The following is a 72,089-nucleotide window of genomic DNA, read 5'->3' as shown; positions in this document are numbered from 1 at the left end:
CTATTCTTTCAAGGAAGGTGAAACTGGATGACCTTGAAACCGTTGCTCTCACGGAAGAATGCAGCGCTGTTCTGCAGCAAAAGTTACCACCAAACCTGAAAGATCCAGGAAGCTTCACCATTCCTTGCACAATTGGCAATCTGACGTTTGACAAGTGCCTTTGTGATTTGGGAGCAAGCATTAATCTGATGCCGTTGTCGATCTTTAAAAAGCTGGATCTGCCTAATCCAAAACCCATATACATGTCGCTATAATTGGCTGACCGTTCCATTACTTACCCAAGGGGCATAGTTGAGGATGTGCTCGTCAAGGTGGATAAGCTCTTCTCTCCAGCAGATTTTGTTATTCTGGATTTTAAGGAAGATAAGAAGATTCCCATAATCTTGGGAAGGCCTTTCTTGGCTACTGGCCGTACCTTGATAGATGTGCAAAAAGGTGAACTTACTATGCGGGTCCAAGATCAGGATGTGACCTTCAACGTATTCAAGGCAATGAAATTCCCTACAGAAGGTGAGGAGTGCTTAAAAGTGGATGTGATTGATTTTGCGGTTACTTCGGAACTTGATCACATGCTAATGTCTGATGCATTGGAAAAGGCCTTAGTGGGGGATTTTGACAGCGATGATGAAGATAGCAACGAGCAATTACAATATCTGAACGCTTCTCCCCGGAAGTGAAAGCTGGACATACCATTTGAATCTCTTGGTACTTCTGACCTTAAGAACGCTGAAGGGAAGCTCAAACCATCAATAGAGGAAGCACCTACCTTGGAGCTCAAGCCATTACCTGAGCACTTGAGGTATGCTTTTTTAGGTGATTCATCTACGTTACCTGTTATTATTTCATCTGACCTTTCAGGTAGCGAGGAAGACAAGCTCTTAAGGATTTTGAGAGAATTCAAATCGGCTATAGGATGGACCATAGCAGACATCAAGGGGATAAGTCCTTCATATTGTATGCATAAAATTCTGCTAGAGGAAGGTAGTAAGCCAACTGTGGAACAGCAACGAAGACTGAATCCCATCATGAAGGAGGTGGTGAAGAAAGAAATTCTGAAATGGCTAGATGCAGGCATCATTTATCCTATTTCTGACAGCTCGTGGGTGAGCCCCGTACAATGTGTACCTATGAAGGGAGGTATCACTGTGGTCGCAAATGAAAAGAATGAGCTCATCCCTACTCGAACAGTTACAGGATGGAGAGTATGCATGGATTATAGAAAATTGAACAAAGCCACAAGGAAGGATCACTTCCCTCTTCCATTTATTGAACAGATGCTTGACAGATTGGCGGGTCATGAGTATTTTTGTCTTCTGAATGGTTATTCCGGGTATAATCAGATTTGTATTGCACTAGAGGATCAGGAAAAGACTACCTTCACTTGTCCATTTGGCACGTTTGCTTTTCGCAGAGTTTCGTTTGGGTTATGTGGCGCCCCGGCCACCTTTCAGAGATGTATGATGGCTATATTCTCTGACATGATTGGAAATAACGTCGAAATGTTCATGGATGACTTCTCCGTCTTTGGACACTCATATGATGAATGTTTGAATAATCTGCGAGTCGTACTCAAAAGATGCGTGGAAACTAATTTGGTGCTCAATTGGGAGAAATGTCATTTTATGGTGCATGAAGGCATTATCCTTGGGCATAAGGTCTCTAGCAAGGGTCTGGAGGTGGACAAGGCCAAGGTGGGAGTCATTGAAAATCTTCCCCCACCTAATTCTGTGAAAGGAATCCGTAGTTTTCTTGGTCATGCGGGTTTTTATCGGCGATTCATCAAGGACTTTTCAAAGATATCTAAGTCGTTGTGCAATTTGCTTGAGAAAGATGCGCCTTTCAAATTTGATGATGAATGTTTGGCAGCATTCAAGACTCTCAAGAAGAGTTTGATCACTGCACCAGTTATTACAGCACCAGATTGGACAGAACCGTTTGAGATGATGTGTGATGCAAGTGATTATGCGGTAGGTGCAGTTCTGGGACAGCGCAAGAAAAATCTCTTCCATGTGGTCTACTATGCGAGTAAGACTTTAAATGGTGCCCAATTGAACTACACCACTACTGAGAAGGAGCTTTTGGCTATAGTCTTTGGTTTTGAGGAATTTCGATCTTATCTGCTTGGTACGAAAGTAACAGTATTCACTGATCATGCAGCTATTCGCTATCTGGTTTCCAAGAAGGATTCGAAGCCGAGACTCATTCGTTGGGTGCTTTTACTTCAGGAATTTGAGTTAGAGATCAAAGATAGAAAAGGTACTGAGAATCAAGTAGCTGACCATCTCTCTAGGTTGGAGAATCCCGATTCTACTTCACAAGATAGGATGTTAATCAATGAATCTTTTCCGGATGAGCAGTTGTTTGCAATTCAGGAGGAAGAACCATGGTTTGCAGATATTGTAAACTATCTCGTCAGCAATATAATGCCTCCTAATTTGACATCCGCTCAAAAGAAGAAGTTTCTGCATGAGGTGAAGTGGTATATGTGGGATGAACCATATTTGTTTAGACAGGGAGCTGACCAGATCATCAGGAGATGTATCCCGTTCTGTGAGACGGAGGGGATATTACGAGATTGTCATTCCACGGTTTATGGTGGACACTATGGTGGTGAGAAGATGGCAGCTCGTATTCTGCAAGCAGGTTTTTTCTGGCCTACTCTGTTCAAGGATGCTCATCAGTTTGTTTTTAAGGTGTGATCGTTGCCAAAGAATGGGAAATTTGTCAAGGAAGGATGAAATGCCTTTAAATGTGATGCTTGAAGTCGAGGTTTTTGATGTATGGGGAATCGATTTCATGGGGCCTTTTATCTCGTCTTGCAATAATCAGTACATCTTGCTAGCAGTCGATTATGTCTCAAAATGGGTCGAAGTTAAAGCTTTACCGACAAATGATGCAAAGGCAGTGCTAAATTTTCTTCATAAGCAAATTTTCACAAGGTTTGGAACACCTCGGGTAATCATAAGTGATGAAGGATCGCATTTTTGCAACCGTAAGTTCACTTCTATGATGCAGCGTTATAATGTGAATCATCGAGTAGCTACTGCCTATCATCCGCAAACAAATGGTCAAGCGGAAGTGTCTAACAGAGAGATAAAGCGCATTCTAGAGAAGGTTGTTTGTCCGTCAAGGAAGGATTGGTCTTTAAAGCTCGATGAAGCTGTTTGGGCTTACAGAACAGCATACAAAACTCCACTTGGAATGTCACCATTTCAGTTGGTGTACGGTAAGGGATGTCATCTACCTGCGGAGCTTGAGCATAAGGCCTACTGGGCATTGAAGAAGTTGAACCTGGATTTAGATGCAGCTGGTAAGAAAAGAATGCTTCAGCTTAATGAACTTGATGAATTTCGACTGCAAGCGTACGAAAATAACAAAATGTATAAGGAAAAGGTGAAGAGGTGGCACGATAGGAAGCTACATCCAAAGTTATTTGTTCCAGGGCAACAAGTTCTCTTATTCAACTCTCGGCTCCGACTTTTTCCTGGGAAGTTGAAATCAAGGTGGTCTGGACCTTTTATTGTCAAAACTGTGTTTCCACATGGAGCGGTGGAAATTTTTGAGAATGATCCGGACCAAGCATTCAAGGTTAACGGTCAGCGGTTGAAGCTCTACTATGGGGACATGGCAAACCGAGAAGTGGTCAGTGCCAGTTTGTTGACTACTTGAGAAGGGTACGAAACGTCAAGCTAATGACGAAAAAGAAGCGCTGTGTGGGAGGCAACCCATGAATTGTTATTACAGGAACCCTTAGAAGTTAATAACCTATCCAAAAACACAAAAAAATCAAAAAACAGGGGCTGAAAAAAAAATTTCCCAGTGACCCCCTGAGCGCCCGCTCAGCTTTGCTGAGCGACCGCGCAGCAAGCTGAGCGCCCGCTCAGTTTTGCTGAGCGACCGCTCAGGGGTCGAGTACCAGAATTTTTTTCAGTTCAGAAAAAAAAAAAAAAGAAGCAAAACACAAAAAAAACAGTTTTAGCCCATAAACCCATGATTTATTCCCACTACCCCATCATTTTACTCCTTAATTCCCAAACCCTAATCTAATCCACACCCTATATATACATACACCTATCCTACATATCTCCCACAAAACTTCCTAAACTTAAACCCTCTCACAAACATCAAAAATCAGTTCTTACACACTTTTATTCATGAATCAATGGCACCCAAGAGAGCACGCACTATTGACAGCAGCAGCACAGTTCCTACTGCTGATTCATTGAGGGGTACTGCTGCAATGCCTCGGTTAACTGACAGAGCTGCGGAGGAGGAGTACACTAGGCTGTTGGGGAAGCCGATTCTGAAAGAGAGGGGGTTTTTACTATTAGGGAGGGATGGTGAGTTGCTGCCCATGATTGCAGGGAAGGGGTGGATAGCTTTTTGTGAGTCACCCGAAGCAGTACCGATGAGCGTTGTTCACGAGTTCTATGCGAACGTGAAGGCCGAAAAGAATGGATTTTCTGTGGTCCGTGGGCTGACGGTTGATTATCATCCTGCGGCGATTCGCCGTGTGATTGGACAGCGAGAGAGGAAGCCCGAGGAGGAGAACTGGAATGAAAAGACTGCTGAGGATTTTGACTTGGATTTGATTTGTGCGACTCTCTGTCGACCGGGCACAGTTTGGACCTGCAGGACCGGCACTAATGAGTATCGTCACTTTCCGGCGATCGCCATGAACAGGTATGCCCGTGCATGGAATGCATTTATTTGTGCTAATATTTTGCCTTCTTCGCATGCACACGAGGTCACAGTTGAGAGAGCACAGTTGTTGTGGGGAATTCTGAATGAGGAATACTAGGTGGACCTTGGTGAGTTTATCTACCAAGGAATTCTGAAGTTTTTGAGGGGAGCGAAGCATATGAACATCCCTTATGCATCTACGGTTACGAAGCTATGCCGAGCAGTGGGAGTGAACTGGCCGGCTCATGAGCAGTTGCAGTTGCCAGCAGCTCCGATTGATTCTGGCACTCTGAATGGGATGCAGGAGTGGACCGGTGGTGAGCCTGAGGAGCATGGGCTGGGTTATCATCTTTCAGGAGGGCGTCCAGCACGAGGTGCTACTATGGCTAGGCCAGGGCGTGATGAGGCTGGTTCTTCGAGAGCTCAGGAGGGTGCTGGGATGATTGATGCCCAGTATAGGAGGCTTTCACGGCGGATGGATGCCATGTATGAGACGCAGAGCAGGTTTGCTTAGGAGCTCACCCTTGCGTTAGGGACTGCTTTTCGAGGCCTTGGAGCTGATATCCAGTGGCCAATTTTTGGTGAGGACTCTGCATACCCGCCGCCTGATACTCCACCCACTGAGGGTGATGATGATGATGACTCCGAGTAGGTATACCCTGTGTTCCTTTCTACTACTTTCACTGAGGACAGTGAAGATTTTTAGTTTGGGGGTGGTAGTTAAGGAATATTGTGTGTGTGTCATTTAGTTGCATATTCATGATAGTTTAGTTCATATAGTTGCATAATTTATGCCATATAGTTTTTTTTTCTCATGCATTTACCATGATCCCTTTTGCAATGATTTATCGACTGAATTATGATATTGATGCGAGTGTAGTGATAGCATTAAAGTGATATTAAGTTGTGTAGGTTGATATGCATGCTAGAAACAATTGTAAGTCCACTAAGTCTTAGAGAATGCGTAAGGGCTAGATTGTTGTTATGATTTGGTTGTCTTCAAGGTCAATCTACTTATTATGCTTAGAATTCGATTATAGGTTCTTAGTGATAAAGACATGAAAAAGAAAAAAAATTGGAGAAAAAAATATGGAAGTTGTTGCTAGTTGTGGCTAGGCGTCAAATGGCAAGTAGCCGGCTCGCATATGGTGCGAGTAGTCTAGGGTTGAGCAAGATGGAGCGAAACGCACTTGCTCAGAACTAAAAAAAAAAAAAAAAAAAAAAGTTGCATAATTGATCAAGAGTGGGCTCTTTGGTATTCGAGTTATTAAGTTCTTAGGGGACTTTGTGCCTAGTGACCTAAGGCTTTTAGAGTCTGGGATCCGCTAACCTAACGCTCGTTACATGGATACCATTGTATAAGTCTTTTGTGGACCTCACTCATTGCACGGTCAAATGAGCATTCGAGTTGTAAATAAAAAGCACAATTCCGTAGTAAGCTCCAGAGTTCTTGTAGTGTTGTATATCACTTTGTGCCTAGAATTTTATATTCTTTGTATAATCATAGGATTGCCTTGAGGATAGTCTAGTCATAGTATTTGGTTTAGTTCTGAAGCATATCTGTTAAGCATTTGCACACACCACGTTTCTGGCTGTATGTCCGTTTGCATGAGTTTATTGATCTTTAGTTGTCTAACTGCATTCGTTGAGATGTGACAATTTGGTTGGTTGATTGTAGTAAGGGGGATCGCTGCATTTTCATATAGATTGCATTCATGCATGTTTTTATTTGTTTTTGAGTCTGTGATGCTTGAGGACAAGCATCGATTTAAGTTTGGGGGTGTGATAAGTGGCATTTTATACCACTTAGAGCGTCTTAAAATGGCTTAAATTGGTGTCTTGAAATCAAGTATTTTGTGTATTTGATGCGTTTTTCTAGTGTTTATGCATTTCAGGGTTTTAGTTGCATTTCGGGGGAGGAATCATCAAGAATAAGCCTTGCCATGTGTTCACCATTGCGAGAGGAAAGAAACGGGCAGATTACGGCGAAGAAACGGAGCGAAATCAGAATTTTTCCAGTAGAGGTCTGAGCGCCCGCTCAGCATTGCTGAGCGGCCGCGCAGCAAGCTGAGCGCCCGCTCAGCTATGCTGAGCGGCCGCGCAGGGTTGGGAAAAAAGACAAATTATTTTAGGACTTCTACTTCTGTTTGGTTTCCACTTCTATGTAATCTGAGTTTTATGGGACTATGATATAAGTAGATTTGAGACGTTTTCACAAGGGGGGATTGAAGAAGATTGTGTTTTTACGTAAGGAGCGAAGGAGATAAGGAAGAAGACCGATTTAGCACACCGCAACGAAGAGGAAGCATATATTCTTGTGATTCTTGTTTCGTTGTAACGTTGGATGCTAGTTTTCTTGCTTTGAACTTATTTACTCTTGTGACGTACTCTGTTTTAATATAATTAGTTTAGTTATTATTTTCTTGTGTTTGTTTATCATGATTTCATATGAACCCATGATGACGATAAGTGCTATTATGGGCTAATCGTGATCATGGGGTTGCAACGGATTTATTATGGAATTCTTTAGTTAATTGTTTAATACTTTAGTGTGTGATGATTGCATGATATCTAGTATTGGTTGTGCATATTCGTCTTATGTGCGTCGCGAACATATAAGATAGGGTGTTAATCTCTTGTGAAGCGACGGTGGATCTTGAAATTTAGAACTTGCCATGCTAGCATAGGTTCATGTACGTTGTGCATGATTAGTGGGTAACTCTAACAGTTTTATTTGCCCTATGTAATCAAAAGGAATAACTTGTGCTTAAATTGTTGTGTTGTCAATTTCTGTAGACATATGGGAACTCAACATAATTGATGACTATTCAACTTCTATCTTAATTGTGGATGCTTGGTAGAATGGTATTAGTACAATGAAAGTTGGCTTTTATCAGTTTCGTGTTATTCGATTAATATCATCATTGTCTCATGCTAAGGGTAATAACAATGGCTATAAAAGGAAGTAATAATGAAGTTGTGATCTCATGAGTGTTTTATTATTGATAAATTGAAGTGTTAGTTAAGTGATTAATTAAGTAGTTAATTATAGTTAATATTTAATCAACAATTTTAAGTGTTAGTATCTTAACATTGAGAAGTAATCATACATTGGTGAGTGAGTTTAATTAGACAATAATTTAGTCTGAGTCTCTGAGAGAACGAACTAGAAAGTATTCTATATTACTTGCGAACGCGTATACTTGCGTGAATATTAGTGCATGTTTTCGCCCTAACATGCAACCCTACCATTTTCTACATGTAGAGGAGAACAGTCGGATTTACTTGTCAACCGAACCCTCGACTCCTAAGGAATTTACCGTCTTAGCGGAACTTCCAGGCCATTTGGGTCAATATAATAAGGCTGGGCCGGCGCCACTCGACCACTTATGTCACTCCTAGTTCAGATGAAATCCATGAATCTGAACTGTAAAGCTCGTCCCCCCTTTCCCCAAGTAGAAACTTGTTGATACGGCTCCACCAAGAAGTCGTATCTAGTTGGAAAGGAAAACTCACCAATATTTCCCAGGCGATGCCTGTTAATGGATTAACTTGTTCCAAGAATTTTACTTCCCGAGTGTTGTGTAAGTAATCAAAAACTCTTTTATCAAAACAGCAACCTTGTTGCGAACATAAAATACACCACAGAGCCGGATCCCTCAGGTTTTGAGCGAGTATTTAAATCCCCTTCGAAAGGAAGATCTTAAATATAAAAAAATGAGTTTTGGGATCTGCCCTAACCTTTAAAAATCATTTTGAAGACTCGAAAACATTTTAAGAATGTTTGGAGTAATGCTGATTTAATGAAATAAATCAGTCCCGATATATTAGAAAATATCTGAATATTATTATTTAAATAATATTCCCATAAGGATAATCCTTATAAAAATAATCGAAGTAGAAGTTTTAAAACTCATACTTGAAATGAATAATAAATAACCAAAGATATACTTATACGAAAGTACGATCTTTATTTGTATAATCGAAAATAACTTTTGATTATCGAAACATTATTCTTTAATAAAATAAAGAATATTATTTATTAAATAAGAGGAGTCATAAGTCCTCGAATGAATATTCAAAATAATATTCATTAAATAGAATAAACGGAGTCATAAGTCCTCGAATGAATATTCAAAATAATATTCATTAAATAGAATAAACGGACTCATAAGTCCTCAAATGAATATTCAAAATAATATTCATTAAATAAAATAAAGTTATCGAATAAACCTTATTCGATTAATAGTTTTGAATACTATATATATATATATATATATGAATATATATATATAATATACTCGGGAACATCGACTCCCGGTTTTAGAAAATGTTCGCCTTTGGGTCCCCTTTACTAAGGGTATACGCAACTACTGCTTATCTCTAGCATAGGTATTATGCAACTTATAAGCAATTGAATCAACAATTAGATATCAAGATTATCAAACAGACATGCATATATACCATACCAGCATGCTCCAATATATCGCAAGATTTTCTAATAACATTCATGCACTTATCACGAGATAATGCATATACATATATACATCACAACAACAGTATAACGGGTAGAAAACTTGCCTGAGTGTTCCCGGATAGACTTAAGCTTAGAGTGGGTCCAATAACCTATGAACAACAACATAAGTTAGAATTAAAACCCTGTCGCTTAAGAAACTAGACTCTAACCAATTGAACCCTAACGTTCGCTTATGGTCACTCCTACGCTTAAAGAATCATATAAGTCATTCGAGTACCCTCGGCTCCACCATTTTTAATAAATTAACCATTAAGAATTTTAAGGCGATTCTTTCGCGATACTCTACCAACTTCCTAATCCACTTTATATAATTGTTTCATACTCCAATTAGTCATTTAAGGGCCTTAACCAAGGTTTCAAAGTAAGGCGAGGGGTAATGGTTCTTTCGCGAAATGCCGTTACTTAAAAAGGTCGTTTCTCCTAAACCGTACATCGGATTCAAGCGAACCACATATCAAAATGAAGATCGTAACATGAACTATCTGATCATGGCAATGGTCAAAACCTAACAGTGAGTTCACGGGTGCTGATGTTAAGAACAAAAACAGTCTAAAGTAAATCGGGCATTACGACGGCTATGTTTACGCGATTACCAAATTTTATACTACTCGAAATCAATCCACAATCAACCCACAATCATTATTACAACCAAACTCCATCCATACACTACTACAACAGCCCCGACATCTAAAGATTTCCAATTTATACTACTTCGCAATCATGAACTAAGAGCTTACTTAAGTTCATTAACTAATAATCAAGATTTACAACTCCAAAAACATCACAAAACCAACCAATCTCTAAATACACAATAATCATGCCTCTCATGAACTATACTACTCATAACAAGCTCTTAACATTCAATAATAATGCTAGGTTAACTAATGAGCTTGAAACAACCTTGGAAAATCCTTACTAAAGCTTTATCTAAACAAAAACACAAGATCAAAATTTCAAGTTCTTAAAAAACACTATTCACTCTCTTCTTCCATGAATTATTGGAAGAGATTGTGAAGGAATCGGAAGCTTAGATTCATAGGATATCTATATCTATGTACAAGGAACCTTGGATAATTACCTCACTAATTAACAAAGCTTAGAACTTGAATTTGAATTTTTCTTTCTTTGAAAAAGAGATGAAGCCGAGAGCTTCTTGTTGGAAAGATGAAGTCAACTTTGTGTTTTGTGTTTTTGATTTTTTTTGCTTGGTTGTTTTGTTTTTTTTTTGATTAATTAACCTTTTAACCATGGTAAAATTTGTGTGGTTTATAATCAACCAACAATTCCTTCCCTTTTGGTCATGCTTATGTCATCCTCCTATATCATCTTCCCACACTTGTCTTCTTCTAGTTGGTGTGATGACATCATCATCACTAACCTCTTTGATTAACTCCTAATTACTTGTTTAATGACCGTTGATCTGTTATACGGTTCGCTTAACTTTCGTTCTCATTTATCGTTTGAGGGATCATACCCGGGATCTTATTACTTGGGTTTCCTTAACCTTTCTCAATACATTATATTCCTTTTATGATCCTCTCTTATAATCCTTGAATTTAAATCTTTTTTATCATGTTACCTTATACTCAATTCTTTCGGTATCTGGTGGATTTTCGGGAAAAATCAAAGTGTTCGAATTTGGATTCTGACGATCTTTACATACACTTATATACCATATAGAGTACTAATAAGATCTCAGAATAACAATAAAAGAACCCCTACAAAGTGTGGCATGAAAAGTTTTCTTATTCAGCATAATCAGCAAAATCACTATTCATAAGGGTTACAAAAAGTCCAAAATTTTGGGGTTATTACAGTCTCCCCTCCTTAAAAGGATTCCATCCCGGAATCAGATAAAAAATGAATAGGGATACTCTCTTAGCATTGCACTTTCTAACTCTCGAGTAAATTTTCCCACATTGTGGTTCTACCATAAAATACTGACTAGTTTGATAACCCTTCTCCTAAGAACTTGTTCCTTTTCAATCTATAACCCTTCCTGGTTGCTCCATATAGGTTACGTCTGGTTGCATGTCTATGCGCTCATATGCCCCTATTTGTCTGGCATCCGAATTACACTTCCTTAACATTGATACATGGAACACGTTATGAACTTGCTACATATTCGGGGGTAGGGCTAGCTCATATGCTAACTTCCCAATACGTCTTAATATATCCAAGGGTCCAATAATTCATGGGCTTAGCTTTCCTTTCTTTCCGAACCCTATCCATCCTTTCCAAGGGAATACCTATAACAGCACTAGGTCCCCTACTTCCTATTCTTTGTCCTTTCGTGTCAAATCAATATACTTCTTATCTCCATCTTGGGCTACTACCAGCCGTCCTCTGATTAGATCTATTATATCCTTGGTCCTTTGGACTACTGCGGGTCCGAGCATCTTGCGCTCTACAACTTCATCCTAACATAAGGGAGATCGACATTTTCTTCCCTCAAGGATCTCATAAGGCGATATCTCGATACTGACATACGATCTATTATCGTAAGAAAACTCAATCCGCGTTAAGTGATCATTCTAAATTCTTTCAAGTCTATTGCACAGAATCTCATCATAGCTTCTAGCATTATAGCTTTTGCTTCTCAATACCCATTCTTTTCCAGTTCGTAATCGCTACTATCTTCCGTTCCTAATATTATACTGGTTATACTTTTGCTCATTAGCGTTCTATGACCTTTTAATAACCACGTGAACCTTAGTATCACCAACGCGTTAGAATCGGAATACCACTGTACTTGGTACCATTTAATCTCTAGCTGCCTCCATCTTCGAAAGCTTGGTCCTTCGTATAGAAGTAAAAGAATTTATTGAGAGATCACTATGATCATGAAAACTTGTTCTATTGCATAGTTAGTACAGAAGGTGGCCAGCCTTTAGTACTTGACAAGCAATTAAACAACATGTGGCATCCTACTAGGCTTTTATCACACAGATAGATAGTCATTCGGTAATACCTCCCCTTTTGGAAGGGTTGTTCTTCTCAGCTTATACAAAATGAAAAGGAGAGAAAAGAACGAATTGAAGAGAATTGTATATGAAAAAAATACTGCCACAAATATCTGGCTTGGAATCTACCTCTAAACTATAGAGGTTTATCATAGGAGAACAAAACATATGTATCTATATCAATATCCAGTATTATCGCATCGCCTTTTACATGCTTAAATATTTTTGCTATTTCGTCCATCATTCTATGGACCCATGCTCTTCCTCGAGCTTATACTCAATCACCTTTGAAACTCCCTCGACATCGAAAATCGAATCTGGAATCTCATTCTAGACATCATCGTTACTAGAATCCTATGCTTGCACCGCAACCTTCCTCGTATAGTAATACGACTCTCTATTGATAAGAAGGAATAAGTATTCAATAGGTACATAATCTATTTAATTAGTCTATCAATGATAACTTATACACCACCACGACCCAATTAGTGGTACTCAATCTCAACATCCATTCCAATACAACTCTCACGGTTGTAAGTAATCGGCTCATTACTCGTAGAATCATTCCTGCATTACTATGGTCCACCATTGACCTACTATAGTCGTTCGTTTTCCATGACGTCTTAATAGCTAACCATATGGAGTCCATACATATCGTATCAAATTCTTCTAAGGAGGTAACATGATCACCGTTCATGATTCATGATGAACACTCCTGAACTTGACGTACATACATGACATGAAGCAGATAAAATTGCAGAAGAGTTTCAATGAAAGCAACGATAGCGGGCTAATACCATTATTAACCATATTTCTTTATTAGGAGATATGAAGCTCAAAGGTTCATTTAGTCCTTTCATGAAATGGTCCTGGTTTATCTCAAGATAGGACCTTCTAAGATATGTAGCCCGCTCACGGCGATTAACATGAATTAAACCAATCTACTATTATGGTTGAGTATCACACAACCATCAGAAGGAATGTCAATCTTCCACACCATAATACAACCTTCACGGCTTTAACCATTATCACTGTATTCCTCTAGCACGAGCGCCTCTAATTATCCTCTTACACTTAAAGTGTGGCCACCTCTTTGGCATTTCCTGATAGTAAAATTTCCTTACAATCAATGTCTTTTAAATGATCTTCAACTAAATTTTCTACCTCATTTCCAATCACTGCTTGTGTGAAAATTCTCTTCCTTACACTTTGGTGAAAAAATATATCACCATTTTTCCATAAGTTATTGTCTTAGTCTTTAGATGTGAACATTGCCACGACTGGCTCTCGATCATACTTAGGACGTCTCTTATCTTCGGTCCTACTGGTTTTCACCAATCTCGACCTTCATTGGGTCGATCTAGATTTTCTTATGGTTCAACACGTGCCCACCTGGCATTATTATAATTATGTCATATTTCCTTTATCAAAATTTCTATTCTTGAGAACTTTGAATATTACCTTTCTCCTTATAAGACCTCTAAGGTTATCCTTGAATCGTTCCTCCTGTATTCCCCAGATACAGGGCATATCAAAATACCATTTACTAATACTAGAACCATTGTCTATATACTTCTGAAAAATTTCTCCACTGATCCCTAAAGGTTGTTGTTACCTTAATCCTTTCCAATTCATACTGTCAAACCTCATACTGTCCCTTATAAGGGCGAAATGCTAACCTTTATGCATTCCCCTAGGGTTCATCTCAAGTTATCGAAGTTATATCCTTAATTCCACCTTTAAAAAGGTACATGCATCCTTCCATGGATAAATCAAGTCATATATCCTTGATAGATTATCTTATTTAATCATTCCCAACTCGATAGTCTATACCAAATTTCACAATAGCATCCTTCTTCAAAATGAAGTCAATCAATATGGCCTCCAAAAGATAACAACGGTTATCCACTTTTCTTTCCTGCTTTGGTAATGATAACAGGGATGTTCTGGAAGATATTGGTCATCTTCAACGTGAACTTCTTCTTACTAAATCCTCATTTACCCTTGTTGTTTATCTCAACAGTCATCTCAATGTTGGGATATCTTCTATACTTGGTGTCTCCCTTTTGGGTATCAAGTCATGCGTGTTACATACACTTCACATTCTTGAAGGTCACTTCCTTCATCCCATTTCCTAATTTCTTGCTTTTATGTTTCCTCAGTCCATCCGTGTTTCCTTATTAATCCATCGATCTATCTCAAAGTTTCATAGAATACTCTCAACTTAAAGGGGATTAATTATGCGTATCGCTTACGCCTTCAAACCTTGACTTTATCTCATGATCAGTCACCATTGTGCTGATGATGACATATTTCTCTATATTTATTTCAAGAGTTTCTTAGGGTTTCCCATACCTAACTCCCTAATCGCTTCTCAACTTTATTTCCTTTATATCCCTTTATACTCCTTCCACTTTCAGTCTTTTATTTTCCTTTCTCTCACCATTATTTCATGAACCTATTAATCATGGACTTCAAACATCACGTCGTTCTAGGATTCGTGTCCTCAGAACGAATCTTGACAACTTTTACAACTTAGATTCATAATTCATCATACTCGTCCGCCTTTGTTCTGGCTCTAAGGCTTTTACACTATCTCCTTATCCTTGGGAAGTACTTTCCCGAAAACAATTGACAGAATTTTAATCAGTTAATTATAACCTCTGGCTCCGTTCTTTCCTTGGCCTTACACCAGCGGGTGGCCTCTCTCTTAGGAGGGTAAGTGACAAAAACAGTCTTTTGTGATTCGTCAATCATTTAGAATCTCAAATGATTCCTAAATTTCCTTTAGTCAGGCTCCTGCCTCGACTGGGTCAACTTTTTCCTTGGAACTCTGAGAGCTTAGCGACTTAAAGTATCTGAAAGAATTTCCCACTGCATTATTTCCTTAGGGTGGTCATTGGGGATAATAGTCTAAGTTCTGTTTAGACAGGTCCATGAATTGCCGTATAGGAGTACCGTCTCGGTCTCCTTTCCTTACTCGACTTCTGTTTTCTCAGTATGAAATCTTTCATCCTTCTCCCATAATTGGGGTTATCTTATACGTTAAAACAATCCTTGTTTTCCACTTCATTATGTTCTGGGTTCCTTACATCTTGATTGCGACCTCCCTGATTATCACATTCAGGGTTTTCCCTTAATCTTATTCCTCAAACTATGGCTTTCATCTAAGATCCCGCCCTTAAGCTCTTGAACGTTTGGAACCAAAATTCTGTAGGAATACCTCATTATTCCCTCATCATCTTTCTAGGTATTAATCTCTTCTCCGGTCATTGGTTCTCTGCCTCTATTCATCACTTTTTCTTGGCACAATATGATCTTCTCCAATAATTCGGGCTGTATTGCAATCCCAAACAGCTTTTCAGTACCGGCTCCGGTTACCTTCACTTCTATTTCCATTTTCTCAAAATCTCTTATCAACTCTCCCAAAGACATTTTCATCTTGAGTCTTTCTTTTATACTAAGGGCATTAGCCACCATTTTGGCTTTCCCTGGATGATAAAGAATCTCATAATCGTAATCCTTGATTAGCTCGAACCACCTCCTCTGGCGCATGTTGAGCTCTTTCTGCATGAAAATGTACTAGAGCACTTATGGTGTATGTAAATCTTGCACTTTTCTCCATACAAGTAGTGCCTCCAATCCTTAGGGAAAAACTATTGCCACGAGCCCAAGCTCATGGGTGGGGATATCGAATTTTATATTCCCTTAATTGTCTTGAGGCGTACGCGATTACCTTGTTGTGCTGTATAAGAAGCACCTTAATTCCTAATGCGAAGCGTCACTACATATCACGAAATCTCTTTTTTCCATCCGTCAACGCCAACATAGGGGCCGTCACCAACCTTTGCTTTAGTTCTTAAAAGCTGTTCTCGCATTTCTCTGTCCATTCGAACTTCTCAGTCTTACGAGTAAGCCGTGTTAAAGGGGCTACTATCTTTATAAACTTGAACGGACCTCCGGTAGTGACCGGCCAATCCTAACTCTGGTAGTCGCCCTAACCATGGTCATCAATTCCTCAGTGGTCCTTTATTCATTCTTGTCAGGATCCTCCACGGAATCCTCCTCAGCAACAATCCCCTTTAGGAAAACATCCTCAACCGCTACATCCTCAATATGAACATCATCCGGTCCCTCGTTAGGATGCTCTATTGGATCCACAATCTGATCCCCAATATATAGAAAAACATCATCGTATTATTGCTCTTGAACTTCAGGGTTCGGAGTCCCACTACCCTATACGATAACGAACTACGCTTCTTTCACGATATTTATTAGGGTTCCCATAAGGGTTTTAATTGTCAGTAATATGTTAGGTAGTCTGACTATGAACTTGGCAAGAGTTCTTATTATCTTATTAAACTTCTTATTTTAACGTCGCATCATCTCTGAGGTTTATAACGCTTGGCTCTGATACCATTTCTGTAACACCCCCAGATCTGGGGTCAGGGATCCGGGTTGTCACGAGTTCCATTTTCCTTAATAACACTTAATCTTAATAACAACCAACTACGGCGTATTGTGACCCCACAATATACACACACACCACAAGTTATAGTCTCAGAGATGAGTACCAAAAATAACACAAGTCGTTTTATTCCACAATTATAAGCCATTACACCTCAAAAGGTTTCTGAGTAAATTTACATATTACTTGCCATTATTACAATTCATAAATATACATAAGTCTGGCACAACAAAAGTTGAAAGCCTAGCCTATTGGTAGCTCCTACCTCAGCTACAAAGGCATCAACGCCTACAGGAAACTGCGGAACGTTTCCTAACCGCTCACGAATTGGGAGCTTGATCATGTTCATCTTGTCTATCTGTTGTTGTGTGACAAAAGAAGAAAGCAAGGGTGAGCAACAAGCCCACCGAAATAATATGTATAATAATTAACAATATATGAGCATTCTCATAGTACTCATGAAAGTCTTGGTCAAGAAGAAATAAACCAAGTTGATATCTTAACGCGACCAAGTCGCAAAATATTCAGTATATATATACCTATATACTTTTCACAATATTTGAAATCCTCTGACATGTATAATATACACAGAGTTCTAGTTTATAATTGTATAAAAATATCGTTGCAAGGTGATCTCCTATATCTAACCTTGTCTCAACATTTTTCTGAAAACCTTTGTTATTAATAAGATAATCATTAACTAGATATAAGTTGAAAAGATGATGTTACAAGATACTCCAATATACTTATATCTTTTCCGAATACTGCTTGAACTACCACCATTCAATGTATAAATAGTTCATCCCATAGATTAAGCTACAAGACAAAACTTGTATAGAATCAATCTTTGAAATATCATCAAAATAAAATGAAGTTACGAGATACTTCATTTGATGCAAACATCATTTTGGAAACTCGACCCTGCCAACACTCAACAATCGCCCAACCGTAGCCTTTCTATCGAAGTGCTCTGGGTAGTGTTGCAGAAATATCCAATTGGATGATGAACTCATTACGGGAGTTTGCCGCGCCAGGAAGACCACTTACGATGATTAGTCACAGTAGTGCAACCCCACCATTTTCTACATGTAGAGGAGAACAGTCGGATTAACTTGTCAACCAAACCCTGGACTCCTAAGGAATGGACTGTCTTAGCGGAACTTCCAGGCCATTTGGGCCAATATAATATGGTTGGGCCGACGCCACTCGACCACTTACGCCACTCCTAGTTCAGATGAAATCCATGACTCTGAAACGTAAAGCTCGTCCCCCCTGTCCCCAAGTAGAAACTTGTTGATACGGCTCCACCAAGAAGTTGTATCTAGTTGGAAAGGAAAACTCAGTGATATTTCCCAGGCGATGCCTGTTAATGGATTAACTTGTTCCAAGAATTTTACTTCCCGAGTGTTGGGTAAGTAATCAAAAACTCTTTTATCAAAACAGCAACCTTGTTGCGAATATAAAATACACCACAGAGCCGAATCCCTCAGGTTTTGAGCGAGTATTTAAATCCCCTTCGAAAGGAAGATCTTAAATATAAAAAAATGAGTTTTGGGATCCGCCCTAACCTTTAAAAATCATTTTGAAGACTCGAAAACATTTTAAGAATTTTTGGAGTAATGTTGATTTAATGAAATAAATCAGTCCCGATATATTAGAAAATATCTGAATATTATTATTTAAATAATATTCCCATAAGGATAATCCTTATAAAAATAATCGAAGTAGAAGTTTTAAAACTCATACTTGAAATGAATAATAAATAACCAAAGATATAGTTATACGAAAATACGATCTTTATTTGTATAATCGAAAATAAGTTTGATTATCGAAACATTATTCTTTAATAAAATAAAGAATATTATTTAGTAAATAAGCGTAGTCATAAGTCCTCGAATGAATATTCATAATAATATGCATTAAATAGAATAAACGGAGTCATAAGTCCTCGAATAAATATTCAAAATAATATTCATTAAATAGAATAAACGGAGTCATAAGTCCTCGAATGAATATTCAAAATAATATTCATTAAATAAAATAAAGTTATCGAATAAACCTTATTCGATTAATAGTTTTGAAAACTATATATATATATATATGAATATATATATAATATACTCGGGAACATCGACTCCCGGTTTTAGAAAATGTTCACCTTTGGGTCCCCTTTACTAAGGGTATATGCAACTACTGCTTATCTCTAGCATAGGTATTATGCAACTTATAAGCAATTGAAACAACAATTAGATATCAAGATTACGAAACATACATGCATATATACCATACCAGCATGCTCCAATATATCGCAAGATTTGCTAATAACATTCATGCATTTATCACGAGATAATGCATATACATATATACATCGCAACAACAGTATAACGGGTAGAAAACTTGCCTGAGTGTTCCCGGATAGACTTAAGCTTAGAGTGGGTCCGATAACCTATGAACAACAACATAAGTTGGAATTAAACCCCGGTCGCTTAAGAAACTAGACTTTAACCAATTGAACCCTAACGGTCGCTTATGGTCACTCCTACGCTTAATGAATCACATAAGTCGTTCGAGTAATCTCGGCTCCACCATTTTTAATAAATTAACCATTAAGAATTTTAAGGCGATTCTTTCGTGAGTACTCCACCAACTGCCTAATCCACTTTACATAATTGTTTCATACTCCAATTAGTCATTTAAGGGCCTTAACCAAGGTTTCAAAGTAAGGCGAGGGGTAATGGTTCGTTCGCGAAAGGCCGTTACTTAAAACGGTCGTTTCTCCTGAACCGTACATCGGATTCAAGCGAACCACATATCAAAACGAAGTTCGTAACTTGAACTATCTAATCAGGGAAATGGTTAAAACATAACAGTGAGTTCACGGGTCCTTATGTTAAGAACAGTCTAAAGTAAATCGGGCATTACGACGGCTATGTTTACGCGATTACCAAATTTTATACAACTCCAAATCAATCCACAATCAACCCACAATCATTATTACAACCAAACTCCATCCATACACTACTACAACAGTCCCAACATCTGAAGATTTCCAATTTATACTACTTCTCAATTATGAACTAAGAGCTTACTTAAGTTCATTCACTAATAATCAAGATTTACAACTCCAAAAACATCACAAAACCAACCAATCTCTAAATACACAATAATCATGCCTCTCATGAACTATACTACTCATAACAAGCTCTTAACATTCAATAATAATGCTAGGTTAAGAGATTATACCTTCCTTGTGAGTAGGAGTAACTAATGAGCTTGAAATAACCTTGGAAAGTCCTTACTAAAGCTTTATCTAAACAAAAACACAAGATCAAAATTTCAAGTTCTTGAAAAACACTATTCATTCTCTTCTTCCATGAATTATTGGAAGAGATTGTGAAGGAATTGGAAGCTTAGATTTATAGGATATATATATCTATGTACAAGGAACCTTGGATAATTACCTCACTAATTAACAAAGCTTGGAACTTGAATTTGAATTTTTCTTTCTTTGAAAAAGAGATGAAACCGAGAGCTTCTTGTTGGAAAGATGAAGTCAGCTTTGTGTTTTGTGTTTTTGATTTGTTTTGCTTGGTTGTTTTTGTTTTTGTTTTGATTAATTACCCTTTTAGCCATGCTAAAATTTGTGTGGTTTATAATCAACCAACAATTCCTTCCCTTTTGGTCATGCTTATGTCATCCTCCTATGTCATCTTCCCACACTTGTATTCTTCTTGTTGGTGTGATGACATCATCATCACTAACCTCTTTGATTAACTCCTAATTACTTGGCTAATGACCGCTGATCTGTTATACGGTTCGCTTAACTTTCGTTCTCGTTTATCGCTTGAGGGATCATACTCGGGATCTTATTACCTGGGTTTCCTTAACCTTTCTTAATACATTATATTCCTTTTATGATACTCTCTTATAATCCTTGAATTTAAATCATTTTTATCCTGTTACCTTATACTCAATTCTTTCGGTATCTGGTGGATTTTCGGGAAAAATCAAAGTGTTCGAATTTGGATTCTGACGATCTTTACATACACTTATATACCATATAGAGTACTAATAAGATCTCAGAATAACAATAAAAGAACCCCTACAAAGTGTGGCATGAAAAGTTTTCTTATTCAGCATAATCAGCAAAATCACTATTCATAAGGGTTACAAAAAGTCCAAAATTTTGGGGTTATTACAGTCGCTAATTGGGAACAACTAACCACGCCCACCGAGGTAAGAAGCTTTATTGGACTGGCCGGGTATTATCGAAGGTTTGTAAAGGATTTCTCCAAGATAGCAGGCCCGTTGACTAGACTTACTCGAAAAACAGAAAAGTTTGTTTGGACAGAGAAATGTGAGGAGAGTTTCTAAGAATTGAAGAAAAGGTTGGTATCAGCCCCAGTGCTAGCCCTACTAGACGATAAAGGGAATTTTGTGATTTATAGTGATGCGTCCCATAAGGGTTTGGGATATGTGTTGATGCGGCATAGTAAGGTGATTGCCTATACATCCAGGCAATTAAAGGAATATGAAGTGAGGTACCCCACCCATGACTTAGAATTAGCCGCCATAGTGTTTGCCCTTAAGATGTGGAGACATTACATATACAGAGAAAAGTGTGAGATTTATACTGACCACAAGAGTCTTAAATATATCTTCACCCAGAAGGAGCTAAACATGAGGCAGAGAAGGTGGTTAGAATTGATTAAGGACTACGACTGCGAAATTCTTTATCACCCGGGGAAGGCCAATATGCTGGCCGATGCCCTTAGTCGCAAGGAAAGGTTGAAAAGGATCACCACGTCACATGATTTGATCAGAGAATTCGAAAAGTTAGAGATTGAGGTCAAGGTCGCTGAGCCAGGGACCGAAGGCTTGTATGAGATGGTTATGCAACCGGAGCTACTGGAAAAGATTAGGCGATGCCAAGAAATAATGTTGAGGGAGAACAAGGAACTGGTAAGCGGAGAGGAGGCCAAGTGTGAACCAAACGAGAAGAGAATTAGGAGGCATGCCTACAGGATATGGGTCCCTAACGTCCAAGAATTAAAGGATGAAATTTTACGTGAAGGACACAGCTCTAGATATACGGTCCACCCAGGGAGCACCAAAATGTACCAAGATTTGAAGGAGTACTACCGGTGGCCTAATATGAAGAAGGATGTAGCGTAGTGGGTCAGTAAGTGTATGACCTGTCAGAGAGTAAAGGCTGAACACCAGCGACCAAGCGGACTCTTGCAACCTTGAGAAATTCCGATGTGGAAATGGGAGCAGATAGCTATGGATTTTGTGGTAGGATTACCCCGAACTAAGACTAACCGTGATGCAATATGGGTAATTGTAGACCGACTAACCAAGTCAGCGCACTTTCTTCCAATCAAGGAAACCTACACAGTGGATAGATTAGCGGAGCTATACATTAAGGAAATTGTGGTAAGACATGAAGTGCCAGTAGCTATTGTATCTGACCGAGACCCCTGATTCAACTCCAGATTTTGGAGGAGCTTTCAAGAATGCCTAGGAACCAAACTAAACATGAGCACTGTTTACCATCCGCAAACAGATGGACAAAGTGAGCGAACCATTCAGACATTGGAAGACATGCTGAGAATGTGTGTAATTGATTTTAAGGGTTCTTGGGATGAACACCTGTCTTTGATAGAGTTTGCCTACAACAACAGTTATCATGCGAGTATCGGAATGCCCCCATACGAGGCGTTGTATGGCCGAAGGTGCCGTTCGCCCTTGTATTTGGATGAAGTTGGTGAGAGAAAGTTACTAGGTCCCGACTTGGTGCAAAGGACAAGGGGCATAGTTCAATTAGTCAGAGGACGCCTAGCAGCAGCCCAAGACCGACAGCGTAAATATGCCGATCTGGCACGGAAGGATAGAGAGTATGAAGTGGGTGACCAGGTATTTCTGAAAGTGTCACCATGGAAAGGATTGATGAGATTTGGGAAGAAGTGGAAGCTGAGCCCCTGTAATAACCAATATTTTCAGATATTATTTTTATAATTATTTGGAATTATTTATGTGATTTTATGTGAATTTTAGTAAATTATCTGATAATTGGAATTGATGTTTGGGTGTTTATACGTGATATTATTTGAGTATTTGAATTTTTATATGTCCAGAATAAAATATAGATAATTGTGATATTTTTCTGGTAATTTTTGGACTGTTATATGATTTTATATTGATTTATGAATTATTAATTATTTTCTGAGTAATTACCAAAATTATTTTATAAAGTCGGGAATCGTCCAACCTCAACTGTTTTTGCGTTTTTACAACCCGAAACTCTTCTGAAAACTTCTTCCTAACCTAATCTGGTAATTCCGGACATTTTCCGTGTTTTGACTTTTTCAATCCGGATTACGGTTTGACCCGTGCGCGGCCCGGCGCAAGATTTTCGATACGATATTATTTCGGTAATCAACAAAATCCGTATTCTCGAGAGACGAGATATTTTTACATTATTTTCGTATATGGTGTTTTATAAAAAGCTCGGTTTTGATGATTATCCAAATATGGTATTAAATTGTATCATTTTTATAGTTACTTAGCAGCTAAGTAATCTATTTTCGGATATTTATTTGCATAAATACTTGAATTGTCTCTAAAATATTTTTTATGGTTTTATAATTACAATAATTATATTTGGGATTTTATAAAATTTAGAAATCAATATTTCATCAATTATTTAGCCCTGTATGATTTTCTGATTTCATTTATTTGTAAAATCCGTATTTAATTCCAAAATTCTTCAAAATTACGAAACTCATATTTATTTAAGTTTGGAATATTCTGAGAATTTTAAAATTATTTTGGGAATTTTTAGGATTAATTTTACCCGCTCGTTGAATCGTTTAATTGCTAAAAGCGGGTATAAATTGTGTTTCAAAAATTGTTTTAAAATTACAAAATTTATGTTTTTATAAATTTCGGGATATTTGTAATATTTTAAGACTATTTTCGTGATTTTATGAATTTGTTTCAAGTGTAGCTCGGTTCGTTAATTCTAAAATGCGGGTATAGCGCGCAAGTCAAAAATGCTTTAAAAATTATGAAAATTTTATTTTATTAGTTTTTAATTATTCCGAGAATTTTAAAACTTATTTGGTAATTTTCGGGTTAATTGTACCCGTAAGTCTGCTCGTTAAATTCTAAATTTCGGGACAAAATTAGGCTTGTATGTTGATATGTACTGCAAATAGTACAGTGGATAAAAGAAAAAAAAACAAAAACAAAAACAAAACAAAAACAAAAATCCTACAAACTACCCACGTACCCCCACCCCCCTTATCCGCGTGTCAACCCCCCCCCAATTTCTTTACCCGACCTCCTTCTCTTCTGTCTCTTTGTCTCTCTCCCTCTTTATATACTTTTTAATTTTCAAAAATTCGTATCTTACAAACCGTTCATCCAAATTTCAATTATTATATATATAAACGATCAGCGCTTCGATACCTAGGCATAGGAATATATATTGCAAGGTTTTGAGAAGAAAAATTGCGGGACATATTTCTGTTATATTTTCGTTTTAATTATTTTCGGGGCGTAGAAAAAGAGTTTGGAGGCGGTGATTACTCCACATGGCATCTCAGTGTGTATATGTCTATGACCATTAATTTCGGATTTTTCTGCAGATATTTTCCGGACATCAGATTTTCTCTTCGGGGTGATCAAAATTTATTTTGGGTAACGATTCCGAAATTCCGCCTTCGTACTTGTGTATATTATAGCATGTTAGTGTTTATATATTTATTTTATAATTTTTAGAAATTGTTGGAGAAGTCACTTTTGGTCCGAGTTTTGGTTCAGGTGGTCGTGTTATTCATTTCTGGAGTGTTTTTACGCGTAAATATAAATTATTGTGTTGATTGTTGTTGGTTGTGTCGATATGATATCGACTGGCAGTCCGAGAAATAGAGGAGGTGCTGTCTGATTTCCAAGAGAATATTATTTTAAATTATTTTCCAGGCTCAATAATGTTTATAAAATTATTTCGAGTGTTCGAGCACTATTATTTAGTTATAAATGATTCCGAGACCCGTTTTAATTCCGAAAAATGTTCAAAAATTCATAATAAATAAACCGTTCGTCCGTTTAATACGAAACGAACGCGTACAAACTCAGAAAAATATTCCGCTTTCATTAAAAATACTTTTGAGATCCAAATCATTTTTTTCGAAAGGTTACTTGTTTTACAAGTCATTCTAAGTCGATTATTATCGATAAATCGTATTTTGACCCAATTTCAGTTTTAAACGTAACGACTCCTGTGTTATATGAATTATGTGATACGTGAGTTATGTGATTACGTGTTATATGAATTATGTGTGTATGTGGATCAAAAGTCATGTGATTGTCTGTTATATTTATGTGTAGGCTATCGTATGGGTAGACGATAAGATTTTGACGCGTAGTTCGTCGAGTGATTATCGTTTAGACAATTAAAGCAATATCTTTTAATTATAGATGCGGATCTCTCGAGTTGATCAGGACAAGACGTTGGATAAAGAATGAGATGGAATGACATTTGGATATTTGGCTTCTAGCAATCGCAGGACCAGCATATCGGTGAAGTGTTGAAAAGAAAGGCGGTGATGTTTTGAGACGGAATGCCAGAATGAGATAATTGCGTTTATACGAGTGTGACTAACTGCTAAAAACCCAAAGGCAAGTACCCCTGACTTCACTTATCGTTCAAGTGATGTTTATTTCAAATCATATTATGCAAGTATCCCTATCATCACTTATTATTCAAGTGATATTTATTTTGAATCTTATCATGCAAGTATTGCTTTCCCTATTCTCAATTCGTAATAGATAAATGTTTTACATATCGATGAATTAAATAATTCTGTTTATGCAAATGCTCATCTGCTATTCTATATTCAGAATATGCAAGTGTTGTTACTTATCCAATTACTGGATTTACAAATGTTTTAGAATTTGAGGAAGATGATTTGGTTTTGCAAGTATTCTTGAATTTTCTTTTAAATATTGCAAATATTTATGCGCTCCTATTATAAATTCAGAATAGTTAACTGTTTTATATTTCGCTGCAATTACTCATGTTATGCATGTTCGTTTATTATTGTTCCTATAACTCGATTGCTCTCTTGAGCAAATACCCATTCTTTCGGGTTATTTGCGTACCCTGAATTGGAATAATTTGAATTCAAAATGATTTGACATCAAAACACTCTACGGGCTGGATAGTGATATTTTAGGGATTGAGTGTGTCTTAATCCTGAGGACCGGGATATGACTGGTGCCTCGATATGGGCCTTAGTGCCTAGGTACCTGAATGGACCTATACAGTTGGGTATAGATCCGTACCGTATCCTGACTGATCAGCAGGGTATAGTGCATATGTTAGAACTAGTGTCTAGTCTAATTTATTGTTGATCGCCATTAACAGCATTCTCTCTCGAAAATTTTATGATTATGGATTAATGCTATTCTTTCTTAGCATTAAGTTTCGGGAAATTACAGTGTTTATAAATGAATTCGAAGTTCAGATTGTTGCTGCAGCATTAGTTGCTCAGTGATAATTAGAGTCTTGAATGAATTGGGATCTTCTTAATTATTCAACCCGTCCTTATCAGGCTGGTTTAGCAGGCTAAGTCTATGGAAACTTAGTCGATAATGATGGATACGGAATAGTTAGGAATTTCTTGAACATTGTTTTATGGATAGTTGATGCATTCGTTGCTTAGATATGAAAGTGTTACCAGAAGCTATTTTGAAAACACGCAATACTGAAGCTCTTACAAAAATGTCATTATTTCCTATGTGATTTATAGCAATGCAAATCAAATTAATGTTTAAGTTGTTGAAGTATATCCTCTAAATGATTTCGTGTTTCGCTCTTCAAAATATTTCAGAAATTGCTTTTACTTTAATGATACTTGTTGAGCAATTATTTCGCTCATACTTGCCTGTTTTTAAATTTAACCTCCAGCGAGGATTAGCTTGCGCTGTTTAGCTGCGAAATTCGAGGAAGCAAAGAAAAGCTCTTGGAAGGTGGTTAGTCCAGGGTTTGCGGGCTATTGTAAGTTTTATTGTGTAAAGTTGTTTATATTATATTATATTATAGTTGTGTATTTTATTTGGGCCTAGTATACTTCATTTCGAAGTTATACTAGTGGGTTTAGTTTTGGATTGGTTTTGTTAAAAAGAGTTTTAAAAGAAAGTGAAAAAAATTATTGATGGAATTTGGAATTCTTGTTTCTAGAACTGTAACCTTAAAATATCTTGGAGTAGTTTGGGGTCATTTATGATAATTATCTTCCGCTGGCATTTATTTATTGATTTAACAGGTTAATTTGGATTGAAGTTTTATAGTGACGACCAAATCCTCTGACCCCGGATTTGGGGGCGTTACAGCCCCCGTTATATTGGACCTTTCGAGATTCTAAGACGGATAGGACCCATGGCATATGAGTTAGCTTTACCTCCAAATCTTCAGCAGGTTCATAATATTTTTCATGTATCAATGTTGAGGAAGTATAATGCGGATGCCAAACATATAGTGGAGCATGAGCAAGTAGACCTTCAACCAGATATGTCCTATGTTGAGCAGCCAGTCGAAATCATTGACCGAAAAGAGCAAGTACTCCGGAACAAGAGTGTCAATCTAGTCAGAGTCTTATGGAGGTATCACAACGTCGAGGAGTCGACTTGGGAATTAGAGAGTCACATGCAAGAAAAGTACCTCAATCTATTTGTGGATTGATTCCGGGACGGAATCCTTTTAGGGGGGAGACTGTAAGAACCCTAATTTTTGTAATATTTTAAAACTTCAGTGAATAGTAACTGGAACTAGTTATGTAATACGTATGGAGTTCATCACAAATATGAATAGTGGAATTTTGGAAATCTGAGATCATATTCTTTTTTATCGAGGAAAATAAGTGAATGTAAAAGCCATCGGAATTCGAAGATTCACGATTATACTACTTGTTTTCATATCCGTAAGGAATGGCGTAGAACCGGGAATACTATGTGGAAAAAACATTATATCAAGGTGTTTCTATGATCAAGAGAAAGGAATAGAATTGGTTAAAGGATTATAAGTGATAAAAGAATTCACAACGAAACGAAATGTTATACGATTAAACTATTGGGATGGAACGACAATCGCATGTACGATAAATAATCGAATGAGAAATTAATTCCATGCAAGTTGGCGATGCAAAACCAAGCTAACTAGTGGTTAGGAGATGTAACTAGGGAATTAGAAGCTAACTAGAATGGTTAGTAGAATAGTAGTAGAATAGTAAATGAATAGTAAGTGAATAGTAATGGGGAGACAAGGAAGTACAAGGCCATACCTCCTCATTTCTACTCATCTAAATTGTCACCCAATCCATTGCTTTTGCTGATTATTATGCCCATATATACACACTATCAAACCCATCTTATACACTCCCACACTTTAACAAAAATCAAGCCAAACCCCCCCCCCACCTCTCTCTTGCTCTCGGCTGTGCATGCAGAAAAGGAGGAAGAACCCTCTTCTTCACTTCACTTCTCCATCCTTCCCTCTATTAAAAATTCTATAAAAATTCACAAAGCTTCCTTACATCCTATAAAGGTATGTATATGATTTCATGGCCAAATTCTTAATGGTTTGTAAGAAACAAATTCTAGAAGTTCAAGAACTTTATGGACTGTTTTGACTAACATGGTTTCTTGGTTTTGTTTCTTAAGGATCTATCCCTTCTAAGTGTTTTTCAAGCAAACCAAGCCCTAATCATCTTAGTACTAAGCCTCATAGTGCTCAAGAATGTATAACTTCCAACTCTTTAAAGTTTTAAGCGTGGGTTTAAGAGTTATTTATGATGTAGTGTCAAGATCCAAAAGTTTGTGTATGTGTGAGGTTATTTTGCTCATATTCTTGCTAAGTACTTGAGTTTTTGAGTTGTTATGCTTGTATGTGATACTAGATAAAATATATAAGGTGTATGTGGGTGCATCTTGAGAAGTAAAGAGTGTTGTGTTGGTCATAAGTAGTGATTGTGTCAAGAACTAGTAATTGAAATGGAATGTGGAGCCTATTGCACTTGGTCTGCCTTCTGCAGTGTATTCGGCCATGTAAATATTTGAAACTTGTGAGTCACTGGCCATGACTAGGTAGATCTTGATTTTTAGTTTCTGTACATGTGTGGATCGTCATGAGGGGATTTACGATTTAGGAGTTATGACCGTTTTAGTGTAGAGCATTTATACGAAAAGCCAACTGCACATAGGCCACTTGCGTGATGATTTTTAATGGCTAAAAATGATTTCGGAATCTTGGAAAAATCGTGATAATTAAATAATGAAGCAAGAAAGATTTTCCAAAAATAATTTTAAGAAAATATTAATTTTTCGATTTTATAAAAATGTTTTAGTGAAGCGAATCGATAATCGCGTACTAACTAAGATCGTTGGTTATTGATTTTAGATCGCCAACAAAAGCCCCGAGACCATACCACTCCTAGCACTCGAGGCAAGTTTACGAAACCCTATCACAAATTATCCATGTTATATATACTGTTGTGATATTGATGTCATGATTTACGGTTCGAAAATATATGCTTGTCTGTGATATCAATATATTCAAATTATGTGATTATTTACGAAAACAAACTTCGTTTTATACGAGTATGAGAAATTGAAACGTAATTTTAATATAATACAAGATAGTGGGAGTCGGAGATATTTTAAATCGATTTAATTCCGGAACGAGCCGGACGCGAGAGATTTCTATTTCAATAAACAAAGTACTTTCACGTAACATACCTATTAAGCGAACGATTGAGATTTGATTTATAACTATAAGAGACAATCGAATATTCACTCAAGGGATATCCTATTGTTTATTTATTTATAAGTAATACCTAAATAGTTAGTAAAATATCCGGAAAATATTTAAAGAGAAATTGAAAAGTTTTTAAATCAATTCATTCTATCTAAAATGTATGTAACCATTTGAAGGATAATTATAAGATGTCAAATCTTGTCTTAAGTATTTAATTAAGATTTTTATCAATACAGTGAACCTTATTGAGAAACATTTAGTACTTAAGGTTTTATCAATTCATTGAACCCTTCTTAAAAATATTATGAGACCGTAAATATTTAATATTCAGTACTTCTAAAAATCATTTAAAACAGACATATTCCCAAGGATACTTTATAAATTATTCAAAATTCTCGGAAGAGATCAATCATCTGAAACCTATCAAAACCTTAGGGAACTTAGTCTAGAAGCATAAGGGTTTTGCTTCCTCGCTCAACGAAAAATAAGTGAACAATATATGTAAAACTCTACTACAGTTAAGGGTTTGAAAATGATTTTTAAACTCAAAACTCCGACAACGCCCAAGGATCAATGGAATTAAAAGTGATGAATAAATTATCTTATTTAAAGGTCAACTCAGGACGATCTATTCCTTCGATAAAGGATTTTATGTAAATGATATAATTGTTTTGGGACTGGAATGTGGCCTGCCCGGCACGGAGAGGTATCGTGTTGTGACCAAGCACGGAGTGGCGAAGTATACAGTTATATGGTCTCTGTGACCATTGACTTTCGGACTTGCACGGAAATGGGCAACCATCGTGTAATGTCTTGATAAGCCCAAAGGCGGCTAGGTTTGTATTCCTTCTACTAGTAGAGAAAATTTCGTATTCGGCTGATCAGCGGTAGGATTCCAGTATAGTCCCTTTCCTCCACTTTGGATAAATTGTTGTGAAACCTACAGTAGAAGGCCGATAAGGCTGAGTTTTAAATAAGGATGTTGATGTATATATATCATATCCATTTGAGAATCTTGGTTCAAGCATCATATTGAGATTTTGAGATGAAATGAGTACGAGAATAAACTGATTAAACCGATACATTTAAAGTTGAGTTTATGATAAAATTGACAAGCATAAAAACTTTTAGAAACCTTGTATATACAATGCTAAATGGTTGTTCTTCCCTATTTGATCATACTTAAATAATGGATATCTATATCTTGCTGAGCGTTAGTGCTCACTCTTGCTTTTATAAACATCATATCACAACAGATTACCAGCATGGCCCGAACCAGGACGACTGCCCGCAAGCGGGTAGGGGACGCACGTGAGTACCGTAGACTGTTCGTCCGCCAACCACCTCAGGTAGACGAGTAGAGATAGTTTCCTTTTGAGTACTTAAACCAAGACTATTTGTGACCCGAGCCAGTCTCATGTAGAGTTGTTCTCGGCGTTCACCCTTTTGAGATAATTTCCTTTGGTCTGTAATAACTTAAATACTTTAACGTTAATTTAGTAATGTTTCTGAGCATATAACATGCGTGTGTGTGAGTTTGGTTAAAAGGTCGAGTAATGATATGAAAAGAGGATTAATTATTTATTAGGCGATATTAAGTGATTGTAACAACCCGAATTCCCGACCTTGAATTTGGGGGTGTTACAGGGTTTTAGAGAACAAAGAAGCATTGCCATTTCCATACTATTATGAAGATATTCAAAGATGCTGGAATAGAGTAATGAAGCAGCATAGTATTTGACTTGATAGGTTTTGTTTTATTATCTTGTCTTATTAGTTTGTAATCTTGGTGTTATATAAACCAAGGAGTAGCAAATAGAACAACTAACTAAGCAACCAAGAGAGAAACATTTGTAAGTTGTATTCTTAGCATTTCTCTGCAATCTTAGTTGTTAAAATTTGTAAGCAGCTATGAGCTAATTGCTACACAGAGTTCTCTTGAAATATTATATATCTCTGGTGGATACATTCAAATCCACCAGAAAGTTTTTAAAGACTTGTGTTTTTAATTACTTGTGTTTTGATTCATTTCAAGTTACTATTCCGCACTCTGCAAATCAATTCACACTGATATATATTTAAGTTAGAACACTTTTTATTTTTGAAAAAGGTTCAAAAATTCCATTCAACCCCCCTTCTGTAATTCTTGTTGCATTGTTAAGGACTAACAATTGGTATCAGAGCAAGCTCATGATAAAAAAAGAGTTTAAAGATCACAACAAAACAATAAGATGAACAAGAAGGATGTTGGAGTTAAGATTCCTTTTCTGGATAAAGATAATTACCATCACTGGAAGGTAAAGATGCGTCTTCATTTACTTTCTCAAGATGAGGCCTATGTAGATTGTATAGATAGAGGCCCTCATATACCAATGAGAGCTGCAACTGAAAATGAGCCATCTGTCCCCAAGCCAAGGCATGAATGGTCTGATCCAGATATTGAACAAGTCAGGAAAGATAAGAAGGCCATGAATATCTTGTTTAATGGAGTTGATGGTGACATGTTTGACAACATCATCAATTACAAAACTTCCAAGGAAGTTTGGGATACAATACAGATTATCTGTGATGGCATGAAGCAAGTTAGAGAAAACAAGATGCAGCTACTGATTCAGCAATATGAGCATTTTCATAGTGAAGAAAGTGAGTTTCTCACTGACATTTTTATTAGGTTTCAAAAACTACTAAATGCTCTGAAGTTGCATGGAAGGGTCTATCAGACAAAAGACTCCAATCTGAAGTTCCTTAGATCTCTTCCAAAGGAATGGAAACCAATAACAGTCTCATTGAGAAACTCTCAAGATTATAAGGACTTTACTTTGGAGAGACTGTATGCCATTCTGAAGACTTATGAGCTTGAAATAGAGCAAGATAAAAGGATGGAGAGAGGAAAGAAGAAAGGAGGGTCCATTGCACTAGTTGCTGAGTTAGAGAAAGAGAAGGAGATGAAGATGGAAGCTGTTAAATCAAATTCAAAGGTCTGTGAAAATAAGGGCAAGGGGCTGGTAGCAGAAAATGAAGATTCTTTGAGCCAAGATGACATGGAAGATATTGATGAACATCTAGCATTTCTTTCCAGAGGATTTGCCAAGCTCAAGTTCAAGAAGAACTTTGGAGCAGCTAAGCCAAATAGAAACATGGTGGATAAATCAAAATTCAAATGTTTCAAATGTGGCTTAGCAGGGTACTTTACCAGTGAGTGTAGAAAGACAGATTCCAGCAAAAAGAAGTTTGAGCCTGTGGATTATAAACAGAAATACTTTGAGTTGCTCAAACAAAAGGAAAGGGCTTTCATTACACAAGAAAATGACTGGGCAGCAGATGGTCTGGATGAAGGTGATGAGGGTCATCCATCCGATAACAAAAAGGGTTATTCGTCGAGTGACATAAATCCTCATCTGTCGACTGTGAGCAAGCCTGTGAGTAAAGCCAAGCTTGTCAAGTTAAATGAGAAATATGGACCAGTTTCCAAGAATTTTGTTCCAGGAGAATCTAGTCAAGTGAAGAAGGAGAAAAAGGTTAATGTTGGTCGTATGACTGTCACGCAATTGAGTGACAGACTGGAAAAGATTGAGGTTAAAACAGAGGCTAAAAGGAAAAATAATAGAAATGGTAAAGTAGGAATTAACAAGCATAGCAACTACACACCTGATAAATATGCTCCTAGAAAAATCTGTGTCAAGTGTGGTAGTGTAAATCATTTGTCTATTAATTGCAAAACTGCCATGCCTACTTCCATATCCGTGCCACCTCATTTTCCCAACATGAATGCCATGCCTTATATGCCTATGAATGCTTTGCCTACACAGAATATGAATGCACAGTTTGCTAATATGCCATTTGCACCTAATCCTTATTATGCTGTATTTAGTATGCCACAAATGCCATTTAGCATGCCTTACTGGAATAACATGTTTACTAATAGCATGCCATTTCCTGTTAGTCAAAATATGCATGATAATTCTGTTGTATTGAATGGTTTCAAAGGTTCAACTCAAATGACTAAGGATGAATCTGATATCCCCAAGTCAAATGAGATCAAACCTAAGAAAAAGAAAAAGAAAGCTAACAAGGCAAGACCCAAGGAAACTTGGGTACCAAAATCAACTTGATTTGATTTTGATGTGTGCAGGGAAACAGAAAGAATCTATGGTACTTGGATAGTGGTTGTTCAAGACACATGACTGGTGATTTTACCCTGCTCACAGAGTTCAAGGAGAGAGCTGGCCCAAGTATTACTTTTGGAGATAACAGCAAGGGTTATACTGTGGGATATGGCTTGATTTCGAAAGACAATGTCATCATTGAGGAGGTTGCCTTAGTGGATGGTCTCAAGCATAATTTGCTAAGTATCAGCCAGCTTTGTGATAAAGGCAATTTAGTAACCTTCAATTCAGAAGCCTGTGTTGTGACTAACAAGAGGAGCAACAAAGTGGTTCTCACTGGTATGAGAAAAGGAAATATGCACCTAGCTAACTTCAACTCATCAAATGCAGAATCTGTTACTTGTCTTCGTAGCAAAGCAAGTCAGGATGAAAGTTGGTTATGGCACAAGAAGCTATCCCATTTAAACTTCAAGACCATGAATGAACTAGTAAAGAAAGAACTGGTTAGAGGCATTCCTCAAGTGGAGTTTTCTAAGGATGGATTGTGTGATGCCTGCCAAAAAGGAAAGCAATTCAAAGCATCATTCAGGAAGAAGCTTGATTCAACAATTCAAGAACCTTTGCAACTGCTACACATGGATTTGTTTGGACCAGTCAATGTGTTGTCCATCTCAAGGAAAAGATTTTGCCTAGTAGTTGTAGATGATTTCTCAAAGTTCTCTTGGACATATTTCCTAAAATCTAAAGATGGGGCTAGTGAAATTTATTATCAATCACATAAGGCAAGTCAATAATCATCCTGATTTCAAAGTCAGAAGAATCAGGAGTGACAATGGAACTGAGTTCAAGAATTCTGTCATGAGAGCATTTTGTGAAGAATATGGGGTTTTGCATGAGTTTTCAGCAGCAAGAACTCCATAACAAAATGGAGTGGTAGAAAGGAAGAACAGATCACTTATTGAAGCTGCCAGGACAATGCTTGAAGAATCTAAATTACCAACATATTTCTAGGCTGAAGCTGTAAATACTGCATGTTACACTCAGAATATTTCTCTGATTAATCAAGCTAAATGCATGACTCCCTATCAATTGTTCAAGAACAAGAAACCAACTCTAAATTTTCTTCATGTCTTTGGCTGCAAATGCTACATCTTGAGAAATCAGACTGATCGGAATGGGAAGTTTGATGCTAAAGCAGATGAAGGAATTTTTTTGGATATGTTGTTGGTAAAGCATATAGAGTCTACAATCTAAGAACCAATATTGTTGTGGAATCAATACATGTTGTGTTTGATGATAAAAAGATTGAAGGACTACAAGATGGAGATTACCATGAGAGCCTCAAATTTGACAATGTGGAGATGGTTAGTGATGACAGTGATGATGAAAGTGATCAGGAAATAGTATCAAAGGATAATGCAGAAAAATCTCCTACCAATAAAGCACAAAATTCAACATATGTCGAGTTACAAAATGCTTCATCCGTCGGGAGACAATCTGCTTTATCCTTCAGGAGACAACTAGCTTCATCCGTCGGTACTCAAGGTTCTCCATCCGTGGGGTCATCAGAAGAAGCTGGAAGTCAGAATAGATCACTTACAGAAAGCTCCCCTTTCTCAAATCAAAGATCCATTAACTCAGGGGGAGTTTTTAACAATCAAAACTCAATCACACATCAAGACAACAATGAGGCCTCTTCATCTAGAGCTAATCTACCTCAATAAAGAAAATGGATAAAGGATCACCCCTTTGAGCTCATCATTGGTGATGTATCTTCTAGAGTTCAAACAAGGAGAACAACTCAAGAAGAGTGTCTATATAACAGCTTTCTTTCCAAGGAAGAACCAAAGAAGGTAGAAGAAACTTTGTTGGATCCTGATTGGATTTTAGCTATGCAGGAGGAGCTAAACCAATTTGAGGGGAATAAGGTATGAAAGCTGGTGCCCAAGCCTAGAGGAAAGAATCTAATTGATACCAGATGTGTATTCAGGAACAAGATGGATGAAAATGGCATAGTAGTCAGGAACAAAGCTAGATTGGTTGCTAAGGGCTATTGTCAACAAGAAGGAATGGATTTTGATAAAACATTTGCTCATGTTACAATACTTGAAGCTATCAGAATCTTCTTAGCCTATGCAACCCATGTCAATTTCAAATTCTATCAAATGGATGTCAAAAGTGCCTTTCTGAATGCAGATTTGGAGGAGGAAGTCTATATCAGTCAGCCTCCTGGTTTTGAAGATCCAAATTTTCCAGAATATGTCTACTATCTTTTGAAAGCACTTAATTGACTGAAGCAAGCACCTAGAGCCTGGTACGACACTTTATCAAAGTTCCTTTTGGTAAATCACTTCACAAGAGGTACTGTAGATAAAACTTTATTCTTTAGAAATGTTAATGGCTCTAGTATACTTGTTCAAATTTATGTAGATGACATTATTTTTGGCTCTACAGATGAAAAACTTTGGAAAAAGTTTGCCAAATTGATGCAGAGTAAGTATGAAATGAGTATGATGGGAGAACTAGCTTACTTTCTTGGTTTGCAAGTTAAGCAAGTTAGTGATGGAATATTCATTAGTCAAACTAAATACATTTATGATCTTTTAAAGAAGTTTGATCTAATGGATTGCACATCTGCAAAAACTCCCATGGCCACTGCAACTAAGCTTGAATTAAAAACTACTGAAAAGTCTGTGGATATTTCAAGTTATAGGGGCATGGTTGGCTCACTTCTGTACTTAACAACTAGTAGGCCAGATATAATGTTTGCTACATGTTTGTGTGCTAGATTTCAGGCTGATCCTAGAGAATCTCACTTAGTAGCTATTAAGAGAATTTTCAGATATCTCAAGGGAACACCAAAACTTGGCATTTGGTACCCTAGAGATTCTGGTTTTGATCTAACTGGTTATTCAGATGTAGATTATGCAGGTTATAGAATTGATAGAAAAAGTACAACAGGAACCTGTCTGATAGGGATAAATAAATTATGCTTGTATAATTAAATACTGCATTAATTGTACAAGCTGTGGGCTGCTAGGCCCAATAAAAAGATATATGATACTCAGACCAGAAAGGTTAAGCCTGATGGACCAGATCAGGCCTGATGGAATAAAAAAGGCCCAAAAGCCCTGATTATTAATTAATTTCGTAATTAATTAATAAGGGAAAAATCAGATGTTGGGAAGAGTCCCGATAAGGATATAAATCCTTAGAGATTAGCCTCAAGAGGACCTAAAAGGATAAGGAATCAGTTTCCTACTATCTAGGACTACAAAGTCCATTCTAATTATGAGACTTGCCCACCAAGTCTCCTATACCAAGTCCAATTCAAGGACTCCCAACATCTATATAAGGGGCCTCACCCCACAGATCAGAACTACGTTTTTTGGCTTGATTCTCTAATTCACAGAGATACGTAGGCATCTCGTAAAGGCAGATTGAGTCACGAAACACGAGAGCAGCCATTAAAGGCCTTGAGCTCCCGAATCTTAGTAATAAATACAGCAAGTAATAACCTTAGTTTTTTATCCATAACATTTGGCGCCATCTGTGGGAAAACGCAACAACAACCATGGCGAGAACACGGAGAACAATTGGAGCTCTAGAGGAAGGAACACCATCAGAGACAACCCAGGTGATTTCATCAACCGTGGAGGTTCCTCCCCATTCAACTTATGCATCTACTCAGGGGGAAGCCCAGACAGGGGCAACTCAACCTCAGCCACAAGGGACAACTCCCCCGACTATTCAAGCGGATATGCTGGGTGAGGCGAAGCACGAGGGCAGTCACCCCCCTATATACGAGGTTTGGGTCCCATTCCTGAGGATCGGGAATTTTCTGGTCCTTATACTGAGAGAGACTCCGAATCTTCGGATGATGAAGTGGCCCCGAGAAGGAGGCGTCCTGGAAAAGAGCCAATGGCCGATGGAAGGCAACGCCCCCAAAGCACCCCAGGGGCGAATCCCCAAGAAGTGCAGGAAAGGATCAGGGCTCATGAGGCTGAAATCCAAAGGCTGAGGCATGATTTGGAGGCTCACCAGGCCACCAGACCCCAGATACCTCCTAGGGGGAGAAATCCTCCTCCTGTCATAGACCTGGATGGTCCGGTAAGAAGAAGGGCTGTTGTCCCAAGAACTGATCCAAGCAATCTCCTTCCCCTTGGAGATCCTGATGATCCAACTCCACCCTTCACAGAAGAGATAATGAATGCCCATATCTCAAGGAAATTCAAGATGCCCACTATCAAAGCCTATGATGGCATGGGAGACCCCGCTAATCATGTTAGGACATTCTCTAATGCACTGCTGCTGCAACCCGTGAATGATGCTATAAAGTGTCGGGCCTTCCCTCAAACCCTGTCGGGTATGGCTCAAAGATGGTACAGTCGCCTGCCCCCAAATTCTATTGGATCGTTCAGAGAATTAAGTCAGGCTTTTATTAAGCAATTCATCAGTGGAAGAGTCCATGAGAAAAGTTCAGCATCCCTTATGAGTCTTGTGCAGGGAGCTAAGGAATCCTTGAGAGATTACCTGAATCGTTTTACAAAGGAGGCTTTAAAAGTCCCGAACCTTGATGATAAGGTAGCCATGATAGCACTACAACAAGGAACCAGGGATGAGTTTTTCAAGATGTCCTTGGCCAAACGTCCCCCTGAAAACATGTTGCAACTCCAAGAGAGGGCAGGGAAGTATATCAAGGTGGAAGAAAGCATGAGGAAGACCGTAGTAAGTAATGAGCCCACTGGAGGCAAGAAGCGAAAAACTGATTTAGAATATATTGCAAAGGACAAATATCCTAGAACCGAACAAAACCCTGATTCAACCCCCAAGAAGGGAGGACCTGGGCAAAAGTTCACTGAATACGCTAAGCTTAATGCTCCTAGAAGTCAGATTTTGATGGAGATTGAGAAAGACAGATATGTTCGCTGGCCTAAGCCCTTGAAGGCTGATCCCGCCAAGCTAGATAAAAGCAAGTATTGCAGGTTTCACAAAGATGTTGGCCATGACACCGATGAGTGTAGGCAATTGAAAGATGAAATTGAGTTCCTCATTCGAAAAGGAAGATTGAACAAATACACTGGAGAAGGAGGGGATAGGAATAATAATGGAAGGAAGAACTTTGAGGATCGAAGGAGGGACCAAGAAGATCAGGGGCGAAACCCCCAGCCTAGAGGACCAGTTATAAACACCATTTATGGAGGGCCGAGACCTCGAGGGCCTGTGATAAATACGATCTTTGGAGGTCCAACTGCTGCTGGATTGTCCAAAAATTCCAGAAAGGCATATACTAGAGAGGTTATGCATATTGTTGGAGAAGCCCCGAAGAGGGCCAGGACAGAAGTAACATTGGCTTTTGATGATTCCGATCTAGAGGGTGTGAAGTTTCCCCATGACGACCCGCTGGTCATAACACCAATAATAGGAAATAGCCCGGTTAAGAGGGTCCTTGTGGATAATGGTGCTTCTGTGGATATCTTGCTCCACGACACCTTTCTAAGGATGGGGTATAACGACTCCCAGTTAACACCAACCGACATGCCGATATATGGATTTGCTGGAGTAGAATGTCCTGTGGAAGGGATAATCAAATTGCCAACCACCATAGGTACGGAGCCAAGGCAAGCAACGCAGATGCTGGATTTCGTGGTGGTAAAGGCTAGTTCAACTTATAATGCTATCATGGGGAGAACAGGGATACATGCCTTCAAGGCAGTCCCCTCTTCCTACCATTCAGTCATGAAGTTTCCCACCCGAAACGGGATTGGAGAAGAGAGAGGAGATCAAAAAATGGCTAGAAGCTGTTATGTGGCCTCTTTGAGGGCAGATGGAGTCGGGGGCAGGTTCTTCCTATTGAAGATATGGATGTTCGAGAAAATGATGAGAATAGAGGAAGGCCAGCAGAAGAATTGGTTACGGTTCCTTTAGACCCCGAGAATCCTGAGAGGACGACTTTCATTGGAGCCACATTAGAGGAGCCCCTTAGAGGGAAGTTAGTGAAATTTTTGCAAGAAAATAGTGATGTGTTTGCATGGTCAGCAGCTGATATGCCAGGCATAGACCCGGAGTTAATTACTCACAAGCTAAACGTAGATCCAAGCCGGAAGACAGTGAAACAAAAGAAAAGAAATTTTGCCCCGGAAAGACAAGAGGCTATAAAGCAGGAAGTGGAAAAGCTCTTAGAGGCTGGTTTCATTGAGGAGATTCAATTTCCGGAGTGGTTAGCAAACCCTGTAATGGTGAAGAAGGCTAATGGAAAGTGGAGGATGTGTATAGACTTCACTGATCTGAATGATGCATGCCCCAAAGACTGTTTTCCGCTGCCTAGAATTGATACTTTGATTGATGCCACCGCTGGACATGAGATGCTGAGTTTCATGGATGGGTTTAGCGGATACAACCAGATCAAAATGCATAAGGATGACATTCCAAAGGTATCATTTATCACTGACTTTGGTGTTTATTGTTATCTTGTTATGGCGTTTGGTCTCAAGAATACAGGAGCCACCTATCAAAGGTTGGTGAATAGAATTTTTAAGGATCTTATTGGTAAGACTATGGAAGTCTATGTTGATGACATGTTAGTCAAGAGTCTAGTAAAGACTGATCATATAGCCCATTTAAGGGAAGCTTTTGAGGTCCTGAGGTACCACAAGATGATGTTGAATCCGACGAAGTGTGCTTTCGGAGTAGGATCTGGAAAATTCTTGGGACTGATGGTCTCAAAGAGGGGAATTGAGGCTAACCCGGATAAGATAAAGGCGATCCTGGACATGGAACCACCAAAAACTGTTAAGGATGTTCAGAAGCTTACAGGAAGGGTTGCTGCGCTAGGACGATTCATCTCCAAGTCGGGGGAAAAGTGTTTGTCATTCTTCAAATCACTAAAGAGCATCAAAGACTTTGTATGGAATGAGGAAAACCAGAAGGCATTTGAAGAGTTAAAGAAGTATATGGCCCAGGCCCCGTTGTTGGCCAAGCCAGTTCTGAGTGAAATTTTATTCTTGTACTTGGCTGTTTCAGAGAGCGCCTTGAGCGCGGTGTTGGTTAAGGAAGAACTGAAAGTCCAGAAACCCGTATACTATGTCAGCAAAATTTTGCATGGTGCTGAGTTGAATTATTCAGCTATAGAGAAATTCGCTTTAGCCTTGGTAATGGCTTCAAGAAAGCTGCGTCCTTATTTTCAAGCTCACCAGATTGAAGTGCTAATAAATCAGCCACTGAGAAATATGATTCACAGTCCCAAGGCAAGTGGGAGACTGATTAAGTGGGCAATAGAGTTGGGAGAGTTTGATCTCAAGTATAAGCCACGTACGGCTATAAAAGCCCAGGCACTAGCTGACTTCGTGGTGGAATGTACCATACCCAACCAAGAAGTCGGGGGGCAGGAAGATACCATACCTCAAGACAAGGGAGTCGACAATGGGGACAGGGAGAAGAATGACAAGGAGAAAGAATATTGGGTTCTCTATTTTGATGGAGCATCAAAAACAAATTCCAGTGGAGCAGGGTTGGTTTTGCAAAGCCCTGATGGGTTCTTAATTGAGTATGCTATGAAGCTAGATTTTCCAACCACAAACAATGAGGCAGAGTATGAAGCCCTGATAGCTGGCCTTGGTCTAGCTGGGACACTTAGAGTCAAAAACTTAAAGGTCCGTGGAGACTCAAAGCTAATCATATCCCAGGTAAAGGGAGAATTTGAGGCAAGGGATGATACGATGGCTAAGTATGTCCGCCTAGTAAGGGCTGTGATGACCCAATTTAATGAGTGCCATGTTGAACACATTCCAAGGGAAGAAAATGTTAAGGCAGATGCGCTATCAAAGTTCGCTTCGTCTGAGATTGAAGAAAGTTCAGGAAGTGTGTACTTCCGTGTTTTGAAGACACGAAGCATAGATGTTAAGCTGGTGGCTCCCATAGGCTTGGGGACGTCATGGATTGATCCCATCAAGGCTCATATTCAGACCGGTTGGTTGCCAAGTGATGCAACTGAAGCACGGAAGTTAACTGTTCGGGCACTAAAGTACTCTTTGATAGATGGGATTCTTTACAAAAGATCTTTCGTGGTTCCCTACTTGAGGTGTCTCAGGCCCGATGAGGCACGCTTGGCTCTTGAAGAAGTGCATGAAGGTATTTGTGGACAACACTTGGGGGGCAGGGCCTTGGCTCATAAGATAACTCGTTTAGGCTTCTATTGGCCAGAAATGATGGCTAATGCCAAAGAATATGTGAAGAAGTGTGATCGCTGTCAGAAGCATGCACCAGTTGTTAGACAACCCCCCGAGATGCTGACCTCTATCAACTCGCCTATTCCCTTTGCCATGTGGGGGATGGATATTCTAGGGCCTTTTCCTATGGCCACGGCACAAAGGAAATTTCTGATTGTAGCCATTGATTATTTCACCAAGTGGATTGAAGCCAAACCCTTGGCCAAAATCACAACTAAGCAGGTTGCACAATTCCTGTGGGAAAACATTATGTGCCGATATGGAATTCCCCGTATCCTCGTCACTGACAATGGAACACAATTCAACAATGAGGAATTCAAGAAGTATTGTGAAGAAAATGAAATTGAGTTACGATTCACCTCTGTGGCTCACCCGCAAGCCAATGGGCAAGCAGAGGTAGCAAATCGGATAATCCTGGATGGACTAAAAAAGAGGATCGAGAAGTCAAGAAATAATTGGGTGGATGAGATACTTCCAATATTATGGGCCTATAGGACTACCTGTAGAGTCACGACAGGAGCAACTCCTTTCATGTTGGCATATGGGGCAGAAGCAGTAGTTCCCGTGGAGATATCGCATTCCTCTCCAAGCATTCAGACTTTCAATGCTGTAGAAAATGAGGAAGGGTAGAGGTTAGCCCTGGATCTAATTGATGAAGTGTGAGATGAGGCACATGCAAAGATAGTAGAATATCAGAAAAAGGCTTCATTCTATTACAACCTAAGGGTTAAAGAGAGATTTTTTAAACAAGGAGATCTAGTCTTGAGAAAAATAAAGGCTTCTGGTGTTGGACAGAAAGGAAAGCTTGCCCCGAATTGGGATGGGCCGTACAGAGTCAAGAGCGTTCAGGGTAGAGGAACCTACAAGCTGGAAACTATGGAAGGTTTTGAAGTCCCGAGGACCTGGCACGCACAAAACCTGAAGGTTTACTACGTGTAAGATAGGTGAAGTACGATTCTCACTTGTCATTGACAAGTAGGTTTAAAAGCACCTTGAAGCTTTGCTTGCATAGGATTTTATATTCCAGTAGAATTTACATTGTCTAGTTATTGTTGATTAGGGTCGAACCCATGCTATGTAAGGTTTTGGAAAACCAGACTTCATATTAAAGAGTTTGAAATTATTTCTATCTAAGGATGTTTAAAGTTCAAATGCGTATTAAGATTGTAAAGTTAAACAGAAAGAGGCAAGAAAAGCAACATATAAAATATAACCCCGAAGGGTAACAAGTTTAGATATAAATAAAGTTCAAAAAGAAGATATACAAAAAGTTAGGCCTTGGAAGGCTGAGATTCCTCAGAACCACTATCCGAAGTCTCCTCGGAAGTCTCAGTCGTTTCTTCGGACGTCTCGGTTGTCCCCTCCGAAATCCCTGTAGAAGTTCCCTCTGCAGGAGATGCTGGCTGTTGAGGCGCTGCTTTTGGAGGCTCTTCCACCCTGGCCTTCTTAGCGACAGGCTCAAACTCCTCTTCGGAAGAATTTTCCTCCTCTCCATCCATGATCATAACAGCAAGCTTCTCAGTAACACCTCCAAGCTCTGGAACCCGCACAGGGCAAGGAAATGGGGACTGCTCAAGGACCTCTGGAAACTCATCCTGGATGGCCTCCACAGCAGCTTCCCAGCCCTCTTTATAGCTAACTGGGTGAAGAAGGGCATCATGCTCCACCATCAAGTCCTTGAATTCTTGGGTGTCCATCCAGCCATCAAAGGCTTTGTCCTTCTGCGCCTTCAGAATGATATTTTCGGCCCGGGCCGTCTCTAGGTCAGAAGTGGAAGAGGCCAGTTGAGCTTCAAGGGCCTCTATTTTTTGGTTGGCCTCTTCCAACTTCTTGTTGGCATCTTCCAGGCCAACCTTCCAAGCTTTAGCTTGGTGAATTTCCCCCTGGAAATGGGCGTTAGCCTGCAAGAGAAACAACGAAAGTTCAGAAAAGAAACATGGAAAAATAAGTAAGAAGGGCATAAGTAAAGGACGTACCGTCGCCAGAGCCTGGGCTCCAAATAGCTCATTCCCCTCTAAGTCCTGTTGAAGGACAAAATCTTGATAGTCCACCGGGGAGATGGAATGCTTAGACCATTCCTTGGACAGCGCCGTGCTGCCCACGATTGAGTCCTTGCCCCGGATCCCCCAGGCAGGTTGAAAATAAGCCCCTGGCCTCTGCTTGGTGCGCAAAACTTGGTTGGGGCCTTCCTCGCTTGGCTCCATTGCCTGAAGGAGGAACTCAGGGAAGCGATCACCAAGTCAAGGGTCTTTAAAGACCTTCCCAGCCCTCTTCATCCTGGTTGTCTCCAGGTCCTTCGGCTTGGTAGCCTCCTCAATCTTCTCAGCCACTGCAACAAACAAAGTCAGTTGAAAACCAATGAAATAAAAGTGCAGGAAATAAAGGAGATAAGAAAGGGAACTTACTTTTCTTGTTAACGGGCGAAAGGCCGCGTTCTACCAGGACGGTCTCCCGGATAAGGTCCCAACAATGGGAAGTGCCGTTGTCTTGCGTAAGGAGGTTGAAACCTCTAGCCTCCTCCTCAGACAAAGTTATGTCATTTGGGCTCCCGTCCACGGCCAGCCCAAAGGATGATCGAAACAGGGAGCCCCAATCTCCACCTTCCCAAATAACAAACAAAAAATCTTTCTTCCACCCCAAGTTGTTGTCAGGGATGGACTTCCCATTCATGATATGGGGGATAGTGGGGCGCTGGTTGATAGAAACCCAACCCGGACTTTTATCAGGGCTGTTTTTGAACTGAAAAATCTTCCTGAAGACAGCAACAGATGTGGGGACGTTGTGCTTGGCGCATTGCGACAGATAGCACAGAATCAACCTCCAGGAATTAGGGGGAAGTTGGCAAGGGCTGATGCCCACATCAGCCAGTAGCAAAGGAATGAATGGATGAAAAGGGAGTCTAATACCTGCCCTTAGAGTATCCCTATAGACGCATAGCGCCTCCTTCTTCCACTGACAGGCCCTGTCGGCCGAACCCGCAAGAACCAGCTTAAAAGGCTCCTTGATTTTAAAGCAGCTGCTCAACTTTTCTAGCTCCTTGGGATCCCGTAAAGCACTGATATGATCGTGCCCGTCCAGATGCGCATCAGACGGATACTCATCCCCTCGAGTGTTGATCATGTCGATTAAGGAAGTATACCTCGATCGAATAGGAAAATCGTTGGACTTTCTAGCCACATTCATCTTGGCCAAACGAGTCATTCTTTTGTCAGCCATCTAAAAAAAAGTAAGGGGCACGTAAATAGGCTATCTTAAAGTGGCACACAATGGAAAAATAGACACGAAAAGCAAAGGGAGGAATCTTACCTGAAGAAGCGCTCCTGAAAAAGGCTTTGAGCTCCGACTTGCTGTTATTCCTTTGAGAATCTTAGCAGGAAGATGAAGAAGAAAACTAAGAAATGAGAAAGTGAGGAGTAATAGCCTTTCCTCATTCCTTTATATAAGAGGAAAAGGAAGTTGAAGGGACGAAAAACCCATTGAGAACAAAAGCCCATAGGAAAAAGCCTAGAAAAAAGAATATTCCAGAATATTCCTAGGGATTCTAGAGCATTCTAAACAGGGTGTATTAAGCCCAGATCAATAAAAGAGGCCCAATAAGATTTGAAAAGGCCCAATAAAAGAGGCCCAATAAGATTTGGAAAAGCCCAATAATAGAGGCTCAGTAAAATTTAATAAGGCCCAACAAAAAAGGCCAGGCCCAAATCCAATTAGGATTTGGAAAATACAATACCCTAAATTAAAGCTAAATAAAGAAGGCTAGAAAAAGACCAGAATCCAGGTCGAATTCCAGGTCGTGAATCCTGCCCGAAATCTTTCGAGCAGACACCCGAAAATAACGGGTAAAAAAGACCAGAATCCAGGTCGAAATCCAGGTCGTGAATCCTAGTCGAAATCCTTCGACCAGGAAGCAAGAAAATCAAAGAATTTTCGAACAGGATTCAGGTCAAAATATCGACTAGAATCCTAGTCGAAATCCTAGTCGATAGGCTCACGACAAGAAGCTGGAATAACGGGACTGAATTGAGGTCGAAGCTTCGACCAGGAATGAGGTCGAATAAACCAAGCATCTTTCAAAAAAATGGATATTAAAAACCCAGGTCGAAGTTCGACTAGGATCCTGGTCGAATTCCAGGTCGTGAATCCTAGTCGAAATCCTTCGACCAGGAAGCAAGAAAATCAAAGAATTTTCGAACAGGATTCAGGTCCAAATATCGACTAGAATCCTAGTCGAAATCCTAGTCGATAGGCTCATGGCAAGAAGCTAAAAAAAAAGGGTGGAATTTTCGACCTAGATCCAGGTCGAATTTTCGACTAGGATCCTGGTCGAATTCCAGGTCCTAGATCCAGGTCGAAATTTCGACTAGGATCCTGGTCGAATTCCAGGTCGTGGATCCTAGTCGAATTCCTTTGACCAGGATGGCAAGGCTGACCCCTATTTTCGACTAGGATCCAGGTCGAAATTTCGACTAGGATCTTGGTCGAAAAAGGGCTGGAAATCTGAAAAATAGGGAAAATTCCAGAAAATTAGGGAAAATTAGGGAAAAATCCCAGAAAATTAGGGAAAAATTCCAGAAAATTAGGAAAAATCCCGGAAATTAGGAAAAATCCCAGAAAATTAGGGAAAAATCCCGGAAATTAGGGAAAATCCCAGAAAATTAGGGAAAATCCCAGAAAATTAGGGAAAATCCCAGAAAATTAGGGAAAAATTCCAGAAAATTAGGGAAAATCCCAGAAAATTAGGGAAAAATCCAGAAAATAAGGGAAAAATCCCGGAAATACGGGAAAAATTCCTGGAAATTAAGATAATTCCGGAATAAAAGGAAAAATTCATTGTAAATGTGTAGGTCGCTCCACACTTTACGGAAAAACGAAACCCTGTAAGGGAACGAATAGACTTAACTTCTGCGAAACTTAATCAATGTTTCCCAAAAGTTGGGGGGCAAATGATAGGGATAAATAAATTATGCTTGTATAATTAAATACTGCATTAATTGTACAAGCTGTGGGCTGCTAGGCCCAATAAAAAGATATATGATACTCAGACCAGAAAGGTTAAGCCTGATGGACCAGATCAGGCCTGATGGAATAAAAAAGGCCCAAAAGCCCTGATTATTAATTAATTTCGTAATTAATTAATAAGGGAAAAATCAGATGTTGGGAAGAGTCCCGATAAGGATATAAATCCTTAGAAATTAGCCTCAAGGGGACCTAAAAGGATAAGGAATCAGTTTCCTATTATCTAGGACTACAAAGTCCATTCTAATTATGAGACTTGCCCACCAAGTCTCCTATACCAAGTCCAATTCAAGGACTCCCAACATCTATATAAGGGGCCTCACCCCACAGATCAGAACTACGTTTTTTGGCTTGATTCTCTAATTCACAGAGATACGTAGGCATCTCGTAAAGGCAGATTGAGTCACGAAACACGAGAGCAGCCATTAAAGGCCTTGAGCTCCTGAATCTTGGTAATAAATACAGCAAGTAATAACCTTAGTTTTTTATCCATAACACTGTCAATTTCTAGGAAACAAGCTTGTGTCCTGGTTCAGCTTGCAGATATATTTACCAAGCCACTGGATGAATCCACCTTTTCAAGGTTGGTAAGTGAGTTAGGTATGCTAAATTATTCTTAAATCTTTTCTGATAATTTGCAAGTTGTAATGCAGCCAGAAATTTAATTGGTTTTACATTCTTGGATGAAATTTTCTCTAAGTCAAAATTTATATCTCGACGGATGATCAGTATCCATCGAGTTTGATCATCCGTCGGTATACATTTTATTAATAAAATTAATTACTTTTCTGGAATATTTTATAACTCGATGGATAACTGATTTATCCTCATCCGTCGAATTGTCTGAATCTTAGCCTTTAATTCCCTGAACTTTATCCATCGAGTATACTTACAGTTTGTAAGCATAACACGATGGATGATTGACGGATTTTTTACAGTTTATTTTTAAACGGCTATTTTGGGCAATTTTCATTAGTTACTTTATTTTAATTTATTATTTTTGACAGTTATTTTTGAGATAGTATAAAAGCTTATTTCATTTCTATTACTTTTCTTTTATCATTCTCAAATCATCTGCTCTAAATTCTCTCTTTCTCAAAAGCAACTATCATCTCAATCTCTGTAATTTCCACTCTCTAACAATGGCACCAGTAGTCAAGATCATGTCACAAACTGGATACATCTATGAGAAGAACAACTTCATGGCTTTGGTAAATAAGGGGATTCAACATTCAAGTGACTACCACAAAATGATGGATTTCGTGAAGAACTGCAAACTCAACTATGCAATGCTAGAATTACCCACCATCTTCTATGAGGTTGTTGAAGAGATGTGGACTACTGTTTCATATAACTCGACAGATAAGACCATCACACTCACCATTAAAGGTAAGGAATTCTGTATTAATAGTGATGTTATCAAAGCATGTTTCAAGATTCCTGATAATACTGTGACTTCACTACACACAGACACTGATATAGTTAATATGCTTAATTCCATGAACTATGCACTCTCTACTTCTAAGTTAAGTGACATTAGGAGATTGGGTCTTAGGAAGGAATGGAGTTTCATGTGTGATGTAGTGACCAAGGTCTTTTCTGGTAAAATCAGTAATTTTGATTCTGTCAATATATCAATGCTTAACATGCTTTACATGCTTGTCACTGATAAGTTCTTTAATTTTAGTGATCTTGTTTTGTTTGAGTTGGGATTTAAATTAGGGGAGTTAAATAAGAGGGGTAAAAATGTTTATTATGCTATATTTTTCATGATGTTAGCTAACCACCTCTCTGAGGAAATTGTGCTTGAGAACCCAAACAACAAATTAGATTGTTGGGTTCAAGAGAGAAGAATTATTGCAGATTTGAACAGGGCAAATCATCATAAGGAGAGGCCACTCTTCTATTTCCCTGTAATGGAAGCACCTCAGGTAAGTGGGGTAAACTCATCTGTCCCTACTATTCCAACCTCACAAATTTCTTTGAATTCTAGTGTAGCTATGGCAACTGTGTCAATGACCCAACAGTTGCCTACCCAAGCTACCAAACCATCAAAAGTTTCAAAATCCAAATCAAAGAAAGCCCCTCTAGTATCTCTCAAAAGATGCCAGTTGTAAAATCCACCAAAACCAAAGAGGGAAGTGTGAAGGTGGTAAAGGTAGGTGAGGGACAGGGTGAACATAAAAGAAACCCTAAGGATAAGGATGGAGAGTTGAGTGGTTCCCAGCCTAGCCACACTGCAGTTTCCCAACAAACTGCAGTGATTAATAAGGATAAAAGCTCATTTCTAGTTGCATCCTCCCAAAAGGATGTGACTATTGTACAAAGCTCTTAACCAAGAGAACATGTCAAAAGGGTAAGGGACACCAGCTCACCCCAAACTTATGCCAGAAAGAAGAAATCCAAAACCTTTGGGGATGCACAGGGTTTACACACTGTGCAAACTGGTGCTAAAGACACAGTCACTGCACCTTCACAAATTCATCTTGATGTGGCTCCAATAAATGTGGAGTCACAGCCAAAATCATTAGTTATAGAAGCACCTCAAACACCAAATTCTCCCACCAACTCTCTGGATGTGGATATGATCAATACATCAATTCCTGATTCCCATTCTTCAACTTTGTTGGGGAAGCCAAAATCTAGTGCAAGTGAGCATCATCTTTTGGATGATTTGTTGGCTCACTTGCCAATTCTTTCAGGAACTGTTGAAACAACTGTGCCCAAAATCTCATCAATCAGCACAGAGTCCACAATAGTTTCAATTCCAAGTTCATTCATTTCTATTCTCTCGATGGATATTGCTCATCCGTCGAGTAGTGATTGTATCCCGACGGATAAGCTTAACAGCATTTATCCATCGGATAGTCAAACTGCTAACCCGATGGATATTCCTCATCCGTCGGGTGTCTCTGCACACCTTCAAATTTCATCTATTATCTCTGGTACAGAAGAATAAGTGGTTGTACAATAACTCTTAGGATTGAGGGAAGAGAGTGTTATGAGTGAGAGTCTGGGTTGCTCCCAGGAAAAAGGAGAGGAAAATAGTGAAAATAACCAATTCAGTTCTTCAGGATTGGAAAAAGAGAGTGAGAGGAATCCCACCTTAGATGGTGAAGGTGAGGGTGTAAGGGTGGGAAGCCAGGGTGAGACCCTGATGCAAAAAGAGAGAGAACAAGAGAGAAATGCAGGTAAAAGAGCTATAAGGATGGATGTCATTGCTAGTGAGTTAATGAATGTCCGGGATGCAGACAGGGAGGGACTATCTCAGCAACCTCAAGCTGTTATAGATTCCACCTCCCTTGATGCTGAGGCATTTACTCACCCTGTTCCAGCTTATCAACTTCTAGCTGAACAGGTCAATGACAATACATAAAGGATGCTCAATTTGGTGCATACCACTCAGTCAATGCTAAGAGCTAAGGATGCCATCACAGCTTTTCCCTCTACAGCTGGTGATGTTGATTATGAGACTGGTGGTTCAGCAGATTTCTTTGGAAATGAAGGTGGAGATAGTGAAGAAGAGCCATTGGACATAGGGGGAAGTAGGTTCCAGTTCAAGATCAGGCATGCCATCATGGGCATTTTCAAAACATTGTCATGAACACTACTTCAAGGCAACCCTGATCCAACTCATAAATCAGACAAATTCTGCTCTTCAAACCACTACAAATGCCAACACTAAGAAGCTCCTTCAAGCACATCTTGCTTCTCTACAACTATAACAGATTCAAGGCTTCCAACATGCTAGAGATGTCAACACCATCAAGGGTGATATTGATGAGATGAAAAAGGCTATTTCTAACAAGATGGACTCTAAGCTTCCAGAAGCTACAATGCTTGACAATAAGACACAACTCAGGAAAAATTCTGATCTTGCCACAAAGATAGATGCCTTAGATACAAGAATATCAGCTATGGAAGCATCACTAACAGCCATTCATCTGCATCAAGCTCAACAGACAGACTTGCTTCAGAAACTGGTGGTTGTACAAACCTCCTCCTCTACTCAACTTGATGATAACAAAAAGGGGGAGAAAGGACCAAGTGAGGGGGAGAAGCTTCACATTCAAATCAGTAAAGTAATTGTGCCTACAATTGCTTTCACCAAGCCACCAGTAACAGACAGTATTGATATGATCAATGAAGCAGCAGCCAACATAAGAGCAACTGAAAAAGAAGAAGTTGAGTCCAATCAACTGGGAGAAAATTGATGAGGACATACAAAAGAAGTTTGTTCTAGTAAAGAAGCCAGAAAAGTTAGCCATTCATCACTCTCAAGTCAAGCAGATTTCTGTGAATGAAATGAGCATGAACTATCTGGAAAGAGGACAGCCATCCTGCATCAAATCTCTAAAGGTTGAAACAATTCTGAAGCCAAGGGTGAACTATCTAAAATCATCATTAAAGAACCCTTTGGATAGAGTGTATGAGACACCTAAGCCTGATGAGAAGAAGCTTCTGTCAAGATCAATTGCCTTCTACAAGGATCCAGCTGATTCAGCTTTAAAAAGGAGAATTGCTAAAGTTTTCAGAAATGGTAAAGAAATTTGTGTGGTGGCTGGACATCCTCAATTTGCCCAAGCAAAGAGAGAAGAAAAGGCAAGACTAAAGCAAGAAAAGAAGCAAGCTGCTGTAGATGCCAAAAAGTCTAAGCAAAAGAAAGAGCAAGCTGCTATCTTGGCCAAGCTACAAGCTGTAAAACCAATACAACAAATTCCTGCTCAGCCATCTGAAATCACTGAATCATCAGAGAGATCTCACAAAGTAACATCTGTCAAAGAATAAAGAAACATTGTTCCTCTGCAGACTTGAAGATTCACTGGAAGAAGTTCAAGAATTTGATCATGCCTCAGTGATATAAATCAAGATCGTGGATTTAATCAAGTGACAGAGATCTCGTCAAGGTATCATTTATTACAAGGATTCAATCAGAATATCAAAGTCAAGACATGAAGAAACGTCACCAAAGTTAGTCACTCATGAACCAGACAGTACATCGAGTGTCAGCATTGAAGTGGCGGAATTGATTCATAAGTCTCAGTGACTTTCAGAAGATTGTCAGAAGAATGGATGCTGCTCAGGGTTAGTATTAATTCTCTATTAATTAATTAAGTCATATAATTTAATTAAGAAAATAAATTATATCTGCAAGGATTAATTTATTGATTAATTGAATTAAATTGATTAATTAATTTAGAATTAATATTAAGGATTTACAGAATTTTAATTGGTTAAAATCTGTTTTAATTCTAAAAAGACAACTAATTGTACTAGTATGACAATCGGTATGACAATTGATAGTCATACCGAAAGTCATGCTAATTCAGTTGACTGTCTTGATGGAATTATTATTTAGATTAAAATCACTTATTAATTCAGTAAGACAATTTCATTTGTACTACTATGACAATCGGTATGACAATTGATTGTCATACCGAAAGTCTTGCTAGTTCATTTTAATTGTCTTGCTAGCTCTAAAGATTGTCACACCGAAAGTCTTATTGGACAAAGGATTGTCATACCAGTTCATTAATCTCGGCTGTGTTGATTAAAAGAAGCAGAAGCATCCAATTCATAAACACACAAAAAAAAGCAATCAAATAGAACATACTCAAGAACAAAAAGAAAAAGGAGCAGAAAAATATTACATCTCTTCTGCAACTTCAAGATCAATTTCTAGATTGTAAAGTTAAATCCAATCAACTAGAAATACTTATCTTGTTCTTGTGTATCAATCTAGCGGATTAAAATCCCTAGAACTTAATCTCAAATCGCATTTAGCATTTGATCTTTTAATTACAAAAATAGAAAAAGTTCATGTCGAATTTATTCTAGATTTGTAATAATTGATTTGAGATTAATCCCTTGTAACCGATACCGTAGTTGTAACACCTTTCAAGTTTAATAAAAGTTTTATTTAACTTGAATTTTGTTTCACAATTTTATTCCGCATTTTATTCGATTAAACGGTATTGTTTGCATTCAACCCCCCCTTCTACAAACAAATTGGGACCTAACAATTGGTATCAGAGCCTTCTGATTAACGTACAAATCTAGATCCTAGACTTTTGTGTTTCTTTCACTTCTTGAATTTTTTATTCACTCAAAAAATTCATAATGACTACACAAAAAGTTGGAACCGTTAAAATTCCACTTTTCGATAAAGAAAATTATGTTATGTGGAAGAAGAAGATGCTACTGTTTTTACAGGTTGCTAATCCCAAATATTTGCAAGTGTTGAAGAAGAGTCCAAAAATTCCTATGGTTATGGAACCAGAGGTAATAGAAAATGATGTGGTGATCACCAAAGCGAGAACTTATGTGAAGGATCCTGAGGACTTCTCTCCTGCTGAAATAGAAGAAGCTTCCCTGGATGCTAGCCTTCAATTAATCTTAGTAGATTCCCTTAATCCCCTGATGAATAGACATGTGATGAATTGTAAAGATTCCAAACATATCTGGGAAACTATTGAGATTATTAATGAAGGCACAGAGGAAGTTAGGGAGAACAAACTAGAAATCCTAACCTCTGAGTATGAATACTTTAAATCCAATCCAGGAGAAGGAATCACTGAAGTGTTTGAGAGGTACAATGCATTGATCAACAACCTGAACATTAATGGTAAATACTATTCCATCAGGGAGGTCAACAAAAAGTTCCTTTTAACACTGCCAACTCATCTCGAACACAGAATCACTGCCATAAGAGAAGCAAGAGATCTGAGTGAGATTTCTTTGGAAAGGCTCTATGGTGTGTTAAAGACTTATGAGTTGGAGCAGATTCAGCAGAAGGAAGTTTATGGGAAAGGAAGAGTGGTCAGCACGGCTACTGCTCTAGTAGCTGATGAACAACAACAACAACCACAATATCAACATCAATCTCAACAGTCAGAAAGAATGGTACAGTCTTCCAAGGTTGAAGATAATGTGATAGTAGCAGAATTTGATTCTCCTAATACAAATCAATCAGGAGATGATTATTATTCCTTGGAAGAACTGGAGCAATTGGAGGATGAGTCAATGGCCCTGATTGTCAAGAGATTCTCAAATGTCAGATTCAAAAGGAATCCCAAGTTCAAGTACAAGTCCAACTACAACAGATTCCAGAAAGGTGGATCTTCATCCTCTAACACCAGCAGTGGTGGGTATAAAACAGGGATGGTTGATCGAAGCACCATTCGATGCTTCAACTGTAATGAGTTGGGACACTTTGCCACAGAATGCAGGAAGCCAAAACAAGCTAGGAAGAACTCTTACGATTCTAATTAAAAGAGTAAATCTGAAAGGGCGTACCTGGCAAAGGGAAGAAGCTGGGATGATACTGACAGTGAAGATGAAGAAGTTGGGAATCTTGCTCTCATGGCTAGTAATGCAAGCACCTCATCGTCAAGAAAAGAGGGCATTAAACAGGTACAACCGGTAGTGTGGATTCTTGACAGCGGATCATCAAGACATATGACCGGAGATAGAGCCCTGCTATCAAATATGGTTGAGAAAGCTGGCCCAGTGGTTACCTTTGGAGATAACAGCAAAGGTTTAACGAAGGGATATGGCTGTTTACAAGCTGGAAATGTTATCATTGAAAATGTATATGTTGTGCAAGGACTTGAACACAATCTGCTTAGCATTAGTCAGTTCTGTGACAACGGCTACAATGTTTTATTCGACAAGCTGAAGTGTCAGATTCTGCACAAGAAAAGTGAAAAACCCTCCTTAATGGGAATCCGAAAAGGAAATCTGTTCGTAGCTGACATGAACTCTGGAAGCAATCTTGAAGTCAATTGTTTCTATGCAAAGGCATCGTCAGATGAGAGTTGGCTATGACACAAGAGACTTTCCCATCTCAATTTCAAAACAATGAATTCTCTTATCAAAAGAGAATTGGTAAGAGGTCTGCCTCAGCTGGAATTCTCTCCAGAAGGACTATGTGAGGCTTGCCAGAAAGGAAAGTCAAAGAAAGCAAGTCACAAAGGCACTGACACATCTTCCATAACTGGTGTTCTGCAATTATTGCACATGGATTTATTTGGTCCAGTTAATATCCTTTCTATGTCAAAGAAGTGTTACTGTCTTGTGATAGTTGATGACTATTCCAAGTATACGTGGGTTTTATTTCTTCACTCTAAGGATGAAACACCACAAGTTGTGATTGATCATATCAAGATGATTGAGTTAGATTCTAACGTCCCTGTTAGAGCAATAAGGTCAGATAATGGGACAGAATTCAAGAATGCACTTCTCAATGGATTCTGTACAGACAAAGGGATTATCAGACAATTTTCAGCTCCTAGAACCCCTCAGCAAAATGGAGTGGTAGAAAGGAAGAATCGTACATTGATTGAAGCTGCAAGAACGATGTTAAGTGAATCAGGTCTTCCAATGTACTTTTGGGCTGAAGCTGTCAATACTGCATGTTATACTCAGAATCGAACTCTAATCAACAAAGACTTCATGAAAACTCCTTATGAGATTTTGAATGAACAGAAACCTTATATCAAATACTTTCATGTATTTGGTGCCAGATGCTTCGTGCTCAAGGATGGAGATGATCGTCGTGGTAAGTTTGAGGCAAAGGCATATGAGGGTATTTTTGTTGGATATGGAAGAAGATCATATAGAGTGTATATCATTGATCAACACAAAGTAACTGAAAGTGTCAATGTTACATTTGATGACACTAAACTCCCTAGTATCCAAACTGAAGATCCTTCTGAGAAACTGAAGTTTGATGATACGTCAGATTCAGAATCAGAACATGGTCAAGAACCTGAGGTTGTTGCTGGTGAAGAACTTGTTAATCCTGATGATACTCAAGGTAATAGTGATGGAAACTTTGGCAACAATGAAGATACCACTGCTACTGACGGAGAATCTTCAAGTCAACATGGCAACAACTCAGGGGGAGATGCTGAAGGATCATCTAGTAGGACACAACATCACAATGAATTTCAAGGCGAATCATCAAGATCAAATCTTCCAAGACAGACTGTCTGGAATAAAACTCACCCTTTTGAGTTGATTATTGGTGATCCAGATGTTGGAGTCAGAACTAGACGTGCTACTCAAAATGAGTGTCTGTTCTCAGGATTTCTTTCTGAGATGGAACCTAAGAAAATTGAAGAAGCACTGACTGATCCAGATTGGGTGATTTCTATGCAAGATGAACTCAATCAATTTGAAAGTCAACAAGTCTAGAAACTGGTACCTAGGCCTGTACACAAGAAAGCTGTTGGTACTAGGTGGGTATTCAGGAATAAACTAGATGAAGATGGTGTGGTTACAAGAAACAAGGCAAGACTGGTAGCTAAAGGGTATTCTCAAGCTGAAGGCATTGATTATGATGAAACCTATGCTCCAGTGGCTAGACTTGAGGCCATCAGGATATTTCTGGCACTCGCAGCATTTTCAAACTTTAAAGTTTATCAAATGGATGTCAAGAGCGCCTTTCTGAATGGAAAGCTGGATGAAGAGGTATATGTAGAGCAACCTCCTGGTTTTGAAGATCCAGATCATTTGGATTTTGTCTTCTTTCTTTTCAAGGCTATCTATGGGCTAAAACAGTCTCCAAGAAAATGGTATGACACTCTCTCTGAATTTCTTATTGAAAATAGCTTTATTAGAGGTGTCATAGACAAAACTCTCTTTTCTAAAACACATAAGAAGGATACTATATTAGTCCAAGTCTATGTGGATGATATAATATTTGGGTCTACTAATGATAATCTCTGTAAGAGATTTGCTAAGTTAATGCACAGCAAGTTTGAAATGAGCATGATGGGAGAGCTAAAGTTCTTTCTTGGATTACAAGTAAATCAAAGGTTAGATGGAACATTTATTTGTCAATCCAAGTATCTCAAGGAACTCCTCAAAAAGTACAATCTAGAGGATTCTGCATCAGCAAGGACTCCATCAACTACAGCTGTCAAGCTTGGACCATGTGAAAACTCCATTAAGGTAGATGTCACAAGCTACAGAGGTATGATTGGCTCGTTACTCTATCTTACTGCAAGTAGACCAGATATTATGTATGCTACATGTTTATGTGCAAGGTTCCAAGCGGATCCTAGAGATATTCATCTCGTTGCTGTTAAACGAATCTTAAGATATCTTAAGGGAACACCAAATCTAGGTATTTGGTACCCTAAAGAATCTGGTTTTAACCTTGTCGGATATACAGATTCAGATTATGCAGGAAGTGTTGTTGATAGGAAAAGCACCTCAGGAAGTTGTCAATTCCTAGGAAGCAGGCTAGTCTCTTGGTACAGCAAGAAACAGCAAACAGTTTCCAACTCAACGGCCGAGGCTGAATATATTGCTGCTGGAAGCTGCTGTGCTCAGATCTTGTGGATTAGGAACCAACTACGAGACTATGGCTCTGTATTGAACAAGATTCCTATTTTATGTGACAACACAAGTGCAATAGCCATCACCAACAACCCTGTGCAGCACTCGAGGACAAAGCACATTGACATCAGGTATCATTTTATTAGAGAGCACGTCATGAATGGTACTGTTGAACTATTTTTTGTTCCAACAGAAGAACAAATAGCAGATATTTTCACTAAACCACTTGACGAATCCACATTTACCAGATTAGTTGGTAAATTGGGCATGTTGAATAGTTTTAGTGATTAATTTAGTTAATATCTGAGATATGTTCTTGAATGAATTTACAAATGAATTTTTCATAAATGAAAAATTCATTTGCAAATTTATGTTATCATTTTATCATATTTCTTGCTTATTTTTATGTAATATATATTATCTTATCTATTTTTATTTTTTTATTTTATTTTCCCTTCTTGTTAATTTAAAATATCTCAGAATATTTTATTTTCTCTAAAAATATTTTTCTATGAATTTTATTTGCTAAAATTCAACAGAAATCTATTTTTGGAATAAAAATAATAAATTCTGATATATTGTCTTTGGTTCTGTAAATATTATAGGTCTGTATTTCAGTTTTTCTATTTTGTTATATAATTTCTGTACATATTTGAGTGTCTTTCTACTGAAATGACAATCGGCAAGACAATTGAAATTGTCTTGCTGAAAATCATTTCAGTACTTATATATATATATATACTTATTTTCATATTAATTCTGTGTGAAATCCTTTTATTTCCAGAATGACAATCGGCAAGACAATTGAAATTGTCTTGCTGAAAGTCATTTGCGAATATAATTGTCATTTCAGTGTTTTTCAGTATAGTTTTATACTGGCAAGACAATCGGTATGACTATTGATTGTCTTGCCAGTTATAAACATTATATATATATATTTTATTTTATTTTATACTGGTATGACAATCGGTATGACTATCAGATTGTCATACCAGTTATATATTATCACTTGTTTTTATTCTTATTCTTTTCGGTTATTTTCTTTCTTTTGCCTGGTATGACAATCGGTATGACAATCCAGGATTGTCATACCAGCTGTTATATAAAGGCGTTTGTTGTTTTTTTTAACCATCACAACAGTTTTCTTTTCTTTCAAAATTTGAACAGTTTCCTCATTCTCTCTCTTCTCTCTCTTCGATCAAAAACATCTTCAAATCTGTTTTGATTCTCCTTTGCTCGAGTTTTTACTCAGCTTACTAATTCATCACTTTGTGGTATATACATACAAGTATATACATACAAAGGTGCTGTTGAATTTTTGTTAAATCTATATTTTATTTCGATTTGTGTTTGTTGATTTTGAGCATTTTTATTTCTTATTTTAATTTCTGATTTGTGTCGTTTGGTCTTTCAAAACTGTGTTTGTGAGTTAGGAATTTTGACGAGATACATTTCTGTCTAAATTTTTCGATTATAATTAATTTAATTCGAATTATTAAATAAATTTAATTAATTCGAATTTTCTTAATATTATTCTTAAAATTCTGAAAGCGTGTGTCTTATTATTATTTTAAATGGCTCTCAATTTCCAAATTGTCGCGCATAATCAGGTTGGTTATTTTAATCCGGAAAAATGTGATGTTGAAAAATTTAAGCCATGGATTAGATTTTTAAATGACCATTCGATTGTTAGCTCTGCTATTAAATCAAATGTGATTTTAAACGTCGATCTACTTAGACTGATTTGCACAACCTCTACTGTGGCCGATGATTCAAAATCTTTTTCATTCACCGTCGCAAACACACAGTATGTAGTTGATGAAACAGTCGTCAATTGAGCGTTAAATTTTCCACTAGACAATTTCTGTAATTTACCCTCTGAAAATGATATCACAAATTTTTTCAATGCTATTCACTATCAGGGGGTGATCAATTTAACCAAACTTTCTAAATCAAATTTGGTGTCTGAATGGGATATTTTCTTCGATACACTTTCCAAAGTGTTTGCCAACTGCACAAAATCCAATTTTCATAACATCACTTCCACTCTGCAATATATTGGTCTTGCAGTTCGTTTCAATCAAAGGATCAATTTTGGCAAACTACTTTTTCCCATTCTCTTGAGACGTCTAACTTCTGCTTTACGTGATCATTCTACAAATCGTAGGGTATCATGTTACTATGCTCATTTTCTCATGCTTATAGCAGATCATCTTCTCACACCTGATCACAAAGCCCTTTTTGCTAACTCTGCAGTAACCGAACCCCCTCCAGTTAGCAAAAAGATTTACACTCGCCAAGACACAACCTTCAAATTCATGCAAGTTCCAGTACTTGTATCTGCTTTCATGGCCAATTATATTCCTTGACCTATTTTCAATCTTCCCGGCCATGAACAGCAACATCAACCTCCAGTGGTTCAAGCCACCCAGGCTCCTCCAACATCAGATGCTCTTCCATTACAGGTAGTAATTCCTCACTCTCACTCCCTTCCTACTTCTGTTGAAAGACCCCCAGTGGTTGATAGGGTTGACCATGAAGTTGTAGAACCACAGCTTCAATCCCAGGTCATAGAGCCAAACACAGAGTCACATTCTATCTCAACCTCTCCCCCATTGTCTAAAATGTTACCCAGAAGATTACTAGGAAGTAGTACATTGTTAAATATGAGTGAACCCTCAGCTCTGCCTCCTCCTAAGAAAAGAAGAACATATTCTGAGGCATCTGAAAGCCCATCCTTGTCCTCCCAACAGGACATGGACTTTGAAATGGCCAATGAACAGTTACTAGAGGCATTCTCTCAACAGGATGCATCTATTGAAATTCGCCATAGGGCCATGGCATCTTGTACTGAGTCAGGCACAATTCCATTACTCACAATGGAACCATACACTTCCCCAGATCATACTCAGGACACACAGCGAGGAGTGCACGTAGAGTCGGTTACAGTGTCTGCCATAGTTACGGCAGAAGAGCAGTCACATGCTTCAGAGGGAAAATCTGACTCTCCGCCATCCTTAATAGAGTCATTTTCTCCCCTCCCAGATCAAACACCTCTGGCTCCCTTATGGGATTCTCCACTCGCAGATTTATCTGGAGAAAGTGGAGGGCAACTCGGTCAATCTATCCCTGAAGCAATTCAGACATCTATTCCAAAAGATTGATAGTATTGACTAAGGATCGGGACTCGCGAATTCCCATCGCACCACCACTGACCTCTCTTGAAGAGGCTAGGGTGATTTTTAATGCAGGTACAGAAGAACAGCAACAGGAAGACTCCTCACGAGCAATTATATTGAGAGAAACACATGCACGTGAGGTGAGTGAACCAAACACGAGTGAAATTCAGGTGAGAGCACACACAGACACTGATACTGTAAACCTGTTAGCTCAGATTACTGCCCTAAAAGAAGAACTTGCTAAAAGCCAAGCTGAAGCTCAAGCATTCAAAGCACAAGTGGTTGAACGGTCTTCTTCTTCCACCTCTGTCAACAATCAGCTTGCAATCATAAGGAATGACATCTCAGATCTAAAGACCACTGTAATACCAAAGCTCAATTCTATTCAGGACACTCCAACTTTATCAGCTGATGACATATCCAACTTCTGCTCTCTACATACAAGAATGACTTCTCTTGAAGACCTCGTTGAGATGAATCATTCACTGGACTCCTCAAGATTTCTAAAGATAGAGACGGGCATGGAACATCTCAATGAAGGGATGAAGCACCTATATTACATGATCAAGAATTCTCATTGCCCTAATGAAGAACAAAGAACTTATTTTGAAGGACCGTCTGGTGGAGGATCAGGCTCTGGAGGTGATGGAGGTTCCAAAGGAAGATCAGAAGAGGATCCCTCAACTAAGGGGGAGAAGAAAGGAAGTAGTGCCAAAGGGAAAGAAAAAGATACCTCTGCTGGAGATAAAGGAAAGGCTGATGATGTCTACTACAGTGGAGAACAGGATGACTTTGATATTTTTGACATTCCCACTGAACCAGTTCAAGAAGATAAAGATGGGTTATTTGAAGCTGAAGAGGAAAGTGATTTTGAAGATTGGGAAGAGGAAGATACAGTGGATCCTATGTTTGAGAAAGAATTTCAGAAGGAGCAGTCAGAGATGAAAAGAAAAGAAGCTGAACTCAAGAAGGTCTCTCAGATCATTGACAGGAGGAAAGACATACAAAGAACAGAAACTCTTCAAAAGCAACGCCTTCATGACATTAAGGCTCAAGAAAGGAGAAGAGATGTCAGACTAAAGATTGGTGAAAAATGGGATGAAGCTAGGAGAGTACTCGATATGCCTCAGCTGAGCACTAACAATGATAGGCAGTTCTTACATCTTCTTGACAAGCTGGAAATCTCAAATCCTAACAATGACATGTACATGAATGCTATCAAGACTGAAGTCTCAAGGATCACAGCTGCTTTTGATAGATCCCTAAATGAGATGAGCATTTTTGTATATTGTCAGAGTGAAGGATCATTCAAGGTGTCACTTCATCTATTTGAGAATCGTTCTTTGTCAGAGATTTGGGTTCTTTTAAACAAAGTCAAAAGAAGCTCAGAATTGAATGAAGTTCTTCGAGAAAGCCTTAAAGAGTTTGCCAGCAGGGCTAGTCCTCAAGTGGTCAACAATCCTCATCAGGTGAGATTCTTTAAGTCTGATTGTCTTCAAATCTGTCAGCTAGATGTACAATCTCTTAAAGACTACTCAGCTAAGCATCTGGTCTGGATGGAACATCATTTGAGAACTGCTGGATATTCATCCATGTTGAAGACTCAAGCTGCTGACTTGATTCAAGCTTATTGTGAAAAGAATGTTAAAAGGTACAATCAACTCAAGAATAAGCTGAAGTCAGTTGGAGTTCAACCAGTCAGACCTGCAAGCTTCACTTCAGAAAAGGATCGTGTCTTTGACAAGGAATTGCTTCAAGATTTAGAAGAAGGTGAAGTCAGAAGAGAAGACAACTGAAGTCAATTAGCTCAAACTCAATGTAATATGATTAGAGCTTTATGAATCAAGATAGTCTAATGTAGTTATATGTTCAGGCTAGAGAAACATCTATCTTATATTCACTTGTAAATTTCATTTGGAATCTGGAAAATGTTAAATATAATCCAGAACTTTTCTGCTATTTACTTTATATTACTGTTTATATCTTTTTCTTATTTGTTAGTTGAGTTATCCTCTAGGTATTTGTTGTTATTGTCTAACAAGCAAATAGGGGGAGATTGAAAGGCATATGTCGTAGCCTACTCGTTTATTCGAGTATTTAACTCAACTCAAATAAGAATGTAATAAGTAAATAGTGGATTAATCATCAGAGAGATCTCACAAAGTAACATCTGTCAAAGAATAAAGAAACATTGTTCCTCTGCAGACTTGAAGATTCACTGGAAGAAGTTCAAGAATTTGATCATGCCTCAGTGATATAAATCAAGATCGTGGATTTAATCAAGTGACAGAGATCTCGTCAAGGTATCATTTATTACAAGGATTCAATCAGAATATCAAAGTCAAGACATGAAGAAACGTCACCAAAGTTAGTCACTCATGAACCAGACAGTACATCGAGTGTCAGCATTGAAGTGGCGGAATTGATTCATAAGTCTCAGTGACTTTCAGAAGATTGTCAGAAGAATGGATGCTGCTCAGGGTTAGTATTAATTCTCTATTAATTAATTAAGTCATATAATTTAATTAAGAAAATAAATTATATCTGCAAGGATTAATTTATTGATTAATTGAATTAAATTGATTAATTAATTTAGAATTAATATTAAGGATTTACAGAATTTTAATTGGTTAAAATCTGTTTTAATTCTAAAAAGACAACTAATTGTACTAGTATGACAATCGGTATGACAATTGATAGTCATACCGAAAGTCATGCTAATTCAGTTGACTGTCTTGATGGAATTATTATTTAGATTAAAATCACTTATTAATTCAGTAAGACAATTTCATTTGTACTACTATGACAATCGGTATGACAATTGATTGTCATACCGAAAGTCTTGCTAGTTCATTTTAATTGTCTTGCTAGCTCTAAAGATTGTCACACCGAAAGTCTTATTGGACAAAGGATTGTCATACCAGTTCATTAATCTCGGCTGTGTTGATTAAAAGAAGCAGAAGCATCCAATTCATAAACACACAAAAAAAGCAATCAAACAGAACATACTCAAGAACAAAAAGAAAAAGGAGCAGAAAAATATTACATCTCTTCTGCAACTTCAAGATCAATTTCTAGATTGTAAAGTTAAATCCAATCAACTAGAAATACTTATCTTGTTCTTGTGTATCAATCTAGCGGATTAAAATCCCTAGAACTTAATCTCAAATCGCATTTAGCATTTGATCTTTTAATTACAAAAATAGAAAAAGTTCATGTTGAATTTATTCTAGATTTGTAATAATTGATTTGAGATTAATCCCTTGTAACCGATACCGTAGTTGTAACACCTTTCAAGTTTAATAAAAGTTTTATTTAACTTGAATTTTGTTTCACAATTTTATTCCGCATTTTATTCGATTAAACGGTATTGTTTGCATTCAACCCCCCCTTCTACAAACAAATTGGGACCTAACAGTACTTGTATGACATCAAGGAATTCTCTGATCTAAATCTCTATCTAGGTGAACTAGAAGAAGTGAGAGGGATTGATGCCTACAGGAATCTACCTGAAAGGTTAGTTTTCAAGTACAAGGGAGGAAAGGAGATTCAATGGCCACTTCACAGGATCCTTCAGGAAAGCCAAGCTGTACTGATAAAGGTTTATTCATCATTCAAGAAGAACTTTGGATTTAATGTAACTGCAAGAAGACTGGTTCTAAATAATATTGAAGAACTGTGGAGTATTAGAGCTAAAGATGCACTCCCAAAGACTCGAATTATACCTTACACAGGGAGAAGAGTGCATCTGAGGCTCTACTGGCTGATGGAGTTCATGGATGACAAAGGAGTGAGAAGATTTTTCAGATTAGAAGATCAATTGAGCAACTCTAGCAATGAGACTCTTTTGGAAATGAAAGAAAACTTAAATCTCTCAGAATCTGATGAACTGGAATTTCACAGACAGCTCCAAAATCAGATAGAAAAAACAACAGAAAGCTTGGAAAGAGATCCAGATCTTCAAGGAAATAGACTAATCTGCTCAGGCTAGAGGAGCACCTTGAAAAAGACTGTGAGCAAATCTTTGTACATTTTGTTGATTGAAGCACTTTACAGTTTTATCTACTTACTTTAAAAGTTGTATTTTTAGGGTGTTTTTTTATCATCAAGTTCCTCTTAATTTATGGCTACAATTCCAGTAGACATAAATTGGGGGAAATTGTTGTGAATAAGTTTATTCATCATTCAAGAAGAACTTTGGATTTAATGTAACTGCAAGAAGACTGGTTCTAAAGAATATTGAAGAACTGAGGAGTATTAGAGCTAAAGGTGCACTCCCAAAGACTCTAATTATTCCTTACACAAGGAGAAGAGTGCATCTGAGGCTCTACTGGCTGATCGAGTTCATGGATGACAAAGGAGTGAGAAGATTTTTCAAATTAGAAGACCAATTGAGCAACTCTAGCAATGAGACTCTTTTGGAAATGCAAGAAAAGCTAAATCTCTCAGAATCTGATGAACTGGAATTCCGCAGACAGCTCCAAAATCAGATAGAAAAAAACAACAGAAAGCTTGGAAAGAGATCCAGATCTTCAAGGAAATAGACTAATCTGCTCAGGCTAGAGGAGCACCTTGAAAAAGACTGTGAGCAAATCTTTGTACATTTTGTTGATTAAAGCACTTTACAGTTTTATCTACTTACTTTGAAAGTTGAATTTTTTTGTTATCATCAAGTATCTCTTAATTTATGGCTACAATTCCAGTAGACATAAATTGGGGGAGATTGTTGTGAATATGTTGTGAACTTGATGATTTTATTAACAAAACACCTTAGTAGATTTTACTAAGTGAAAAATGTAGCACTCGATGGATAAGGATTGTAGTCCCGACAGATGACTCAATATAGTCCCGACGGATGATGATTTATTATCCATCGAGTGAGCAGCTTGTGTAACAATAAGTCTGTAGCACATTTCTACATACACATTGTTTAGATTCTGTAGTAGTACTCAAGTCATGTTGACTTTAAATAGATATGCAGAATAGGTTGATTAATTGTACATAGATGATGTCTTGTAATTCTGCATAAATGAAATGAAGTCAAGTGCCAGAAAGCTACCCGACGGATAAACAACAATGCCACTCGACGGATGATTAACAAGGCAACCCGACGGATGATCATGAACCCGACGGATAAAGAATTCAAACATCTGTTGACAGTGACAACACAGTCACATGCGTCGAGTGTATGCAAATGGAATGTAGAATCCTATTCAACTGGGTTTTAGAGAACAAAGAAGCATTGCCATTTCCATGCTATTATGAAGATATTCAAAGATGCTGGAATAGATTAATGAAGCAGCATAGTATTAGACTTGATAGGTTTTGTTTTATTATCTTGTCTTATTAGTTTATAATCTTGGTGTTATATAAATCAAGGAGTAGCACATAAAACAACTAACTAAGCAACCAAAAGAGAAACATTTGTAAGTTGTATTCTTAGCATTTCTCTACAATCTTAGTTGTTAAAATTTGTAAGCAGCTGTGAGCTAATTGCTACACAGAGTTCTCTTGATATATTATATATCTATGGTGGATACATTCAAATCTACCAGAAAGTTTTTAAAGACTTGTGTTTTTAATTACTTGTGTTTTGATTCATTTCAAGTTATTATTCCGCACTCTGCAAATCAATTCACACTGATATATATATATATATTTAAGTTAGAACACTTTTTATTTTTGAAAAAGATTCAAGAATTCCATACAACCCCCCTTCTGTAATTCTTGTTGCATTGTTAAGGACTAACACGGGGTATTCTGTTAATTTAGGAATCATATCTATTTTTCAAAAATCAACGGACCGGGACGTCAAAACCCACAAAATTCACGTTTTTATTTTTAGAGAATTATTCGTATTTCAAATACCTCGTTTTTTCGTATTTTTGAATTATTTGTAATTTTTGGGAAATTTTTTATATAAATTGTGTATTTTATTGCTTTTAAAATTATTCCCCCTAATTATTATTTTTGGGCCTAATAATCTTAATTATGGGAATAAAAATACATTGAATTGATTTTGGGTATTTATTTCCTAGAAAATATAAATGGCTAAAACTGAATTCTTTCATTTATTTTATTAAAATTTTCTGAAAATTCACAAAATCCAAGAACAAGTCTTTGCGGGTGAAATTTCTTTCTCCAACTTAAATCACTGATTTTGATCGATTTAAGGAACCAAATCGGACGCTCTAGTAGTTAAAATCATCCTTTCGACGAGAGCTTTCTATTGGTATCAATTTCAGAATCTGAGGTGAGGTATATCGTAAAATCCAATATTTGGCGTTCTTGTTCTTAAAAATTCGTCAGGAACAGCATAGTGCATAATTGTGTTTTGTTAAAATGTCGCTTAAGCATTAAAGTTCATATCAGCTTCTGATATTACTCAGACATTGTTACTGTTGTTCACTTTTAAACTACATAACGCTTGTTGAGCATTCCTTCGCTCATACTTGTTTATTATTCTAATCTTTCAGCTAAGCCAGAGCAGGCTTGAATTCCAAGTTTGATCAGAAGTCGAGTGCTTGTAAATAGTTTGGTGTGTTTTCCAGGTAGACAGTTTGGGACGCTTGAATAGTCTAAAGGTTTGTAATAAAATTTGAATAAGTTGTAAAAGTAATTAGACTTATGGTTTGTAATAACACTTGGTTTGTTTTAGCGCCTGTTTCATACTATAACCTGTGATCGATCCAGTTGCATGCAAGGGGTCATATCTATTATATTATTCCGCTGTGTTTATTTTATTAGACAGTGACCCCCAAATCTAGACCTCGGATTTGGAGGGCATCATAGGTTGGTATCAGAGCTACAGGTTATGGTCACTGAAACAGGCTTGGGATTGTCATAAGTGAGTCATAGGAAGATCACATAAGATAGGCACGTGTAGTTTAGTTCTTATAGGATTAAGTTTAGGTTATTGGGCTGGTTTATACCTAAGTTGTTCAGATTTCCAATTTTGCATTCAGCTTTAGGCTTTTGTGCCATTTCTTGGCTATTTTGTTGGTTTATAAGGATAAGAAGAAGTGATGAAAGAGGTTGAAAGGTTGTGTTGCAACCCTATCCACCGTTTGTTGGTTTATTTGAGATTTTGAGCAAGAGTTTAAGAGGTTTGGATAATTCTTCGTAAAATTTTCTTTGTATTGTTATTCTCAAGATAATAAGGAGTATGTGATAATCATGTCGCTTGTGTTAATATGGTAGCAAGTTTATGATATTTTGAGAAGAGATAATGCTTGAGAATTTTTATATGCTAAAGAATTGCTAAATATTTAAGACAATGCTTAACAGATTATTATATATGTTGTTAGTTTCTTACCAGAACAATGGCACCAAAGAAGAGAGTAATTCAGGAGAGGATTGTACCGAGAGCCATACAGATCCAGCGATTGTCCAGATGTTGGGACTGATGCAGCAACAGGTGTTGCATCTTACGCAGCAGCAACAACAGCAACAGCAGCAGCAGCACCACCACCACCTGTGATAACCTTTAAGCAATTTCAAGCTGTGAAACCACCTGAGTTCAAGGGAAGTGCTAATCCTGTGGAGGCTAATGCATGGATTAAAGAGATTGAGAAGGCTTTTGACTTAGTCGGAGCAGGAGCTGAACAGAAGACCAAGTTTGCAAGCTACTTTCTGAAGGGTGAGACGAACTATTGGTGGGAATCCATGTGAGCATTGGAAGGAGGTGAGTTTGTAACGTGAGAGAGGTTTACAGAACTGTTCTTAGAGAATTATTTCTTGAGGTATATGAAGAATCAAATAGAGATCAAGTTCTTGAACCTGACACATGGCGATCATACTGTTGCGGAATATGAAGCCAAGTTTACTGAGCTGGCGAGGTTTATGCTAGATCAAGTTGATACAGATGAAAAGAAAGCAAAAAGGTTTGAACAAGGATTCAAATTTTGGATTCAGAATAGAGTGGCCATTTTTTAGCTGACTTCGTATGTGGCAGTGGTTCAGAAAGCGATGGTGATCGAAAGTAGAAGTGACATGTCTCAGAGAGAAAAGGATAGGAAGAAAAGGAAAATAGAAACTTCAGGAGGAAGTCAGCAGCAGGGTAATTTCTAGGGTCGTTTCAAGGTAACAAGAATGTGGGATTCAGAAAACCACAATCAGGAAATGGGGGACAAGGTAGCCATTTTAAGAATTCAAATCAGCAGAGGTCCAATCGTCCACCAATGCCAAATTGTAAGTTTTGTGGCAGAAAGCATTTTGGGGTTTGTAAAGCTAATTCTATGTGCTACAAGTGTAATATGAAGGGACATCATGCATATGAGTGCCGCAATCAGATGCCAGAAGTTACATGTTTCCGATATGGAAAGACAGGGCATTATGCCAACAATTATAAAGAGCAAGCACAAGGTGTAAATATTCCAAGGATTGCAGGACCATCATCTCAGGGTGTGGCACGGATTGAAGGACCACCAACAAAGAATCATCCAAAAGCCAGAACATTCAATATGACTATACAGGATGTTGTTCAGAGTTCTGATGTGGTTGCAGGTACGCTTCCCGTCAACTCCGTAGATGGTAAAGTTTTATTTGATTTTGGAGCTACAAGGTCATTTATTTTTCAAGATTTTGTCGATAAACTACATTGTGAAGTTGAACTGTGAGACCAAACGTTAATGATAGAGTTAGCTAATAAGAACCAAGTTTTCGTTGACCGAGTGTGCCCGAGGTGTGACATTGAGATAGGAGGACATCATTTTTATGCCAACTTGATACCTTTTAAGTTGGGAGAATTTGATGTTATCCTAGGAATGGATTGGTTGTCAGAGAATAACGCTCAGATTGAGTGTAAGAACAGGAAAGTGAAACTTCAGATATTGGATAGTAAGAAGAAAGTAATATTTCGAGGAAGTAAGCAAGAGAAGAAGTTCTTAACGATAGCTCAAGCGAAGAAGTCATTGCGTCACTTTTGTGAGACGTATTTGGCCCATGTGGTAGACACCAGCAAAGAAGTTCCTGTGCAAGAGGCAATTCTAGTTGTCAATGAGTTTCCAGATATCTTTCCAGATGATCTTCCAGGGTTACCTCCCGACAAAGAGATTGAGTTTGCGATTGCTTTAACACCCGGAACAGAACCAGTTTCTAAAGCTCCATACCGGATGGCACCAGTAGAGATGAAAGAATTGGCAACTCAGCTGCAAGATCTTTTGGAGAAAGGAGTTATAAGGCCCAGTGTATCCCCGTGGGGTGCACTAGTGTTGTTTGTCAAGAAGAAAGACGGGAGTATGCGACTGTGTATCAATTATCGGGAATTAAATAAGCTGGCCATTAAGAACAAGTATCTGTTACCAAGGATCGATGATTTATTTGATCAACTGAAAGGCGTTGTATGGTTTTCTAAGATTGATTTAAGACTCGGATATCATCAACTGAAGATCAAGCTAGAAGACATTCTGAAGACCGCATTCAGAACCAGATATGGACATTATGAGTTTTTGGTAATGGCATTTGGATTAACTAACTTACTAACAGCTTTCATGGATCTGATGAATCGAGTATTCAAGAAGTATTTGGATAAATTCGTGATTGTGTTCATAGATGACATTCGGATATATTCCAAGACAGAAGAAGAGCATGTAGAGCATTTAAGGATAGTACTAGAGACACTGCGATATGAGAAATTGTACGCAAAGTCTTTAAAGTGTAAATTTTGGTTAAAAGAAGTACGATTTCTTGGGCACGTAATTAGCAATAAAGGAGTGGAAGTGGATTTGTCAAAGATTGAAGCCATAATCAACTGAGAAAGACCAAAAACACCGACAGAAGTAAGAAGTTTCATGGGATTGGTAGGTTACTACAGAAGATTCATGCAAGATTTTGCGAAGATAGCTACGCCGTTGACAAAGCTCACCAGGAAGAACCAGAAATTTGAATGGGACGAGAAGTGCGAGGAGAGTTTCCAATAATTAAAGAATAGATTAGTATCTTCACTGGTGCTAGTCTTACTAGACGACCAAGGAAACTTCATGATCTACAGTGACCCGTCATACAAAGGATTGGGATGCATTTTAATGCAGCATAACAAAGTAATAGCCTACGCTTCAAGACAGTTGAAACCACATGAAGAGAAGTATCCCACTCATGATTTGGAATTGGCAGCTATAGTGTTTGCATTGAAGATATGGAGGCATTATCTGTACGGGGAAAAGTGCGAGATCTACAAGGACCACAAGATTTTAAAATATATCTTCACCCAGAAGGAATTAAACATGAGACAGAGAAGGTGGCTAAAATTGATCAAGGACTACGACTATACCATCAACTATCATCCAGGCAAAGCAAATATGGTGGCAGACGCTCTGAGCAGAAAATAAAGGTTAACCATGATCACTTCATCAGAGGAACTGGTGAAGGAATTTGAAAAGCTTGAGATAGAGGTCAATATTGCAAGTACATCTACGGATATGTTGTGTGCTATAACTTTTCAACCAAAACTGATAGAGATGATAAGAAGATGTCAGGAAGAAGTCATGAGCCATGAACGAGACAAGTTAACAGGAAAAGAGATAGGGAGTCAAAAGGATGATAAAGGGATCTTAAGATTTTCTTCTAGAATATGGATACCCAACGTAGCCGAGCTGAAAGATGAAATTCTTCGAGACGCTCACAACTCCAGATATTCAATTCATCCCGGTAGTGAAGATGTACAGATTTAAGAGAAAATTTTTGGTGGCCAAGTATGAAGAATGAAATTGCGGAATGGGTGAGTAAGTGTTACACTTGCCAGCGAGTCAAAGCAGAACATCAAAGGCCCAGTGGACTGATACAGCCACTGGACATTCCAGAATGGAAGTGGGAACATATTGTGATGGATTTTGTAGTTAGATTACCGAGGACCAAGGAAAATCATGATGCTATTTGGGTTATTATCGACAGATTAACGAAGTCAGCGCACTTTCTTCCTATCAACGAGAGATTTTCATTAGATAAATTGGTTCGATTATATCTGAAAGAGATTGTGGTTTGAGATGGAGTTCTAGTATCCATAGTTTCAGACAGAGATCCTTGATTTAATTAAAGATTTTGGAGAAGTTTTCAAGATTGTCTCGGAATGAAGCTGAACATGAGTACCGCGTATCATCCGCAGACAGATGGTCAAAGTGAAAGGATGATTTAGACTATCGAAGATATGCTAAGGGTGTGTGCTTTGGATTTTAAAGGAAGTTGGGACGAACATTTTCCATTGGTTGAATTCTCCTACAACAATAGTTATCATGCCAGCATTGGAATGCCGCCATACGAAGCTTTATACGGGAGGAGATGCAGATCTCCAATATGTTGGGATGAAGTTGGTGAGAGAAAGATTTTGGATCCAGAATTGATCCAACAGGCGAAAGAGAAAATAGAACTCATTCGGAAACGATTAGTGGCAGCTCAAGATCGTCAACGCAAATATGCTGATCCTGCCAAAAAAGATATGGAATTTGAAGTTGGTGAAGCAGTTCTATTAAAGATTTCTCCTGGGAAAGGTTTATCAAGAATTGAAAAGAAAGGAAAGTTGAGTCCGCGTTATGTTGGCCCTTTTGAGATTTTGAGGCGTGTGGGAAAGGTTGCTTATGAGTTAGCATTACCATCTCACATGCAGCATATCCACAATATGTTTCATGTGTCAATGCTGAAGCATTATTTTCCTGATTCAAATTATGTGATAGAGTATGAGCCAATTGAGATTCAGCCAGACTTGTCTTTTGTAGAGCAACTAGTGCAGATTTTAGATAAGAAAGAAAG

The sequence above is a fragment of the Apium graveolens genome, chromosome 5 (assembly GCF_009905375.1).
Source record: "Apium graveolens cultivar Ventura chromosome 5, ASM990537v1, whole genome shotgun sequence".
Lineage (NCBI taxonomy): Eukaryota > Viridiplantae > Streptophyta > Magnoliopsida > Apiales > Apiaceae > Apium > Apium graveolens.
Note: the sequence above shows the minus strand (reverse complement) of the source record.